The sequence below is a fragment of the Terrapene carolina genome, unplaced genomic scaffold (assembly GCF_002925995.2).
Source record: "Terrapene carolina triunguis isolate 2854851 unplaced genomic scaffold, T_m_triunguis-2.0 Scaffold195, whole genome shotgun sequence".
Lineage (NCBI taxonomy): Eukaryota > Metazoa > Chordata > Testudines > Emydidae > Terrapene > Terrapene triunguis.
Genome location: NW_020664546.1, coordinates 350290 through 421602, shown reverse-complemented (window position 1 = coordinate 421602; position 71313 = coordinate 350290). Strand labels below are relative to the sequence as shown.

General features: G+C 48.0%; 3 protein-coding genes across 3 annotated transcripts in view; 1 reads left to right on the top strand and 2 right to left on the bottom strand.

Annotated features, from left to right (window-relative positions):
- The window catches only part of GNAT2 (G protein subunit alpha transducin 2), a 24936-nt gene extending 10767 nt beyond the window's left edge, over positions 1 to 14169 (top strand). The window contains exons 7-8 of the mRNA XM_024224446.2: positions 13302 to 13455; positions 13979 to 14169. Of these exons, the coding sequence (XP_024080214.2) occupies positions 13302 to 13455; positions 13979 to 14169 (345 nt within the window). The remainder of the gene's footprint in view (positions 1 to 13301; positions 13456 to 13978) is intronic.
- A 4256-nt stretch (positions 14170 to 18425) lies between these two features.
- GNAI3 (G protein subunit alpha i3) lies at positions 18426 to 54945 on the bottom strand. The gene is made up of 9 exons (XM_024192710.2): positions 54779 to 54945; positions 35294 to 35336; positions 35035 to 35176; positions 31592 to 31749; positions 24775 to 24903; positions 21771 to 21900; positions 20789 to 20942; positions 19706 to 19904; positions 18426 to 19603 (listed from the first exon to the last, which is right to left on the bottom strand). The coding sequence occupies exons 1-8, from the start codon at positions 54894 to 54896 to the stop codon at positions 19714 to 19716; spliced, it is 1065 nt and encodes a 354-aa protein (XP_024048478.1). The 5' UTR covers positions 54897 to 54945; the 3' UTR covers positions 18426 to 19603; positions 19706 to 19713.
- A 12288-nt stretch (positions 54946 to 67233) lies between these two features.
- GPR61 (G protein-coupled receptor 61) lies at positions 67234 to 68583 on the bottom strand. Its single transcript, XM_024224436.1, has one exon. It carries the CDS (start codon positions 68581 to 68583, stop codon positions 67234 to 67236), a length of 1350 nt encoding a protein of 449 aa, XP_024080204.1.
- Positions 68584 to 71313: the final 2730 nt, after the last annotated feature.

The following is a 71313-nucleotide window of genomic DNA, read 5'->3' as shown; positions in this document are numbered from 1 at the left end:
CTACCTGGGCACGTGCTGGCGTGGGGGGCTTGGAGACTAAGCACTGCATTGGGAGAGCTGGGTAAGAATGGGATTCACAGAACCCAGCAACCTGAGCAGGGAGCCACCCAAGCCAGCCAGTAGAAGACCAGGGGCCTGGCATTGCCTCAGTGATCTAACTCCATGGGGTTGGGGTGCCATCCCGAATAGGCAGAACACTCACCTGACATATGGGAGATCCAGCTTTGAATCCTCTCTCTAATCCAGAGAGGAACTTGGACCCACATCATCCATCTCCCAGCTATGTGCCCTGAGGAGGTGTGTTCCAGGGCAGGTCTCTCTCGACCTCTCCTGCTGAAGCTGTCCCACTTTGTCTGAAACACTTAAATTGCCCTTGGAGCAGGGATGGGACCCTGGGTCTCCCAGGAGGCGCACTAACCCCTGGGCTACAATCGCTCTCTCTCTGGACCAGTGACTGTTTCAATATCGCACACAAAGAACAGCTTCGCCAGAAGAAATGGAGACCCCTGCCCCAGAGTACGCCAGAGCCTGGCAGTCAGGGCACACAGCTGAGGTGGGGGAGATTCAAGTTCATGTCCCTGCTCTGAACCAAGCAGAGGGGGATTCAAACCTAGGCCTTCCAGCTGAGTGCTCGAACCACTGAGTGATTGAGTACAGGGTGAACCCGCACCATGTGTTGTGTGGGTTAGCGTGCTCCGAGCATGTCCACAGGATTGGGCACAGCAAGCGAGACAGGTGGGGTAACACCTCATTTGAGGATCGGACCAGGCAGCTCAGCAGTCTCAGGAATTAGCGGCTTTGCACATGTCCACCAGTGGAAGCTATGGTGCCAAGGAATTTAGGCACATTCAGGGTTAAGCAGCAGGTGAGCAGGGGGTTGAGGATCTAAATTCCTTTGTGGATCTAGCCTGGAGTCTTTAAATCAAAATTGGGTGTCTCTTCCTAAAAGCTCTGCGCTAGCTCAGTCACAAGCTATGGGCTAGGTGCAGGAATCCCTGGGTGGGCTTCTCTGGCCTGTGCTGTGCAGGTCAGACTAGATGACCTCTTTTGTTTTTAAAACCTATGTAGCTATGTAGGAGCTAGAAAAAGGACAACAGCCAAACAGCATGGCCAAGACTGCAGCTTTGAGAAACCCCAGGAGAATTATCACATCCTGTGTGGGGACAGTACAGGTGAAATCCTGGCCCTGCTAACGTCAATGACAAAGCTCCCGTTGACTTCATGGGGCTAGGGTTCCCCCTCAGTCAGTGGTTGCCCTGGTTGTTGAAAGTCAGATGTCAGCGTAGGGAGGAATTGAGTCTTATGACAATTAAACCCACAGGAAGTGATGCACCTGTAATGAACATACGTGAATCAGAGAGGCAGCAATGGCTTGCAGAACTAGCAAGCTGCAGCTGAACAGTTGTGCCCATAGCTGAAGAAATCCCTTAGAACAGTTTGCAGTTTTACTATGAAAAGCTATTCATAACTCTGCTGCTTAGATGTGCAGTTACATAACTGATAGATGAAAAAATCATTGTCCATTCACCCACTGCTTGCTCGCTTTGTGTAGCAATGCAGGGGAAGGCAGCCACAGATGGGCCCGATCCACCCCACCACTCTGAACCTGGCTCCCAACTGCAGCTGGAGCCCCATCTCGAAGGGGCACCCTCATTACACTGGGAAGCAGAGACTGAAAAAGATTTGTCCACCACAAACCCTGATCAGCTGCACTTGAGCGCCCAGTGCGATGCTGTGGCCAAAAAGGCTAATGCGATCCTGGGATGCATAAACAGGGGAATCTCGAGTAGGAGCAGAGAGGTTACTTTCCCTCTGTATTTGGCACTGGTGGGACCAGTGCTGGAACCCTGTGTCCAGTTCTGGAGTTCACAATTCAAAGAGGATGTTGATAAATTGGTGAGGGGTCAGAGAAGAGTCACAAGAATGATTGAAGGGTTAGAAAATGTGCGTTATAATGACAGACTCAAGGAGCTCTATTTAGTCTAACAAAGAAGGTGAAGGGGTGACTTGATCACAGTCTAGAAATACCAATTTGGGGAACAAATATTTAATAACGGGCTCTTCACTCTACACGAGCCAGTGTCTGGAAGTTGAAGCTTGACAAATTCAGGCTGGAAATAAGGCATAACATTTTAACAGTGCAAGTAATTAACCATTGGCACAACTGACCAAGGGTCATGGTGGATTCTCCATCACTGACCATTTTTAAATCACCAATGGGCTGTTTGTCTAACTGCTCTGCTCTAGGAATGATTTGGGGCAGGTCTCTGGCCTGTGCCCTACAGGGTGTCAGACTAGCCGATCACGATGGTCCCTCCTGGCCGTGGAATCAATGAGTTTGTCGCCCAAGCAGTTCCCTTGCTCTTCAGGGCCTGCACATGGCCCACCCTTAAGGCCAATAGATTTGAGGTGGGGGAACACTACAGGCCCAGCTGGGTCCTCATCTGCACATGTGGAACTTCTACTAAGATCATCAGTAAACGGAGGCAGAGTTGAGCCCTCGTGAGCTAGCATGGAGCATTTATTACAAGAAGAGCCAGACTGGATCAGACCAAGGGTCCATCTAGTCCAGTATCCTGTCTTCCGACAGTGGCCAGTGCCAGAGTTTAAGGGGGAGTGCACCGAACAAGGCAGTTGGAGAGATCCACCCCTCTTTCCCTTCTGGCGCTCAGAGGCTAGGGCCACCCAGAGGATGGAGTTGCATCCCTTGACCATCTTGGCTAATAGCCATGTACTTATCTAATTCTTTTTTGAACCCAGTTATACTTTTGACCAGCACAACATCCCAAAGCAATGAGTTCCACAGGTTAACTGTGCATTGTGTGAAAAAGTTCTTCCTCTTGTTTATATTAAACCTGCTGCCTATTAATTTCAATCAGGTGATCCCTGATTTCTTTATTGTGGGCAAGGGTAAATAACACTTCTCTATTTACTTTCTCTACCCCATTCATGATTTTATAGACCTCTATCATATCTCCCCCAGTCATCTCTTTTCTAAAACGAACAACCCTAAGCTTTGTAGTTTCTCCTCGTATGGATGCCGTTCCTAACCCTTGATCATCTTTGTTGTCCTTCTCTGAACCATTTCCAGTTCCATGTATCCTTTCCAACCAACACTAGACATGGTGTTCACGGTGCCTTCAAGATCTCTTTCTTGAGTGATTACAAGTAATTTGGAACCCATCATTATATATGTGTAGTTGGGATTATTTTTTCCCCCAATGTACATTACTTTGCATTTACCAATGTTGAATTTAATCTGTCATTTTGTTGTCCAGTCACACGGTTTTGTGAGCTCCCCTTGTAACTGTTCGCAGGCAGCCGTAGACTTAATTAGCTTAAATAATTTTGTATAATCTGCAAATTTTGCCACTTCACTGTTCACTCTCTTTTCCAGATCATTACTTAATATGTTGAATAGCACAAGTCCCAGTACAGATCCTTAGGGGACCCCGCTGTTTACCTCTCTCCTTTGTGAAAACTGATCATTTATTCCTACCCTTTGTTTCCTGTCTTTTAACCAGTTACTGCTCTATGAGGACCTTCCCTATGATCTCACGACTACTTAGTTTGCTTAAGAGCCTTTGGTCAGGGACCTTGTCAAAGGCTTTCTGAAAATCCAAGTGCCCTATATCCTCTAGATCACCCTTATCCACATGCTTGTTGACTCCCTCAAAGAATTTTAATAGATTGGTGAGGCATGATTTCCCTTTACAAAAGCTGTAATGACTATTCCCCAACAAATCATATTCACCTGTGTGTCTGATAACTCTGCTCTTTACTGTAGTTTCTACCACTTTGCCCACTACTGAAGCTAGTTTTATCAGCCTGTAATTGCCAGGATTGCCTCTGGAGCCTTTTTAAAAATCGGTGTTACGTTAAATCATCCTCTCTACCGGATGACTGGAGGACAGCTAAGCGACAGGTTACATACTTCAGTTAGTAGCTCTGCAGCTTCATATTCGAGCTCCTTCAGAACTCGTGGGTGAATACCATCTGGTCCTGGTGACTTATTACTGTTTAGTTTGTCAATTTGTTCCAAATCTCTTCTATCAACACCTCACTGTGGGACAATGTCCGAGATCTGTCATTCAAACAGGGCCCAAAGGGGACTGAGGAGCATATTCTGGTTTTGGTTTATAACAGATGAAGCAAGAGCAGAGAGCCTTTCTAAATCAGATCACCACCACTCTTAGGATGATTTGTATTTCAGTAGCACCTAGCAGCCCCAACCAAGACCAGGGTCCCCATGGTGCTACATGCTGCACAGACCGACAGTAAAAAGACAGCCCCTGGCCCAAAGTGCTGACCCTTTGAACAGGCAAACAGCATGTTGGAATCAACAGATCATCCTCCCCCTTGTACAGGTGGGGACCTAAAAACACGAGGGAGACTGAGACCTGCCCACATTCACACAGGGAGGGAGTGTAGGGCAGAGCACAGAACAGAACCCACATCTCCTCAGTTGCAGTCCAGTTCCTTAGCCCCAGCGTCTGATACTCCAGGTCCATCAGACACTGGTGATCTAATACACCCCAGCAGGGAGAGGGTTTTATCCATCTCTGACTGCTGGGATCCCACAGAGCATCCATCCAGGTCAGCTTGCTCTGGGATTTCCTTAAAGAGAAGACAAGAAGAGAGAGCGCGCGAGCTCTAGGATCCAGGTTCGTTCCTGCAGTGCCAGCCATTTGGCTCCCGCAGGCCAATCCAAGGGCTGGTGGACTTTCACAGCAGCTCCTCCCTAACATGATGCTCAGCCTCCAGCTTCCTCAACCAAGAGTCTCTCCAGAGCCCCCATTTCATGTACAAACACGATCAAGGGGAAATCGGAGCAGTGCAGCCTGTGGGGAATGTTTCGGATGCCACTAGTCAGGCAGGGCGCTGGCTCCATAGGGGCGCTCAGCCTCTCCTTCAAACACACAGAGGGCGAAGAGCAGAGAAAACTGGCGATAAGGAGGCAGAAAACAGTAACAAGATGCCTCTGGTATTGTCTGCCCCTGCTAGGAGCAGCCCTCTGAGGGAAGCCAGCTCATTAACACACCAGCAGCCCTCCTGCATGCAGATGGTTGTCCTTCAAACAGGGCACCTGCTTCTCTTCCTCCCTCAGGATGGATTCATGCAGAAGGGATCCCTGGCCCTGCGGGTTATTAAAACAAACTGCTTTGGAGGAGATTTGCAAATCTCCTCCAAAGCAGTTTGTGGAGAGTTCTCTTCTCAGTAGACAAGAGACTATGGACAGGGGAGACAGAACTCCTCCCTCTCTTCGGTTGGATTCAGAAGGGACAAACCAGGGGGCAGCATTTTAGACTGTTTCACAAGATGCTGAAAAAAGTCCCTACTCTGGTACCCTTCTAGACGGGCAAGGGGCATGAGGGAGACTGCACAGTCAAGCCCTTAGGAGCGGGAAGGAGAGCAAGGAGGAAGAAAGGCCTAGTGGATAGGGCATGGGAAATCTGGGTTCAGTTCTCACCTCAAAGTTCCTTGTGTGAGCTTGGGCAAGTCACCTGATCTACCCTATGGCTCAGTTTCCTCTATACAGTGGGGATAGGACTTCTCTGCCTCCGGGGTGTGTTGTGATCCATTAACATTTGGGAGGTGCTCATACCACCAGGGGGTAGAGTTGGAGGCGGCTTGTGATAGTCCCATAGCAGAGATTTGGGCCAGCGTGTACTAGTTTTCTCAAGGAGGATAGTCCTATCACAGCTGACTTGCAAACCCAGAGGTTAAGAGAACGATCTTGCTTTGTGGAGGGCACTGTAGTGATCAGAGAGAGTGATTTCTGAAGGGCCTGCCTATCCTAAAGCACCTGCAACTCTTCTTGTGGCTGCTGCAGGAAGACCCATAGGCGATGGCTCATTAGAGAGACAGAGCACATACTCACTGCCATCTCCCACAGCATTCCAATAACTGGCCATTATTTTAGTAATGGGGTCTCAGCTCAGTTATTTAGACAGACAGTGACTTCTCAAATCTGAGTCTTCCCCACACACAGAGCCTGCCTTGCAGCAATTAGGAAACTGGCATTAGCATTCTGACATTAGGAGGTGAGGGTGCAGAGTGATAGAAATCCTTCATTCTGGACTCCCCAGTAGCTGTTGTGACAACCCATAGAAACAGCCAGCTGCCTACGGTGTGGCAACAGAAAGAAGTAGGGCTACCGTGCTACCTGGCTTTGAGGAGCAGGAACATGAGGTTCTTCTTCGAGTGCTTGCTCATATCCATTCCAGTTAGGTGTGCGCGCGCCGCGTGCACGATCGTCGGAAGATTTTACCCTAGCAACCCCCGGTGGGTCGGCTGTGGAGCCCCCTGGAGTGGCGCCTTCATGGCGCTGGATATATACCCCAGCCGACCCAGCGCCCCCTCAGTTCCTTCTTACCGCCCCTGACGGTCGTTGGAACAGTGAAGCACGGCATAGCTGCTCTTCACTCTCCCTAGCTTCTCATTGTTATTAGTATAGATAGTTGTATATATAGTTATTAAAGTTCTTAGATAGTTAGTTGTGTAGTTTTAGTATAGTTGTAAATTGTTAGCGGGGGTTTTAGGGGGTTGTCTTCCCCCCTTTCCCCCCCGGCGCACAGCCGGGCCCATGCCCAAGGCTCTTGGCTTTAAGCCGTGCGCGTCTTGCGGGAAGCCGATGCCAACGAGCGACCCGCACAGCTCCTGCCTGAAGTGCCTGGGGGAGGCCCATCCAGCAGACAAGTGCCCGATCTGCAAGGCCTTCAAGCCTAGGACAAGGAAGGAGCGGGACTTCAGGCTTCGACAGCTCCTCATGGAGGCGGCGCTGAGCCCGGATCCTCCCTCGGCGCGCCCAGCCCCGGCACCGAGCGCCTCGGTGCGCAGCGCCCCGGCGGCTCCGACCGGTGCGGCGGACAAACCACCTCGGCACCGACCGACGTCAGCACCGCGCCCGCCTCAGGGATCTCGGCGCCGATCCCTCTCTCCGGGCCATAAGAAAGCCCGCAAGGCCCAGGACACGGCCGCGCTGAAGACGCCGGCTCCCCCGGTGCCGGGGGTAGAGCCGCGTCCGCCGTTGGACCGCCAAAAACAGGCAGCCCCACCGTTGACTCCGGCACCGAGGCCGTCGAGTCCGGTGCGGACTGTTTCACCACCTAGGCTGGTGGTGGAACCTTGTCTCCCGTCCACCCCGGAGACATTCGCAACGGCGCGAGACTTGATTGCCTTCACGGAGCCGGGGCCGTCACACCTTCCGGCACCAGTTGCTCCACGCCAGGTGCAGTCCAGGGGCAAGCCTGCCATGCTGCACCCGCCGTCTCCAGCTCCGGACTCGCGGCACCGTTCCAGGTCCCGGAGCAGGTCCCGACGCCGCTCCGAGTCCTGGTGCCGAATTTCACCTCGGCACCGGTCGTACTCGCGGCAGAGATCACCCTCGCGACGCCGTTCCTCATCCCGGCACCGTCGCGATGACCGGCACCGATCGGGCTCGAGGCGGAACTCCCGGCACCGGTACGAGCGCCGCTCGGGCTCGAGGGGCCGCTCCCAGTACCGGGCCTCCTCAAGGTCTTCGTCTCGCTCCAGATCTGCATCTCGGCACCGGCGAGACTACCGGCACCGGTCCCGATCCAGATCTCGGCACCGTTCCCCGGCACTGCGCAGGGACAGATCGCCCTACGACCGGCACCGATCGGCACCGTACCATCCGGTGCCGGCGTCAGTGCACTCGGCACCGCCGTGGCCATCTCGGTCGGCGTCCCGTTCCTCGGAAGCGGAGGCCATCCATTTGCAGGAGACGGCCGAGGACCCTACGCAGGGTCCTGCGCATTGGTCCTTCTGGACACCATGGGCCTACCACCAGGCGCAAGGGGCCCCACCATCTGCGTCCTGCTCGGCACGCTCCGAGCCCAGGGTCCCGGAGGCTACCATCTCCCGCCCTCCGCCAGGTGGCATGGAGGCGCCAGTGCCCACACCGGCGGAGACCCGGGACCCAGGGGCAGGTGATGTCCACCTCCAGGAGCACTTGGAACAGGAACCGCCCTTGGACCCCTTGCCACCGGGGGGATCCTCCTCCTCCTCCCCCGATGAGGCTGTAGCGGGTACATCCGCCATGGGTCCGCCTCCTATCGACCTTCGGGCGCACCAAGACCTGTTGCGCCGGGTGGCACGCAATATGGACCTCCAAGTGGAGGAGATTGTGGAGGTTCATGACCCTATAGTTAACATTCTTTCGGCGGATACCCCCTCTCGGGTGGCGTTACCGCTGATCCCCACCATACAGGCCAATGCCACCACCATCTGGCAAACCCCGGCCTCGATTCCACCCACGGCCAGAGGGGTGGAGCGGAAGTACTTTGTGCCTTCGAAGGATCATGAGTACTTATACACCCATCCCCAGCCGTGCTCACTGGTGGTCTCATCGGTTAATGCACGGGAGCGCCATGGACAGCAGGCCGCTGCGCCCAAATCGAAGGACGCTAAGCGCTTCGATTTGTTCGGACGCAAGGTTTACTCTGCGGGGGGGCTCCAGCTCCGAGCGGCCAATCAGCAGGCGCTCTTGAGCCGTTACAGTTTTAACTCATGGTCCTCAATGGGGAAATTCAAGGAGCTGGTTCCCCAGGAATCGAGGGAAGAGTTTGGGGCTTTGGTAGAGGAGGGTATGCGGGTGGCACGTACCTCCTTGCAAGCCTCCCTCGATATTGCGGACTCGGCCGCTAGGACCCTGGCTTCGGGGATAGCCATGCGGCGACTCTCCTGGCTACAGGTGTCAGGCTTGCCACCAGAGCTGCAGCAGACCCTGCAAGATCTGCCATTCGAGGGCCAGGGTCTCTTTTCGGACAAAACTGATGCGAGACTCCAGAATCTGAAGGACTCACGTACAATGATGCGCTCCCTGGGGATGCATGTCCCGGGGCCTCAGCGCAGACCCTTCAGACTGCAGCCGCAGAGATTCTACCCTCCCCCGCCTCGTCCAAGACAGGACTTTGCCAGGAGGCGGGGTCGAGGCGGCAGGCGGAGGTCGAACGGCCCTCAACCTGGTCAGAACCAGGGCCAGCCTAGGCCACCTTCAGGGCCTAGGCAAGCCTTTTGAAGGTGCGGTCGAGGACGGCACCACGACCGGTACCCAGGATCCAATTCCCCCCTTCCGGGATCGCCTCTCCCGTTTCCACCGTGCTTGGTTCCGTATAACCTCGGACCGTTGGGTCCTTCGCACGGTGGAGAGGGGATACGCCCTCCAGTTTTCCTCGCCCCCCCCTCCCACTCCCCCTCCCCGTCCCTCTTCAGGGACCCTTCTCACGAGCAACTCCTTACACAGGAGGTTTTTGGGCTCCTCGCTATGGGGGCCATAGAGGAGGTTCCATCGGAGCTAAGGGGCAGGGGGTTTTACTCCCGCTACTTCCTGATACCCAAGTCAAAAGGGGGTCTACGGCCCATCTTAGACTTGCGCGGACTCAACAAATTCATAGTAAAGTTGAAGTTCCGCATGGTGTCATTGGGGACCATCATCCCTTCACTGGATCCTGGAGACTGGTTCGCCGCCCTCGACATGAAGGACGCTTATTTCCACATAGCAATTTATCCGCCCCACAGACGTTTCCTGCGATTTGTGGTAAACAGGGTGCACTACCAATTCGCAGTCCTTCCCTTCGGCTTGTCCTCGGCTCCCAGGGTGTTCACAAAGTGTCTGGCAGTCGTCGCGGCCTTCCTTCGTCGACAAGGGATACAACTGTTCCCGTACTTGGACGACTGGTTGGTACGCGGCCGCACCAGGGACCAAGTTCAGGCTCATGTCCACATAGTGACACATACTTTCCACGAGCTGGGCATTCTGCTCAACAGAGAGAAGTCCACTCTAGCACCAACTCAGAGAATAGAGTTCATTGGAGCAGTCCTGGACTCCAGACGTGCCTGAGCCATCCTGCCAGACAGCCGCTTTCATACCATCTCAAGCGCCATTCAAGGACTCAGGGCTTTTCCAATTACCACCATAAGAACATGCCTTGCCCTCTTGGGCCACATGGCCTCGTGCACCTATGTAACCAGGCACGCCAGGCTACGACTTCGCCCGCTGCAGGCTTGGGTGTCATCGGTATACCGTCCTCACCGAGACGACCTGAACATGGTGGTCATGGTTCCGGCCTCGGTCTTGGCCTCCCTCACCTGGTGGATGGATCGCACGACGGTCTGTGCGGGAGTGCCCTTCCATGCCCCACAGCCCTCCCTCCACCTAGTCACGGACGCTTCATCTCTAGGATGGGGCGCTCACCTCGGGGAGCACCATACCCAGGGCCTGTGGTCCGTGGCCCAACTAGCCCTACATATCAACGTCCGAGAGCTGATGGCGGTGCGCCTAGCTTGCCAGGCATTCCTCAATTTCCTACAGGGCCGTTGCGTGTTGGTTCTCACCAACAACACCACGGCAATGTTTTACATCAACAAGCAAGGCGGAGCCCACTCATCGCTCCTATGCCAAGAGGCCATTCGCCTGTGGGACTTCTGCATCGCCCACTCGATACATCTCACGGCATCCTTCCTTCCTGGAGTCCAGAATACGCTGGCGGACCGTCTCAGCAGGTCCTTCCAGACGCACGAGTGGTCAATTCGCCCGGACGTCATCTATTCCGTCTTCCAGAGGTGGGGATTTCCCCAGGTCGACCTCTTCGCATCTCGGGCCAACAGGAAGTGCCAGGCATTCTGCTCCCTGCACGGGCGAGCCCCGGGCTCCCGGTCAGACGCCTTCCTTCTAACATGGAAGGATCACCTGTTCTACGCCTTCCCTCCATTTCCGCTGGTCCACAGGGTACTGCTCAAGATCCGCAGGGATCATGCACGGGTGATTCTAGTCGCCCCCGCTTGGCCGAGGCAGCACTGGTACACCACACTGCTGGAGCTTTCAGTACGAACGCCGATCACACTCCCCTTGAGCCGGGACCTCATCTCCCAGGACCACGGCCGGTTGTGTCACCCCAACCTACAGTCTCTCCACCTCACGGCGTGGATGCTCCATGGTTGAGTCGGACAGAGCGTCAATGCTCGCAGGCCGTCCAGCAGGTTCTGCTGGGAAGTAGGAAACCCTCTACACGGACCACTTATCTGGCCAAGTGGAAGCGGTTCTCCTGTTGGTGTGAGCAATGAGCTACGTCTCCCTCGCTGGCACCTATCCCCTTGATACTGGAATACCTCCTGTCCCTAAGACATCAAGGCTTGGCGACATCCTCAATCAAGGTTCACCTCGCCGCTATTTCCGCTTTCCACCCAGGAGAACTCACGTCCTCGGTCTTTTCTAACCCGCTGGTCGTTAGATTCCTCAAGGGCTTAGACCGGCTGTACCCACAGCAACGGCAGCCGGTCCCGACGTGGGACCTCAACCTCGTCCTCTCCAGGCTCACAGGGCCTCCGTTTGAACCTTTGGCGACCTGCTCACTCCTGTACTTGTCCTGGAAGACAGCCTTCCTCGTAGCCATCACCTCAGCACGGCGCGTCTCGGAACTCAGGGCGCTGACATCCGAGCCCCCATACACGGTGTTCCACAAGGACAAGGTACAGCTTCGCCCCCACCCTGCCTTTCTTCCAAAAGTGGTTTCACCTTTCCACGTCAACCAGGATATATTTCTCCCGGTCTTCCATCCGAAACCACACGCTACTCGTCAAGACCAGCGTTTACATTCTTTGGACGTTCGCAGGGCCCTGGCTTTCTATATTGATCGTACAAAGCCATTTAGGAAAACGACGCAACTCTTCGTTGCGGTGGCCGACCGGATGAAGGGCTCACCGGTCTCTTCACAGTGCCTGTCCTCTTGGATCACGTCCTGTATTCGTGCTTGCTACGACCTGGCTGGTGTACCGATGCCACGCATCACCGCTCATTCCACGAGGGCCCAGGCCTCCTCGACTGCCTTCCTGGCTCAAGTCCCGATCCACGATATCTGTAGAGCCGCAGTGTGGTCATCGGTCCACACATTCGCTACTCACTATGCGCTGGTGCAACAATCCAGAGACTATGCTGCTTTCGGGTCAGCGGTTCTGCACACAGCAATGTCTCACTCCGACCCCGCCACCTAGGTGGGGCTTGGGAGTCACCTAACTGGAATGGATATGAGCAAGCACTCGAAGAAGAAAAGACAGTTACTCACCGTTGTAACTATTGTTCTTCGAGATGTGTTGCTCATATCCATTCCAAACCCGCCCCCCTTCCCCACTGTCGGAGTAGCCGGCAAGAAGGAACTGAGGGGGCGCTGGGTCGGCTGGGGTATATATCCAGCGCCATGAAGGCGCCACTCCAGGGGGCTCCACAGCCGACCCACCGGGGGTTGCTAGGGTAAAATCTTCCGACGATCGTGCACGCGGCGCGCGCACACCTAACTGGAATGGATATGAGCAACACATCTCGAAGAACAACAGTTACAACGGTGAGTAACCGTCTTATTCTCAAGGCAAAAAGAATCCTCCAACAACTCTAACCAAGCAGTTCAAGACTTCCTTATTGTTGGCCATAGAAACCACCCACAACCTTCTCTTTGGCAACATGTGTGCTTGTTACAGCAAAAGAACAGGAGAGTTTGCAAAAGACAAAAGGTAAATCAACTTGCTGAAATGCAGTTGGTTTGGCTGCTGGTTTCCAGCTGCTGTATCTGTACTTTCCCCCCTCGCTGCTGGGAGTACTTTAAGTTCAGCAACAGTAAATCTCTCCTTAATGCTTTCTTGTGTCTCAAGAGAGATTTATTAGTGGTATTACGGTAGCAGCTGGAAGGCCTTGTGATGGACCTGGGCCCCACTGTGCTTGGCACAGAACAGTTTCTGCTCGAACGAGCTTACAGTCGAATGAATTTGTTCCCCTGGTACTTTTTCAGTCATGGCATCATCTGAAAATTGGAGCCCTGTTGAAACTGCAAAAAAGCCATCATGGAAGGATGCCGATTTGCTTTGTTTAAAATCCAGTTGGTCTAAAGCTTCTGGCCAACCATAGAGTCCTTACCTGGGCTATGACAAACAGGAAACATCACGGCTTTATGACCAGCAAAGGCTTCACCATTGTAACAGCAGAAAGTGCTGCCCTCACCTTTACAGCTGCAAAAACTGTGGAGATCAAAAAGCAAGTACAATTAGCAGCAGCTCAGGCAATGGCTGGTGTAGAGCTTCAGCCTGTTTGAGGAACAAGCTTGAGTAGGAGTCGGGACTTGCACATGTTAACAAGCCACAGAAACTTGAGTGGGGGAGAGCTTTCAGTATGTGTTAGACCAAGCAAGGACCTGCCCACCCCTACTTTCTGAAACCAGAACGAGCAGGGTCTTTACAACACACCCACCTCTGAAATTTCTTTACAAGTGATGTGGTCTTTTTGTCTTCAGAACCGCATGCATGAGTCCCTGCATCTGTTCAACAGTATATGCAACCACAAGTTCTTTGCTGCCACCTCCATTATTCTGTTCCTCAACAAGAAGGACCTCTTTGAGGAAAAGATCAAGAAAGTCCACCTCAGCATTTGCTTCCCAGATTACGATGGTGAGTTGGTCTAAAAACTTTACCTCCCCGGATTGTGCTAGTGTTTAGGCCCAAATTATCCTCACCCAAGTCTAAAAACAAACAAAATCAAACCAGAGTAATGGGTGGGAAGAAGTGAGTGGCACAAAAGCCACAAAGGGATAGAAAATGGTTCTCTTGGGAAAAGTCATTAGGCTCAAGCTAGGCTTCTGCAGCTAGGAAAAGGAGAGGATCTGTATTAAGCATTACCACCTTGGGATGATTTGGTAGGAATAAAGAGGTTATGACTCAAGGCTGAACCACCCCAAGAAAATGTCTGCTTGCTCTTCAGCTTTTGTGTAGAAAGCACATGTCACTGCCCAGGGCTGTCACTCCAGTCCTGTTCTTTAACGTGCATTTAATTCTCTCAAAACATGGCAAAGGATCACATTTCCTCTGGCCACAGATCCAGCCTAATCACAATGGGCTTTGAGGAGTTTCTAATTAGTGCAGTCTTCCTAATCAGCAACACTTAGCAGCAGAGTTATTTCCTTCCCCCAAATAGGTCCCAATACATTTGAAGATGCAGGAAATTACATCAAGAATCAGTTCCTTGATCTCAACATGCGAAAAGATGTGAAAGAAATCTACAGTCATATGACCTGTGCCACAGACACACAGAACGTTAAATTTGTGTTCGACGCAGTCACGGATGTCATCATCAAAGAGAACCTCAAGGACTGTGGTCTCTTCTAGAACTCCAACTTTTGCAGGTACTGTAACTTCAAGCAGAGAACTAAACGCCTATTGTAAGTCACAATTTAGCCACTTTACTACCAAACTGGCATTGTGAGGGATAGGAGACAACTGGTCTGACTCCTCACCGATAGTTCAGGCCCTACCAAATTCACAGCTGTGAAAAACATGTCACGAACCGTGAAATCAGATCTCCCCTGTGGAATCTGGCTATTGTAGAGGGGACCAGATTTCACAGCGCAGAGTGGCTGGAAAGCAGCGGCTGCTGGCCAAGAGCCCAGCTTTGAAGGCAGAGCTGCCACCACCAGCAGTGCAGAAGTGACAGTGTCATGATATGGCATTGCCACCCTTACTTCTGTGCTGCTGCTGGCAGCGGCGCTGCCTTCAGAGCTGGGCGCCTGACTAGCAGCTGCCCTCTGGCTGCCCAGCTCTGGAGGCAGCAGCACAGAAGTAAGGGTGTCAATACCGTGACCCCCCCTACAGTAGCCGTGTGACAACGCCCCCCCCCCCACGACCCCGTTTTGGGTCAGGACCCCCCAGTTACAATACTGTGAAATTTCAGATTTAAATATCTGAAACTGAAAATTATTTTTAAAATCCTATGACCGTGAAATTGACCAAAATGGACCGTGAATTTGGTAGGGCCCTACTGATGGAGCAGATTTTCCAGAGTGCTCGGTGCACTTTTTGCCCTTTTAAGCAGTTGTATTACCACTAAACCACTGGTTCTCAACCTTTTCCCCTCCCCCGTCTTGGCAGTATCCTCCTCCTCCTTCATAGTATGGGAATGGCAGGGTGATTGCGAGCACTAGCCACCCTCTTGAAGAACCCATGAAACAAACGACTTAAACCCTGCTAGCCCCAGCAGTGGTTGATTTCCCTACTCAGCATGTAGAAGGGGTTTTTAGCTGAATCTGGTATGCCAAAGTGGGTTAGAGGGTCCATTTGGGTAGTAAAGTATCATTTTAAGGTACTGTATTACAAAATTGTTCAGCCTTGTCCATGGAGATATGGTGCCTATTGTAATACAGGCCTGGCCCTGCGAGTCAGGCAAGATCAGGGCATTACACTGTCACTACACAGTATCCTTGCTAGTCTGAGGCAGTCTTATAACCTGGTCCATAAGTTATCACTGCTCAGGAAAACTGGTCCCGAATCCTGCTCGCACTAGAGCTTAAACAGAACCTAGCATGAGTAGCATGCTAGTGTGGGCAGGGCCCAGGAAATGAGTTATGCGCAGTGTTCAGCTTTACACAGCCTTTTCGCTATAGCCACCATGCTGTTTTTAACAAACATGAATGTTATTTTCAGTTTATGAGGATGTACGCTTGTACCAACTGCCCAGAAAATCTCTGAAGCATTCTCTGCCCACCCCCTACCTTCAAAACATCCAGCCAGCATCCTCCAACGGTTTGCTCATTTTGCTCCCCAGGAAACAATCTTGGAGCTTTCACTCTCCATGCACATGCATAGGAAAGCAGGGAAATTAAAGGCAGCCAGCCAGCTTCTCTGCAGGCACAAAGTAGCTTGCAGAAGGGCAGAGGGACAAAAACCACTTTGATTTCACCTCTGCATTGTTCGCTGCAAAACAAAACAACTTTCCAATCAGAGCACACATGCAGGAACGCCCACTTTAAGCATAAAGGATGATATTGTGTCATGACAGTAGCTTGGAGGGTTTTAGTACTGTATTGGGGTTACAAACACCAATGAACGCAGCTCTTCTAGTAGCAGTTGATTACATGGAGAATAATTGTTGTAAACTTTACTACCACCATTGTATTTTCAGACTTTGTTTGCTACTGTCTGAGTCAGATTCTCATTTAGATCAAGGCATGTTTATACAGCTCTGGTGTTCGCATAAATCAGAACCTGGCCCTCAATATTGATATTCTGCAGGTATTTATGCAATGGATTTATGCATTGCATTTTAATTCGCTTAAAATGGCTTCCTAATTTTAAAGTTGTAAAAGTATTTATCTTCCTTTTCTCTCCCTTGACACCTCCCTCAAGAAAAGAAAATGACTTCCACTTAGCATCACTGTTCTGCAGAGCAGAGCCAGAGGACTAAGCAAAAATTACTCCGAGTCCACACTCTAACACCTGCCCAGCACACGGCTGCACACCTCCAAGAACAAGCCATCCAGCGAGGCTAAACTTACTGCAGCCCAGCTGTCTTCCAGGGTAATTTCCTCATTTTTAATAAAATAGTTTCTCTGCAGTCTGTGTGCGCTTTAAAACTGCTGCTTACAAGAGATCCAATGTGATCTGAACCCAAAGAGCAAGTAGTCATCAGGACACCAAATGGATAACTGATACTGAAGTTTCACATCTCTGCACAGCTGCATGTTCAAAATGTATTACAAACCTATATGGAAAAGGTGAAAGCAATGTTTTGTGGAATCCTAGAGAAAACCACCCCATAATTATATTTTGTGGAAATCAAAAAAATTCCATAAGTGGTGTGAACTGAAAGGTATTGCTGAAAGTGGACAATGGAACAGATTTAATTTTAACTCAAACGTATCTAATCCCTCTTTCCTTGTTTTAGAAACTAACCAGTTTACCAGTTGTAAATAAGCCCCCAAGAATTGTGAAATTTTCAAATCTTCCACTGGAAAAATTAACATTTGCAGTTCCCTGCAACTGGTGCAATTTGTCCCCACCAGCCTTAAGTAGCCGATTGACTATTTCTGGTATCCAACTTTCTCTCTGTATTAGATAGCCTGGAAGGCTTATGAGTCTAGACCTGTTCTCTCTCTATCCATACAGTGTAGCAGAACTGATCCCAGCTCACTGGGTACCTGCGGCTGCTGCGACTTTTGCACATGCTGTCTCATTGATGAGTACTGTAGAAGATCACAGGACAGTGAGAGACAGCGTTGAATTTATTAGAGTTTGGCAAACATTTCACATCTAGAAGGGGGGGAGAACAGGTCAGATACGAAGAGGAAATGGTTACTTGAAAAGATTCTCATTCTGCTATTTAGAGCTGTATCTGCTCTCATTTGTAAATAAGTCTATGCTATTACTGTAGACAAGAAGGTTTCTTGTATCTTCTCACTGTGTACTGCAGAGAATCACGTATATGGCTTCAACTAAATTGTAGTAAAACCAAAATAAAGAAATGTGCATGGAATGGCTGGCTGTCATTTGTTCTGGGCTAGCTGGTTTTAAAATGATGATTCCTCAAAGCATAAGTTCTTGATTCTGAAAACATGAACCACAGTAGAGCTCAGAAGCAGCAGCCATACTGGCCCTTGTCCTGTAGCAGCTGCACACCCAGACCTCCCACTGCAGCCAACAAGAGCTCCATGTGCACAGTGGCCACAGAGTCAAGCCAAGTGACTAGTCTGGCCATGCTGTGGAACTTCCAGTCAGTGCTGCCTTGGCTGGTTGCGTGGGTGCCATTTGCAGTCAAGTTCCCCCCGACCTCACTTCACCTTTAATAGTCTGAGGCTGCAAAGTGCTGAGCACCCTTGGTCTCACTGAAAGAAGAAATAAGTATTTATAGGCACAGCCCCTTGCAGGATCAGGCCCTAACTCCAGCTTCAACAGTTCCTTCAGGTGACACAATGTTGGCATACGATGTTACTGGAGGGGTCGGCATGCACGTGTGCTTTAAGAACGGAGTGAGCTACTCCTGGCATCACTGTGACGCTGTAATGAATCCTACAAGGTTTGGTTAAAAGGAAAGTGCAAGATATACACTGACAGTTAAAGGGGATTTCCAGATTAAAACGAGTCGTTTACAACTACTGAATGCTGCCACTTGTTAGGAATGTTATGCAAGGCACAGAGTATGGGGTAATGACCACTTGGACCAGCTGAGGTTCTTCCCCTGGAGTTTGAAGTGCTAGCAGGGTAGTGGTGCTGTACTTCCAGGCAAACATTCTTCAAGCTGACACGTATCCACCTATTGTAACAGACTGGCTTTGGACATTATTTTTTCCATTGCATTCAAGTGAGGAACTAGACTCTAGCAAGAGACTTGCCATCAGATGTGATGTAGATGTGATGAGCGACATAGGATGTCTGCTGATCTCTATCCAAGCCACTGGCAGCAGAAGACAGCACTGTACAAGACACCAGTAGGTCTAGAGGTCCTGTAATCAAAAGTTAGTAGCTCTCTGCTTAGTCCCATCTTATTCGCTACTAGCTGCGCATCTCATTTTTGCAAACAGACCGATGTGGACAGAGCACATAATATGGGAGCACATTTCCAGAAATAGTTGGAATAAACTAGAGAAAAAGGCTAAACTGTTTACTCACCATTTTAATACTGCCAACAACTATAACAGGTTGAAACTGTACACATGACAAATTGGGAAAAGTCTCATAATGCAATGGTTTCAGCAAAGGAATGCACTGACTCGTTAAGAATATTACTACAGTAAAAACAAATGGCAAACAGGAATTTGGCACCACATTTACAAAGTAAAGGCATGCTGTCAATACAGTTTAGAAGTCTCTGAACAGAAAAGGCCATGGTAAAATGCAGAACAAGGTGCATCTTTTACAAGATTCCCCACTGCTTTAGACCAAGAAAAAACAAACATACAAGGATCTAAGTGGTTGATTTAGTAGCTTTGTAGCAGCACGTATGCTCCATCCAGTTTGGAATTTAGCAATTTGTCCCTTCAGATGGAAGCATTCCTAGGTAAATTTTCACCCAAGAAGCCGTCTTTAAAGCTTACTACCCCAGTACAAATCTCAGTAATCTAGTGACCAGCATAGCACAGGTAAACCCCAACTACAAGTTAAGACATGTTATCCTGCTGCAGAAACCTCCACTACCTCTTTTAAAAGCCTTAAGGTATTTGTAGCAGGATGGTAACAAGTTACACATCAGAAGAAACTGAAGCTATAGTCATAAGAGTTCTATGGATCTTTTAAATAGTTGCAGAAATATTAAACTCTGACCATACCAAGCATTAAAAACAAAGAGTTCCTACTAAGAGGAATACTTTCTGCATGATCTGGTCACATCATGTGCATAGTTAAGTGATTTTTTTGTTTTTTAAAACAAGATTCATTTGCAAATAAAGAAATAAAATTTAGTAAAGTTATATAGTTTTCTTGATGAAAAAAATCTTAAAAACAGACTAGTGATGGCTTGTTAATCAAAGAAAGAGAAAAGCTACATACTGAAGTTCTGGAATCCAGCACCTCAATTTCACAACAGCTGTACACATTTGAGATTATGCAATCCAACTGCTGCCTGAATGATCAAATCACACTTAACAGTTGTTCCATTTTGAGATCTTTAACTTCAACATCCGATATCAATAAAAAGGTCCTAATACAGAAGATTGTGCTAAGGAATGCAAGAATTTTGCATGCTGTTTTCATTCCCCTGGTCCTGTTCATGCTTGCAGCTGTCCGTGAGGCAGCAAAGAAACAGTCTGCTTCTCAAAACGCCGCGTCTTAAAAACTGAAAGAAGAACACTGAGTGTTAGCAAAAGCACATTCCAGTCCCACATTGAATTGTCAGTGTAATACTAGAACTCAAAGCAGTTAGATAGCTCAGTTTTACCTTCCTCCTTAATAGAGTCCACATTCCTTCAGGTTGTTTTTAATGATAACATCTGTAACGGCATCAAACACAAACTGCACGTTCTTTGTGTCAGTGGCACAGGTGAAGTGGGTGTAAATCTCCTTGGTGTCTTTTCTTCGGTTCAGATCTTCAAACTGACACTGAATGTATGCAGCTGCCTCCTCGTATGTATTAGAGCCTGGAAAATAGGACACCTGACTTTAGCCAGCAGCTTGCAGGAGAGAGCGTGATTCAAATCTTTCAAGCAGAAGTTAAGCTTCTTGCAACCACATGCTTTAGCAAGCTACAATCTTATCTTTAGCCCCTTTGTGTCAATGGTCACTAGTACTTAATACCAGTACAGCTTCACCCACTAGATTAAACTACTAAATTGAAGTAGGGGATGAAACAAATGACAGGTATGAATGGAGGCCCCATCAGTTGGATTATGACTAGACATAACCCCAAGAGGGTCACACTAGAGGGCAGATATGGGTCTGACCTTTAAAAGACTAGGCATAGAGGGATAGATTAGGGAGAATGACCTGCCTGCACACCATTTGGAATAGGGAGGTGGCTGCAAAGGGTACTCTAATGGAGGAAATGGGGACTTTCGTTGCTAGGGCAAATGAATGCTCTAGCATTTACCCAGATTCCTTTTATAGTGTCTCCAGAATTTCCACTGAGCTGAAACGCAGTTATCCTTACACCACCAGTGAGATGCAAAGGGACCCAGCTTTGGGGAGCACATGAACTGGTCAGATATCTGTTCTATCCATACTCCAAGCCATATGAAAATGTGGACAAGGGTTTCACATGGAGCCAAAGCTGCTCAGAAGAGAACCAGTGCTGACCATGCCCCAGATGGGCTAGCCCTTGCCTCTTCTGACCACCTTTAAATCATTAGACGTGTACTGGCCCAGCACAAGACAGAGCCCTCCCCTTGCCTGTATAGGAAGTCCAGAGGATGGGAATGACAAGGAAAAACAGGCTCAAGTGAGCTTGGATTTCCTGAGCATTTTAACTGCCTGGTTCTGGGAGACACCTTCATTCTATTTCTTCATTCCTGTTAGCCCAGCTCACCTGTGTACTCTGGGTAGCAGATTGTTAATGGGCTCCTCTTAATCTTTTCCTCAAACAGGTCTTTCTTGTTCAGGAAGAGAATGATTGACGTGTCTGTAAACCATTTGTTGTTACAAATGCTGTCAAACAGTTTCATACTCTCATGCATTCGGTTCTGAAAAGTAATTAAAAAAACAATGCATCATTCCAGCAGTAAGTTGGGAGGAGGGTTTTTCTTTGATGAGCTTTAGAACAAAGCTACTAGTGTTCAAAATGTGACATGTCACTGCTGCGCAACCACACAAATGTTAGTGGTGCTGCATCAGGCAGTGGTCAGGTAATTCTGCACTGTGCTTGACCCTGATCAGAGGTCTGTTCAGGAAAGGTTGAAACTCCCCAGGTCTTAAATTTTCCTCAGCATTTCCCCACCCCATAATCTTTCTCAGATTGTCAGGGAGGCACAAGTTCCGAAGATAGCATGTATCTGTAGTGGTTGTCACAGCAGCTGATAGGTCCCGGAGAAAAATCTCACTTCCTACAGTAACTACAAGGAGTCCGGTGGCACCTTAACGACTAACAGATTTATTTGGGCATAAGCTTTCGTGGGTAAAAAACCACTTCTTCAGATGCACCTGAAGAAGTGAGGTTTTTTACCCACGAAAGCTTATGCCCAAATAAATCTGTTAGTCTTTAAGGTGCCACCGGACTCCTTGTTATTTTTGTGGATACAGACTAACACGGCTACCCCCTGGATACTTAACTTCCTACAGTGTTTGTTATTATGTGCTCTTGTAGAGGAAGAGGCTAGAGGCTGCTCTTGAGAAGCTCATTCCCTGCACAGTGCTATTGCCATATGACTTAGGGGAGAGACTGCTTTCTAACACCATCTCAAACACACTACTAGCACAGAACAAGATATGGTTAGAGTCCCATAAACTTGGATACGAAGTCTGTCGGGCAACTTGAAGCTAACTTCCACGTGTTAGTAACGACAGTGACATACCATTTCTTCATCTTCTGCAAGAACAAGGTCATAATCACTGAGGGCTACACAAAATATGATCGCTGTCACGCCTTCAAAGCAGTGTATCCATTTCTTTCGTTCCGATCGCTGGCCACCAACATCAAACATCCTGGAAGAGTGAAGGGAAAGTGGCTCAGATGTCATGCAGCACTCACCTTCCTACTCACAGGAAATTGCAAAGAAAACTTTTCAAAGTACTTTCAGCAAGCAGATTGCAAGGGAAATGTAGAGATACAAAGCCTTTCCATCGATAAGGCCAGAAGAAACTCAAATCCTCCAATGTAGGGGATTTTAATTATTTTTTCTAATGAACTCAAGTTTTAATTTAAAATATGAAGATTCTATGCCTCCCAGTTGGAAATAACCCTCAACAGTATCTCGAGTGGAAAGAATAGAACCTGCTGCTTCACTTTGGCACTCTTCGTTGTTTGTTATCTCACATTCCCTGCAGCAGTAACCCATTGGCTTCACTGGATGCAAAGCACCCACTCTGCATAGGTCAGTTCTTCCAATTACCTGTGCTTGGTTCTGAGGTAACATGACCTGGACCTACTATTGGGATGCTGATGGAACTTAAGAAATTGGGTGTTGCAGCAGTTTAATTAATGAGCTACAGGGGTTTGAAAGTTTGGGGCAAAACATTCCTAAATTTTGCTGGAAGATTTCTGGCTATAAAACAAAAATATGCAAGTTTATTGGAAAGTTACAATGCCCTCCTCTCCAAAAAGTGTTTTGAAGAGAGGCAGTATTCTCTGCTGGTTTCCCGCAATCATTAATTAAATTGGGTCAGATACAAGTCAATATCCAAGAGGTACAAAACCAAAATCCAAGTTGACAATCATCAGAGCAAACAGGCAGTCAGACAAAGAGAGGGACTATTCAGCGTCTGTCAACAGGAACACAATTTAATGATTCTGATCAAAAGGGCCAGAATTGTGGCTCAGCACCTCCATGCTTTTATTTAAAACATGCTGTCCCAGCGGACTACACTAGGAAAGAGGGAATTTTGTATAAAGATACAGGTTAGTTAGTTTGTAAAGCTCTCCATTACCTTCAGTGTTATTGCAAAGATATGTGAAAAAAGAACAGTGCCTCTCAACCTCACTTCTCCAAGTTGATCCTGAATTCACAGTCATGCCTTTAAAACATCTCAGCCCAGTAGGGAAGTGCAGTCCCAGATTCAACATTGTGACTTCATTGCAGGATGAAAGGAAGATACAGTAGGTTGCAAGAGAGAAGACTGCTGCTTTGTGTTTAAAAATCTATTTAAGCATTTCCCTAAGCAGGCCCATCCCTTTGAAATGAGATGCCTTGTGTCTCAGTTTCTATGGATGCCCAATTAGTCTAAGCAGGCCTTGTTAGCCCTGTATAAGCCAGTCTCCTAAAGGGAGGTATGAATGCTCAGCCTTAATGATTTAATTAAAAATATATATATATTTAGCAATATAACAACTCTCTCTACCCAAGCCCATATGATCTGAAATTGCCTCTTAGCCAAATCTTGGCTGGGCCCTTCTACCCTCTTCATGTATCTACTCTCATATCTATATCCCATTCATATGGATACACAGAGGGATATAGTCATGATTGTAGGCCCCAACAGGAAGTTGGGTGAGGGTTGCAGCGCCTTAGATAACATCTACTGCACAGTAGATAGCTGGAAACTTTCCCTATCTTCCCTATTCACAGAAATGGTGAAAATAAATGTCTGCTACATTGATCTCAGTTTCCCAGGAGTCAGAAACAAGTGGCTTTTTTAAATGAGCACTGCACAGCATAGCAATGTTAATCCCTGTACATAGTGATGGAAGAAGACAAGTTTCCCCTGAGCTCACCAATAGCCATAAAAATAGCTCTGATGCAAAGTACGCAAGCATTTTCTGTTAACAAGTCACTGGTTAGACAGCTCAGAAGCCAAGGTGCCGCTATACCCCCAAGAAGTGTGCACTGAGTCAGATTTCATACACAAGTGTTTAGATTGTTCCTATGTCCCATTCAAACCTTGTTACACAGAAGGATCAAAATCATAGCTGGCAAATTAATGCTTATTTAAAGACCTTATGTAACTAAAACTTGACAACAGCATTCCAGACAGGGAAGAACGTGGTCCATAATACAAACAGCAGTTTCCTATGACAATGTTACACAGCACTAATGTCTACCACATAGAATTCTAGCTTGTGTGTCAATGAACACACTCAGAATCCAAAGCAAGGGTTAGCTAGAAGAGTAAATAGGAAGCTGGGGAAACCTGTGCTAACTCTACCCTTTCCCCCCTACAACAGCTTGTATGGAGGATAAAGAGGGAACTCTGATTCATCATACTTAAAGGGACATTGTCAAGGTTAGGCTCAGTATCTGTGCCACTTCAAAGGGTTTTACTTGTATTACAATAGAGGGCAAGTCCCTGCCCCTGCACTCTTGCACAATAAAGGCAGCCATTTTTGCCAACACTTATGCATGCCCATTAGTCAGCACTATTATATCTCGAGTTTTGCTAACAATGCCATGCAGGCCAGTCAGAGCCAAATTAATTTCAGCTCCCTTAGAAACACAGGAAAACAATACACTGCAAATGACAGGAGACCAAGGCTATAGGGAAGGGCTCTTATCTTATCAAATGAAGGGGTTAAATGCAAACTAAAACCAGTAGCCAACAGTGTCCTTTTAGTAGTTTTTGATCCTGTAAACAAGCATTCAGTACCTGTGTTTGCAATTCCAACAGAAAAGCAGCAGAAAAGAACAAAAGAATGTAAATAAAAAGTCAGCAGTCCCCCAAGTGAGCAACTCCAGTAAGAACAGAGTAATTAACGACAAAGGGGGTCTAGTCACAATTTACTTGAAAGTGCTGAATGAGAACAAGGCTCCACAATAAGGGAAAACTGGATACCAACCATCACCAAGCACCAGTGCACTCAGCAGAAGAAAGCAATGCAATCTGCAGGGAGGAATGACATCCTGCAGTAGCCTGCACCATACTCACTTGAAGTACAGGTCCTTGAAGGTGAAGTGAGTTTCCACAATGCCTGTAGTCTTCACTCTGGTCCGCAGAACGTCTTGCTGAGTTGGAATGTAGGTCTGCTGGGATATTCTATCCAAGTCATTTAGGTAACTAAACCAAAGAGACAATCCAAGACATGCTTTTTTTAGTCTGCTTCCTTCCTATGAATCTTTTATAAACTGCAGAAGAAAGTCATGGTGAAGTGCATTAGTTCGGTTAGCACAGCCCAGACCTCCACCACACACCTCTATTCTAGGGTTTCCTATAGCCGTGTACTATCCAGGCTAACATAGCATCAGTCAGTAACAGATGGTGCTCATCTAGACATAAGCGCAAGCTGGGCTATAGAATAAGAGTGTGGAAGAAAGTGCAGAAACAATGATCACAGAATTCCCACTGTAATTAATACCTTTTGCTAAAGAAATTCACCTGGAGGCCTCCAAAGACTAACACTAACGTACCAGAAGAGAAGTGAATAAAGCCCAGGTTTCTGCTCATTGTAAAGGGTAAAAGGCAGAATGTGGCAAAACAGTAAACCACGTTCATAGCTCTATCCAAAGCATGACAAATCCAGCCACCCACTCAGGCAAAAGCAAGCAGGAATCTTTCCTTGACAACTTGGGGACCCTTACCCACTAATGTCTGGAGAACAAACTCTCAATCTCTAGCTATTATGGGGCAAAAATACTTGTGACCTGATGCACTTCTGCCTTCCTGTGCCTCCAGGCCCTCTGAGACCAGAATTCTGAACTGCCCAAGGCCCAACTCTTTGCTCAAGCACCCAGCCCATATAGCTGGGCTATGCACGGGAGCTCCCCAGAGGCTGCTGGGCGGAATCCTTTCCTCTTTGCAGCATCACAGCCACTCTGCAGCAGCGTATCCACTGAGACCACCTTCAACTTCCACCTTCATACAAATATCCCCTTTAGAGCTCCAAGGCATGTAATGGGTGCATCTCTTCAAGTCTGGACCCACAAATCCTGCTCCTGCCTTTCATCCATTTCAGAGAAGGTGTTAACCACAAGCTCCTCTATCTTTGGCAACCTGAGAGTAATCTATAACTGTGGGTTTTGAACTGGCAGGCTTTAGCCTTTGCCCCCACTTCTAGCCCTGCCAGTTCTTGGACTACTGGTAGATAAATTTTCTGGCTAGACCCTCCCTCCTCCCTCCATTGGATAATTTGTCACAATTTGGTTCTACACAGTCCTTCTTGCCACTCAGTAGCATAACAGACAAGTTGCCAACTAGTTCAAAGAGTAAACTTCTCAGCCGTCTACAAGATACCCTATTCTGTGCCCTGGCATATTTTAAATGAGGTTTTAGAAAAACTATATAACTGCATTTGGTGTAGGTAGTGTTACCTTTAACAGACTTGTGATTAAAGTGTATTTCTGCTGGGAAATAAAGATCCTGGGAATTTCAAGTCCAGATTAGCCTAACACCACAGGAAAATGTAATTGCTCTAATCACAGACACCAGAACGCAGCTAATTTATCAGCAAAGCACAAATGGAAAAGCAGTTACACAAACCAGACAGCAGAGCCAAGTGAATTAAGTAACAGCACTGGCAATAAGTATTAAACTCTAAACAAGCTGTGTCCTGTTGGTAGAAGAATGCAAGTGCTACCTCAAGAGCTGGCACTGTAACAGCTTGGCTTTGATAACAAGCATGTGACTAACTAGTAAATTATTTAAACAGATGCTCTGCTTCCTCAATTAGCACATTTGTAATCTACTCACTACATTGTCAGGTTTCAGCACAAGACCTATTGGAAGTAAAACTGGTTTCCTTCTCTCATCAGCTCTTTCTACAGCAGATGGAGGAGTTAAATAACTTCAGTCAATATCTACCACCAAATGAATTGAGAAATCCCACACATATGCTTACAACACAAAGCTACTTTAGTCCAGTAAGCACCTTGTTTCCATTAGTGTTAGAAGTGTGACTTACAATGATCAAACAAACCTGGTCCAACTGATTGGGGAGAGAATCTACAAAATACTACATTAAGAGTCCATGAAAGATCTTAACCAAGTCATTCGAAAAAGGTGGAAATGAACAATGCTACAGGCCAATACTCATCTGAACCTCCCTGGTCGGCAGAAATGCATTTTAAAATGACCAGAACACTGGCAGCATCAAAAGGACCCTTCTGACACCAGGAAGTAAGCCTTCGCTCTTCAATTTTCCCCTTACGCACGTAGCGACAAAAGCTCCCTCATCGCACTTCCTTATCTGGCATCAGCTGCCCATGACTTGACAGATGTGGTTTGCTCTGTGTGGGAAGCGGCTGCAGCCACACCCATGCAGCACTGTCCTGCAAAGAAGTGCTTTCTACAGAGGGAAGCTGCAGAATCCTAGTCAGTTACAAGCTGCAACTAGATCTGTGTGCCCACGGCTTCTGTATAGCACACCATGTAAAAGCTGTCAGCCTGAAAAAAAAGGTAGAAATGCAAGAAGAGAAAGTGGGGGACAAGAGAATGATGCAGAGACCACACTAGGAGACTTAATATTAATAATCCAGTTTTCCCACTACTATGTGGGTAAAAGTTAAGACAAACTAAGACAAGACAAATTTATCTACCATTCGAAGAACAGATGTGTTTATCCCAATATGAGAGTCTTTCTATATCCTACCTGGTTTAACAATGTTCCCTCCCTGGGTGAGCTCCCAGGGCTTTCCCGCACCTTGTTAGATAATTTCTTCACTATTTTTGACACAAACATTTGCTCCCTACCCCACATCCTCTCTTGTGGAGGAAGCTTGTTTTCATGCTTCAACTATCCCCTGTAAAACTGGAAGTCCTAAAATTAAGATTTCAGCTACAGAGGGAGTGAAATTTTCATAATTAAGCCCAGGACTTGGCTCACCATTGAGGTTTCCCAGGAGAACCCATACTAGTTTTGGGGCTGCTCCCCAATGCTCGCATGTCCAGAGATTTATAGCTCCAACTTGAAATCAAATAAAATCTGGCAACTTCAGGTTACTCTGAATCCAAAATTCAGGAGGAACCTCACGGTACAAAGCAGAACATTGATTTCTCACAGAGCTGCTCAGGAGACAGGCAGGTTTTGGCAGACGACGTCAATGAGTTGGACAGGATTCAGTTGGTGGTTACAATAGGCTCTCCCTCCTCCGCACGTTCACATGAGCACCAGGGTGGTATTTTCTTAACAATGCAGTCATGTTTCCTTTAACTACTGGGAAGAACGGTTACAAGGCCAAACAAACAGCTAAAAGCTCAAAGATTCATACAAAGCATTTATTATGGACGAGGCTGTAGGATACTGAGTAGTCACAACTTGAGCTAAGGGAGGAGTTGTCACTAACGTATCTCTAGGGAAAAGCAGAGAACACAGAAGACTGCCTTCTGACTCCACACTGAGGAGAGGGTATAAGAGGGCATGAAATTCCCATGACAGTATTCAGATAGTTCTGTATTTGGGACCACTGAACTACAAGCTTTCTAGAAAGGCTGTACCAAAAGGCCAACACCCATAAGATACGAGAACTAGGGAGGTACAATCTCTTTCAGTGCCTGGCTAGAAGCTCTTCTTCACAGAAGTCCTAGATATTGCTCTAGTTATAGCTCTTCTTACTCACAACCAAAGAATATCCATTCATCCCTTCCTATGCGGCCCTCGGGAGCCAGTCCTTCCTGAACTGAAGATAATATTCAGGGAAAACAGCCCCATGACAAAGTTCTGATGAGCCAGGCACTGAGATAGGAGATTGAATTCCCTGTATGCAGAAATAGGCTGTGCCTTCCCTGCTGTGGTTAGCTGAAGTTAGGGAGCTGTTGTGGCTAGGTAAAAGTAGAAATGGATGCACCAAACTGAACATGACTTTCAGCACCCCCAATGAAGGGAAGGACAGATTTTATTTAATTAGTTTTGTCAAACTGAATATGTCCCTTCAACTACCAGGCCCAGCTGGGAAGGGGTCAGGAGATCCCTATAAAGGGCTGGGACAGCTCAGGTGAGAGGAGCTGCAGGAGGGAGGAAGGGTTCCTGAAGTACGCCCTGCAGCAGGGGGAACAAAGGGAAGGTGTGTTCTCCTTTCAGCACCAAGGGGGAAAGCCCCTGGGAGCTGGGTGGAGGATCTGCTTTTGTTTCACCTACATTTTCTGTATAAAGAATAAAACTGCTTGAAAAAAAAGATTTGATGTGGCAGCGAGTCCTTCCTAGGTGCATGAGTGAGGGGAAGCCGAGGCAGTGAATAGCCTGGCGTCCGACCAGGTAAGGCGATGCTTCGATGGGCCTTTACACAATACAAAATCCATTGTACACGAAGCACAACAGCACAAATGGAAAGGTAGGAACGTGCGATTACCAACCACCTCTGAAAAGCCTAGGTTAAGTGACTTGCCCAGCATCACATAGGGACTCTGACACAGCGGGGGATACAATCCAGTTCCCCAGGGCAGCATTTGACTGCTTTACCCAGGAGCCCATCCTTTCTCTTCCTGCAATCCCCTGCCTCATTCACTGCACATCTTCCAACTTCTGCAACAACTGAAACAGAGGGCATTACAGACAACACCCACCTTTTGCTGGACAGATTGATCCTGTAAACTGAATGAGACTGAAGTGTAGAAAATAATACCATGTGATCACATAATTAGATTGCACCATAATGCATATGCACAATGAGGCTGGATTCAGACTGCACAGGTAATCTTAATTCCAGCATTTCCCAACTTTGGGGTGATTAACTTGGCAACACTAGCATTCATTTCTTGTAATTTTTCTGTGTAATTTCCTAGTGTTTTTTTTGTTTTTTGTTTTTTTAAATGAAAGAACAGAAATTCCATCACATGGGAGCATACTGACACCCACAGACGCCATCGGCAGGGTTGGAACCATTAGATCCACCACACAGACTTCTGACACTTGATAGCTGGACTAAATTGTCATCTGCTAATCCGACCAGCACTAGAGAAGAATGGGACACTGCCATTTAGAAGGTTTCCAGATATTTACTGGTAGCAGATGAATGGTGAGACTCGGGAGGGGAGTGTGCTCCAGTGGGCAGACACTCTTCAGCTCATTTCCTCTCCTCCCACCCCATCCCGGCCCTGTCCTCTAGTTCTGTCTCTTCCCCACCTCAGCCAATCCTACTACTCCCCACACCTCGGCTCCTCAGTCAATTTGTCTCCTGCCCCGCCGCAATCTCCCTACCCAGATTTCTCATCTACTCTCAAAGATGTCATCACCCTCCCAGCTCCTTGTCCCGCTCACTTTGCCCAGCCAATCCCAGTTGACCTCAGCAACCTGACTCCTCATCAGATCAGTGTCATCTCCTTTCCCCCTCTCCCCAAAAAACACACACTTCTTCCCCTCCCTCTCAGTTCCAGTCACTTCTAATCACCATCCCCCTCGGCGACTCAATCTCAGTGTCTCCCCCGCCCCCACCTGAACATACCAACTCAGTTCCCTTGCCTTCATCATGTCTTTCCCTTCACCCTAATTCCAAGTCTACATCCATCCCACCTCTTTGTCCCAACCTACTTCCCTGCCATCCCACCACCCCACAAATCCAGCTCTAGCCTTTGAATCAGGCAGCTTCTTCCATGGTACACTGGCCCTGAAGAGGAGGTCAATGAGAGCACAGGAGATAGAGGCTCCCTGCTCACAGGACCAAAGCATGATCCCCAGCAGTCCAAAACTGCAACTGCAGGGAAACTTCTACTCAGCATGGACAGAATCTTCAGGGAATTTGGCTGCCAGAAAGGAGTCTCTAGTGAGCATGTGCAAACTGCAATTTTTCAAAGGCTTATAATTTGGTGGATTTTCGATGGATTTTCACAGGGCTGGCAAAAGCCACATCCCTGGCACAAAGGCCAGACCCCTGCCAAATTTTAAAATCCCTGCAAAAAGCAAGGGGGCAGTAGAGTTTTCCAAAGAAAAGGTCACCAAAATTCCAGACACCCAGCACGGAAAACTTAAACCCAAACAGTTAAAGTTTGGCAAAGTTGTAAGCAACCGAAAACAGGTTCTCATAATGGGAAGCATCAGGGCTGCCAGAATGGGCTAAAATACAGAACTACCCCTTTTGCCTGAAATTGTTTCCCTTCTGGTACAACACCAGAAGAAACCAGGTAAAAATTACTAAAATGAAGAATTGCAAGAAAATGTATTTTCCTATACTGGTTTTAGGACCTCACATTTAAACGTTGTTCATTACATATTTGGTAGCTTAACTATGAGTCTAGTTTCCAGGAAATACTAATCCTTACATTAATACTGAGGCGATCTCAAGTCATCTTCCAGATAAGCTACAACAACTTGTCTCACTACACTGACGTTTACAAACAGACTAAGCTACTTTTACACTGGGAAGGCAAACCGACAAGTTAATTTATTCATGACATTAGAAATACAAGTAAGTTTTTCATGTGATAAGGGGAAGACAGCAATAAATTCTATAATGGAGGCAGTTGCGGTCCCTTTCCTTTTCATTGCAAGATCTACTTTGATCAGCTAGAGCATGGAGCCACAGAATCATTGACATGTAGTACTGGAAGAGCTCTCAATAGAGCAGGCGACTGGACTAGGTGACCTGAGGCAGGACTAAGTATTTAGAGCCAATCCCCTCCTGTCCCAGCATATCCCATCCTGCCAATCTACCCATCTTAGGTAAACACTTCCTGAAGCGTGAATTGTACTCCCATTAAATGCTTTCTGACTGTCCTTTAGAGGAGCACCTAGGCACTGGAAGTACTCATTGCTCTGCCCACAACACAGTCATAAGTCGTGTGGTCGCTACACAAAACACTGCCAGTAAAGGTCTCTTACTAGGATGCCGAGTCATTAAGTTGATACTCTCTTGATCTGCTGAAGCAGGCTTGGACCCCAGCATCTTGCCATAATCGTTTAATCACTCCAGCTAGCTCAGGAGTCATCACTCCTTCCTCGGCACTTCCAGCCAACACAAACAACTGACGGGCATCGTCCTGCAGGAAGAGGGTGAAAGGAAGATTCAGTCATACTCCATACTTAACACCACTACAAGCTAAAATGAGCCTTCACCACCACAAACCACAAATGCTTGCAGTGGCACCAGTGATAGGTTCGTGACGGGCATAGCTAGATTCCCCTCCCCCTTCCGTCTACCCACTCTGTTAAATCAATATTCCTCCTTCAACCAGAAACACATGGACCGAGCAAGAGGCAAACTGCCCAAGAGCACCTGGTTTCAGGCAAGCAGGATGTGTTAATCAGAGGGAGGTGGCGGTCATCTGTGGCATACAGCATACCCATAGCACCGCAAACCCTCTCTTCTGAGAGGAGGATCATAGTTCCAACTTAACAGGCAATGTTTAACATTTTTAATGAGGTACATGGGGCAATATGAACCTTCAGCATTACATCTTGTGCATGGCACATCTCCTCAGAAGTGCTGCTGGCTTTCAAAAGAATACCAGTTCTGTACAACAAGCTACTGAAGGAATTAAAGCTTTTCCTGTCTAAAACTACAATTTACTGTTTATTAGAGGCCATACTGTATAATACCCCAGCAGGGAAAAATCCAGCATCAAAAGCAAATACTGGGTGATTAAAGGTTTTAGAGCTTTGAAGAATTGGCTTCTCTCTTAAGGACTGTCAAAAGAAAAGGGAATTCCAATTTCTTATTGGGAACATTTCACAGGGAGGAAGGATAGAGACTGCTCAGGATTCCAGTGTTTGTTTGCATTGGATTACATGAAACACTTGTCAGAAAATTTAATATAGGCTCTCGCTTTTCAATAGGGAAATTATCAACCAGATTTGCAACTGAGAAATAGGCTGACCTACTTTGAGGTTTCTGTGATGATGCTGTGACGGGTTGGATCACAGAAACCCCCTTGGGAGCTGCCACCCGATGTGCCAAGACTACCCCTGCTTCTGTTTTCCCTGCCAGCTCAGGACTCCAGCACCCTGTCTTGCTGAATTAGACACTCCAGTCCACTTCAACACAGACCCAGGGTCTGAATCGCTTGTCCCAAAACTGCAAGTTTACCCAAAAACAGCTCACAGGAGTGTGCTTGTCTCTAGCACTCAGATGCTCAACTCCCAATGGGGTCTAAACCCAGATAAATCCGTTTTACCCTGCATAAAGCTTATGCAGGGCAAACTCATAAATTGTTCGCCCTCTATAACACTGATAGAGAGATATGCACAGCTGTTTGCTCCCCCAGGTATTAATACATACTCTGAGTAAATTACTAAATAAAAAAGTGATTTTATTAAATACAGACAGTAGGATTTAAGTGGTTCAAAGTAGTAACAGACAGAACAAAGTAAGTCACAAGCAAAACAAAATAAAATGCGCAAATTTATGCCTAATCAAAACTAAATACAGATAATCTCACCCTCAGAGATGCTTCAGTAAGTTTCTCTCAGACTGGACACCTTCCAGGCCTGGGCACAATTCTTTCCCCTGGTACAGCTCTTGTTCCAGCTTAGGTGTTATCTAAGGGATTCTCCATGATGGCTCCTCTCTCTCTCTGTTCTCTTCCACCCTTTTATATATCTTTTGCATAAAGCGGGAACTCTTTGTCCCTCTGGGTTTTCACCCCCCCCTCACTGGAAAAGCACCAGGTTAAAGATGGATTCCAGTTCAGGTGACATGATCACATGTCACTGCAAGACTTCATTACTCACTTGCCAGCACACACATATACAGGAAGACTCAAAGGTAAATACAGCCATCTGCAGACAATGGGAATCATCAAGATTCCAAACCATCCTTAATGGCCCACACTTTACATAACTCTGAGGGCCTATTGTAATTATGTTTTATATTTCTAGTTTTAGATACAAGAGTGGTACATTTCTACAAATAGGATGATCACAATCAGTAGATTATGAGCTTTGTAATGATACCTTACAAGAGACCTTTTGCATGAAGCATATCCCAATTACATTACATTCACTTATATTTTTATAAAACCATATAGACTGCACAACGTCACAGATGCAACTTGTATCAGCTCTATTTAAGGGGTAATGATGCAAGGCCCTTTTACTCTCCCAGCAAGTCCCCCAACTTGAAGAGCCGGTCTGCTCCCAATACTTACTTTCTCCTGAAATCAGTCCTTAGAATGCTGCTGCAGGGCATAGAGTTAACGAAGAACCAAGGTAGCCTGTAGGGTAATGCCCAGGTGCCAACTCTAAGGGTATGTCACTGCAGAGCTAGTCCGACTGATCAATATCTGGCCTGGGTTTATGCAACCACACTGCAAATCCCTACCAGAGTTAGAGCCTTCACTGGTGCAGCACTCTTCTGCGTCTCACTAGGACAGCTGGGGGCATATCCCAGGGCTCTATGGGCTGCAGTACACTGAGCTGCTCTAGGATTCTTTCCCAGTAAGTTGTGGGAGGAACTGCCTGTCCTTCTGGGCACATAGGAGAATTGTACGAAGGCACTGGAGGACTATCAGCACTTGAGTGCTTTAGCCTGGATCACCCCTGCAAAATGGACAGGATACCAGCCATAGTGAAAGCAGAACCAGGGCTCTAACCTCACTCCCAGCCATGCCAGCTAGCCCAGGTTGAAAGCACAACTGGACTAAGGAGAGAGGCTTGTGTTTGTGGACAGGGACATCCTGGGGGGGCTTAATCCCACAATTACACTATTTACTTCCTGCTCTTTTGTATTTGTGCCACCTTTTCAAGTGTCTCCTGGGATTTCCTTCATTTGGTCTCATTCTTTCTTGACTTTTGTGGGGGGAGAAAGCAGAGAAGAAATGCCAGGAAGTTTGCTAGATAGGAGAGACTCAGAGGGGGGAAATTTTAGTGATATCACGGAGGAGAAAACCATATGATTTGGAAAGGAGAAAGTCAGAGTTATCTTTGTGATGCTCTTAATCATTTTTAAGTTGTGAAAACTCATTAGAATCTGATTTAGATTAAAAATTTAAAGGGGCATAACTTTCTGAAATACTACTGAACACTGATGCAGGAGGCCAAATATTTTAAATTAATCCATAAGAGTCTTTTGTTAAAAATGTAGTAACCTGAGCTGAATCCAAGTATTTTGTATTAGAAATAAGTTCAAAAAGTTGTCAAGGGCTCCTTTCTGTATCTGCAATAAGATACTCCATGCAGGGTGTTACAGATTATCAGATGTACTCCACTACTGCTATCTTGTGGCTTAAAAATATTTCCACCACATGTTCCATGGACTGAACTTCAGATCTTCATTAACATGATCTACATTACAGAAGCAAGCTAAAGGAAATGAGTGAAATACTCACTGCTCTGGCAACTTCCCCAAAGTCTATCTTTAGCCTTCCCATGGCTCTTATTATTGCAATGATGGACTGAATAGTATTGCTGTAGACAACCACTTTATACTGTTTGCATTCTTCCTCTGAATAGCCATCCTCATGGATGATCCTGAAACAAAAACAAGCCATAATCACAAGCTAAATCAGGATGACAATGTTGATTTCTTATTTCATCTAATACAGAAATGCAATTTATACTAATTTAAATATTTAGGCTTCTACTTACTTCATCTGCTTCACAATGGTGCTTTTACCAGACTCTCCTGCACCTGAAAAGTACATACAAACTCATGTTAGTTTTAATTTGAAGTTAAAACTAAGAGCCAAAGTGAGATGTAGCCCCACATCTAGATGCTGATTGGGATTAAAGTGAAGAACTTAATTGTGCAAACTCAATAGTTAAACATCTCCACAACAGCTATTCCCCGCAGTGATCCACCTCTGACAGTGGCTCCCTGGAGAGACCAGGCACCAGTACACAATGCTCAGTTTGTATTCTCAGCTTGTTTATGAATGTTGACAACCAAGTGCTCACCTGTTCACAGAACAAGGAAGGTTACACTTCTGAATTTCCAAAGTTCTGACTACTCATTTACTCTCCATCTTCCAGGCAGATAGGACTATAAAATGGGGGGGGGGGGGGGGGAGAAGGGAGGGCAAAGGTACTTCAGTTTGTACACCGGCCGATCCATCACCTCTTCCTGCAATATACTAATGATCTCCCAAGGCAGTGCTCCCATTCCGCACATGAATTTGAAGGATACAGAGCAGTGTAAGTAACAGGCATTAACACTTTGAACTGCTAAGATACCATTCAGCCAATGATCTCATAGCACTTTATGAACAGTAAGCCTCAACCACCTAGTGAGGTAGATCGCTATCTTACTATTTTAAAGGATGAGGAAGCCTGGGACAGAGGTTAAGTGATGACCTAGGTGTCTCAGCAAATTGGCAGCAGAGGCTCCTAGGCCCCTGCTCTAGCCATCTAAGTATTAGTCAATACAGTTTCCCATGTGCAAATGGCACACCAAGGAAGTTCAAGATTTTCACCATGGCAAATATTCCTGCACCTTCCCATTATGTACAGAACATGAGACAGCAAAGTTTGAAATGTTTGTATTCACTTTCATTTCCCACGCCACTCTGGGCCATAGGTTTCAAGCAGCGTGATCTTCTGTGATTCAGAAGCCAATATGCACAAGACGACTGTACTCTGACTTTACTACACTTGGTCTTGGATAATTCCTAGCAGTGCAAGTAGGCAAGAAGAGAAAAAAAACTGCTGCACCAAGGGAAATCAGATGGCAAACAGCCGCCACAGTAATATTCCAAAGTGCTAACTTGCATTTACACATTGTCTAATCTTAAAAGCAATGCCTAGGTTCACTTTGTTTGCTAGTTCTGAAACATCAAAATGATGGATCATAAGCAAGATGTGATAGAAACCCAGTTTACTGACAAGTTCCAGCATCCCCACCTTCTGCACCAGTGGTCTGTCTTCCTGGAAGTGGAAGAGTCTACTGAAGCCCAGATTCTATTCTGCAGCAGTTTATGGAAACCTAACCTAAAATAGCAATAACACTATGTTTGTTGTAATGATAGGATAGGACTGAACTAAAGAATTCCTTACATGTCAGATCATAATCTTGTTTTGCATAAAGCAGTCACAAGCAAGGAAGGCTTTTCCCCATTTTAGGACAGCAGTCTGGGAAACTTTTAGGACAGAAGGTTCCAAAGATAATGAGAAGTGAAAGTTTGCTTCAGGATGATCTTCTTGGCTAGATACCAGGCCTCCCAGCTGTACCATTTGGCACACACCCCTCCTCAAGAATTTGTCTTCACGTGGAATCATTTTGCTGATTACAGAACGGTGAAGACGACTCACCTTCCCAGAAGTTCACAGACCCAGCCCAGAGTCATCTTAACTATTTGCCTGTAGAATGTTCTACGTTTAGATACTTTGCTTTTCATTCTGGAGCATCCCAGAGTGCTTTACAAGTGACATACACACCCTGCAGAAAGGCAGCCCCCATGGAGAGTGGAGGTGATAACCAACTCTCAGAGCAAAGAGCACTGAAGTGGAGTGGCAGGTAAGCATTAGACAAACATTCTGGAGCAAACAATACTTTTCAATAAAAAGTGCCAAGGGTTCTAATTTTCACACAGAGCAAACAGGACATCAGTTTAAAGTCTCATCTAAAAGAAGCACTCAGTAAACTAGAATTCTATTATCCACAGAAGGCTGAAGAGAAGCCTGCCTAGGTTTGGAATTGTGGCTTATGGGATTCTCAGTATTTTAAGACTGATGATTATACGACCCAACCTCCTGTTCGCTTCTAGCATAAGTATGCCAGATCATCTGGTCTCTAGAATCTTGGTAATTATGTCAAGTGAAATCTGGGCTTTTATATATGTTCTTGTCACTATCGATATAGCAGAAGCCTCTAACGCTTCCCCTGGGAGGCATGTCCTCCAGAATAAAGTTCCAAATTTTTTTTGCTAGATTCAAATAGAGATAAAGAGGACAGCCATTGATAGAGAAACTGCTGTATTCAAGTTTAGTTATTACATCCTTAAGACGTCAGGAAAGCTGAACTCCCAAAGAGAACCATGAACAAGGTTTGAAAGAGCCACTTGGTACATTCCGTCTGTTCTTGGTACTTGATGTCACATGCTGCCGGAGAAACCAGGAAATCTGCAGCTTGGATTTCTGAAGATTAGAGAGGTGACTTTGTTATAACAACTTCTGAATAACAGATAAAAATTACTTTGTATTGAATTTTACAGATGTGTTTCAACTTTGCTGAACTTTTCCAGTTCCTTTATCATTTTGAACAGTTTTTTAAACCAGGATAAAATGTTGGGCTAGTATGGAAGAGAATTAAGAGTACTTGCATGAGAACGTTAAGTCTCAAGGTACAAATGGCGATTAGTTAGAGAGAAATGGAAAGAGCAAACATACAACTACCTGATTTTCTAAACACTTACGCAATAGCCAAATACAAGCAGCTATTCATTAGTTATGGAAATATTGTGCAAACTTGAACAGGGAAAACTGTTGTCGCCCTGGAAGCAGGATAACAGACAATAACTAGGCCAGAAATTGAATTGGACAATACCTGCAGTCTTTCTAGAAGATAATAAAAATTATATTTTTTCTGCCGTGTTTGCCCTTGGCAACAGGACAAACTGAAATTTATCCCTGGATTCAACCACTTTATTAAAGTCTACCATAGGTAATATAATAGCAATTCGTTACAAAATTAAATTTCCCATTATCTGCCAGGGTAACTTTATACTCAAGTTTATATTTCCCAATTGTAGTTTAGATTGTTTTGGACTGAACAAGTGGTCATAGTATTGCTTGAAAACCTTTGGTGGCTGAACACAGTAGGTACAGACCAGCTTCTACATGCCTTAGTGTATTTGACAGTAGGTTGATTCAGTGCCTAAAGCTTTAATTAATGGTGTTTAAAATTACCAAGAGGAAGAATGGCTCTTGTGGTTAAGGCACTGAGCTTCCAGAGATCTGGTTCAATCTGCAGTTCTGCTACAGAGCTCATGTGTCCATAGGCAAGTCGCTTCATCTTTGTGCCTCTGTTCCCCACCTGCAAAATGGGCATACCATTTCTTTTTCCCACTCTTTGGGTGACTAGTTTATCTAAATTATAAACTCCTGGGGCTCATCTATTGCTATGCCCTTGCACAACAGAGCCTCTAGGTACCTCTGTAATACAAAACCACGGAGTTTCAAAGGGTAAGCCTTAATCCCTATGCTAGTTCAGGTACATGCGTTCTTTACGAGTTCTGCTATTGAGCACAAATGTTGATTTAATCAGATTTACTGCCTGAGGCCATCCCAAGTTAGAGTGTAAACTCCCTAAAATGCTCAGAGCTGATCGGAAGATGCTACTTGTTTACCTGCCTCAGAATCCCCATCCGGATAGTAATGCTGATAGCTGACCCACAAGAGAGAAAGTTTGCTTCCAAGGCAGCATGGATAGTACAATCAGACTCAATTAGTCATTAGTCTGGGGGTGGGGGGAAATGCTAACTTAGATGTATTTCATCATGAGCAGCTCTGTGCTGTTGAGGCAAAGTACCAGTAATGAGTTTTCAGCTGTTCTGTCTTTGACCCAACCCAAGGCATGAAGTAATGAAAGGCAGCTCAATATTTTAAACAGTATTTCATGTGGCTCAGCCTCATTCATTACTTACACATCAATTACTGAGATACTTCCGGTTCAGTCTCAGACAGTACAGGATATCTATCTGGATCCTGCTGCTAAGGCAAACAATAAATGGCAAACAATGGGAACAGAAAGAGGACTTTACACCGGGTCTCAAAGAATGTTTGTTCTCTCCAAGATTATGAACAGACATCTGCCACAAAAGATACTGCAAGACTGAAAAGCACTGAGGCTAATGAAACACTCAAAAACTTCAGCTTTCACAGATGACTTTAGTAATGCTCCTTTAAAAATCTATGTGATTTTTCCTTACAAAAATATCTTCCATTTAGTAAGCTAGCTCTCTTGTTCTCTTCCCCCTGTACTACCAAAATGGCTGCCCATCATCTCTGAGCAGTGTGCATTTCAACAGAGATGACATCAGGAATGTCTATTGCTCTGAGAACTTTGCTGTGTGTTTCTTCCACTGCTCCTCATGCTTTCAATAAAGAAAAATATTTAAGGTTAAGCCTAAGAATTTAGTGGTTCCAATATTCTATATATTCCCTTTTGGAATTTTCACACTGGGGGCAAGGGGACACAGATTCATTTTATTTTGACAGTGATCCTCTAAATTCCCCTTACAAATAGAGGGGATATTTGAAGAATAGCTTCAATGTATTTTGAGCAGCAGTGTATACAGTTTCATATATATATAAAAAAAAAAAAAAAAAAAAAAAACTATCCCCATCACAAAAACCTCTGGCGGCAGGAATTCTCATGCAGACTCAAATGATACATTCTCAAATGACACTCATTTCTCATTGCTATGTTTGCTATTGAAGTTTCCTCAATTTATCTTAAAGCTATCTATTTCTGCAGCACAGTCAATACTGAATGTGTGATACCGGTAATTTCACTGACAAAGTGTCATAAAATTACGCTATCGATAACTTCACTATAGGGCCAAGGTAGGCTGTAATGATATTCTAATTAAAAAAATAATGTACATTTCCTTTTGTTTAAATCTTTCCCTCTCATCCACCAAGTCAGCCCCAATGTATCTCAAAAGGAAAAAAAAAAAAAGTGGTCCTCAAACTATCAGATGAGAGCATCTGTCATCTGCTTCCTTCTAAAAAAGTAGTCAGAGAAAACATTTTAGGCCATCTGGTCCTCTCCTCCTGCCAGGGGCAGGATTGCCTCCTACAGCACACTAGGTCAGCCAGTCTAGCTTCAAATTTCACAAGTGACTGGGCTTCTACCACCTTCTCTGGGATACTGTTCCCCCGAAAGAGTCTTTCCTGATATTTAGTTCAAGTTCTCCCTCTCAATTTCACCTCTCAGCACCTGTAACAGCCACTCTGTGCCAACAGTCACAATAACCATTCTAAACCTTCCCTCAAGACAACCTTCCAGATCCCTAGTGATTTTTTGCCCTGTGTGCTCCTTCCAATGTGGCAGTCCAGTCTTCCTGGTAATGAGATGTCCAGCACCAGATGCTATACTGCAGGTGCATAAAGAGGGCCTATTTGTGCTCTGCTTTATAACTTGTATTTCTGTACAGGCCATTTCAGGTTTCTCTCTCACTTTGAATATCTGTGCTTTAGATTGTTCTTCTCTCCCCTACAACCCCAACCAAGATGTATTAGATTGCATTTTCCCAACTTAATTACATTTTCCACATACGTTTCCAATCTCACTAGGTCCCTGTGTTATTTTTGTTTTCGGGGGCATTCATAACTCCTCCTAGTTAGATATCTGCAAAGATTAGCATACCTCTCACATTTCAATTTTCCTTCTTTTTCCAGATCACTTAGAAGTGGACTCAATTCTGTACCAAGACGGTCCCAACCAACTCAATAAACTGATTAATTTATTTTTTTTAATTTAATTTATTGCTTTCAGCCAGCTTCAGTCATTATGATGTATATTCTGTTTAAACATGACTTGAAAAACTTAATCCTAAAGTACAAGACAACGGGCTGGTCTACACGGGGGGGGGAGAATCGATCTAAGATATGCAACTTCAGCTACGTGAATAGCGTAGCTGAAGTCGAAGTATCTTAGATCGATTTACCTTGGGTCCTCACGGCACGGGATCGACAGCCGCGGCTCCCCCGTCGACTCCGCTACTGCCACTCGCTCCGGTGGAGTTCCGGACTCGACGGGGAGCGCGTTCGGGGATTGCTATATCGCGTCTTGTTAAGACGCGATATATCGATCCCTGGTAAATCGATCGCTACCTGCTGATATGGCGGGTAGTCTGGACGTACCCAACCACCTCTAGATTACTAACAAAGTAGGAATTTAAATACAACAGAAAAAACTTTTCCACTGTGATTTCAGATGACAAATATCAGTTTTCCAAGTAGGCTAGTGTGATTGGATAACATTACACCGGATGTTCTTGTGGGTCCTGCATGCATCCTCTTACTTAGGGATAAGAGGCAGATCCTGACCAGATGTAAAATTTACAAAGCTTTCAAAGGCTTAGAGCTCAGGAAATAAGAGTCTGTATTTTACTGGGCTCAAAAATAACTGGAATTCAGAAGCATTATTTAGATATTTTCACTAGCAAAAATATAAGGGAGGCTGTTCCTTTTGCTTTGATTAGAACAGCTACCCAGAAGATAGCATTTCAGCATGAGAAATCTAAGCTGGCTCTGGTTAACCAATTTCAGAGCAGGGATGATGTAATTACGTGGAGAATAGAAGTCTCAATTCCCTTCTTCAAAATTAGCAGTATGAGGACAATGAACCCCAGGGCTCTGTTTGCATATATGCAAAAGTACAAAGAAGAGGTGATTGAAAAATGAGACAGAACTCAATTTACCAAACAATGGGGGAAAAAAACCACAGGTTCACATCAAAGGGTAGCTTGTTTAGAACCAGTGTCATCACTGCTAGGTTATCAGGTAATCAGGAAGCCCATGACAGAATTGCTTTAGCTCCCTATGGAAACCAGGCCAAAACCTCGGGTGCTCCCACAGGCAGACATCCACTCCACCTCTACCCACAAAAAAACCAAGAGCTTGCACCAAGGTCTTTAATGGGATATTTTATACACGGTCAACTATTAGAATTTGTATTGTAGGGCTTCTTTCACCATTATGCTGAGGGGTAGAACAGCAAGTCTACCTCTAGTTACAACATTTCTTTAACAGCTATTTAAGGGTATGTCTATACTGCAATTAAAAACCCATGGCTGTCCCATGCCAGCTGACTCGGGCAGGCTCGTGAGGCTTGGGCTAAGAGGCTGTTTAATTGCGGTGTAGATATCCAGGTTCTAGGACCCTGCAAAGTGGCAGGGTCCCAGACCACGGGCTTCAGCCCAAGCCCGTACAGCTACACCGTAATTAAACAGGCCTGCAGCCCAAGCCAGCAGGCATGGGCCAGCTGCAGGTATCTAATTGCAGTGTAGATTATACCCATAGAGGCTAAACAAAGGCCCATGCACAGAACTCCCATCGGCTTCAGTGGGGAGCACTATACACTGCAGCTTTGTGGTCAGCCCCATATTAGTAATAGCATCAGTAGGTGCATTTATGCAAAGGGGGACATTATCAACCAACCACTTCCTTAAAGGAAGCCAGATGCCTTCCTGAAACATGATGAAAAATCCAACCCTCACAAGAAGCCAAAATTGATCAGTAAACTGCCAAGAAACCGCTTTGGATAGCAATTAGATGATTGGGTGTTTCAATATTCTGGGTATAGAAAACTAAATGAATGCAATAGTATCAAAAATATTTGAAACCACCCCATTGTGCTGGACCAGAAATTAAATATGCCTTTTAGACACTTTCACTTTTTACCCAGTAAACATCATTATTGCTTTGGAAGCAGTGACCAATCATTAGTCTAAAATCCTTGTTTGGGAACCAACTCAAGGCTGCATTAACCTGGGCTGCGAAAGGGAGTGGGCAAAGCTGGACAGGGTTGGAAAATTTCTACAGAGAAATCTGGTCCTTGTTCAGACCACTTCCTCCTAGAAGCTGCAAAGACACCTGGAATACCTGTGAGTGGATTGGCAGCAGGGGGGTAGACTTTTTAAAAAGTTAATGGCATCATTTTTCCTCTAAGGCCCATAGGTGAGAAACAGCTTATTTGATTCGCCTCAAATTATGCCAAATTCTCCTGCTTTGGTCACAGGCCACACGCATGAGCTGAAATGCACAATTTTTCTTCTGGTATGCTTACAGAGACCAAAGTCAGCCTTATATTGCTGTAACAAGATTTCCAATAACTCTGGAGAGTCTAATGTGTGTCTTTCTACAGTATCTGGAGAAAAATTACAAGTATGGAGTGGGAGTGACTTAAGTCAGACCCAAAGGGATGTTATCTCCCTTTCTCATCCCTTATTCGATGTTTCTCCCTAGCAAGTGAACTTGAATACTTCCCTTCACACACAGAAAGGCTTACACTTTCCAGTACACTACTTTCCTGGTTTAAAATCCCCAAAGTTCTTGAAGGTTTAGAAGCAGCATTCTTTTCTCTAAATCAGGGATCGACAACCTTTGGCACGCGGCCTGCCTGGGTAAGCACCCTGGCGGGCCGGGCCAGTTTGTTTACCTGCTGCGTCTGCAGGTTCGCCGCTCCAGGCCAATGGGGGCAGTGGGAAGCGGCGGCCAGCACATCCCTCGCCCCGCGCCACTTCCCGCAGCCCCCATTGGCCTGGGGCGGTGAACCACGGCCAGTGGGAGCCGCGATCGGCCAAACCTGCGGACACAGCAGGTAAATAAACCGGCCCGGCCCGCCAGGGTGCTTACCCTGGTGAGCCCCCGGGCCAAAGGTTGCCGATCCCTGCTCTTAATCAACTACAGCATTTAGAATCAGTGCGACTTGCAATAGACTCTTCCGTGACAAAACTAGAACCATATGCAACTGCTGCTAAAGCAGACAAGGTTGAGGGCAGAGGAAGTGAGGCCATCAGGAGGAGAGTAAAGCAGGTCAGACAGCCAGTCCTACTGTCAGATAGGAAAGGGGTTAATCAGATAGTTTGACAGAGTGGCCAGCACCCACACTGCTCCATTAAAAGCGGAGGTTGTTAGGAAGGAAGGAAGTTAATCACAATAATATGACAGGATGCATTCATCACACCACTATCTCTCTAAGTCAGACAGGATCTCAAGTCAGAGGCCAAAGGCAAAAATATTACATCCACCCAGTACGGCATAACAAGACACCACCTCCTCTTCTGTAAAAGTGTTAGGTTAAAAAATGGCCCCATGCAAACAGTTTATCTGCACCAACAGTTAGTAATAGGGTAGATGCACAATCATGTGCGTTTATTTCTGCAGGAAACAGATTTGTTTTTCAGAGATAGGAAATTAAATACAATAATTTAAGTTCATATAACACTGATTGAAAATTCACAGCATCCAAGTAATTAGAGTTAATATTAGGCACAGAAGTTAAATATAGCAATATAGTATTAGGTCATCCAATCCATCTCAATTTTAATTGCACAAACCAGGTTATGGGACCATTACACTGTATATGCATCAAAGACATTTAAGTTAACAGTATTTTGAATGTAAATGCCCAAAAGTCAAAAGTTTCATGGTACTGTTGTATTAACCTACTTTTTACTTAAGGGATTGAATGTGTAACAACTGCCTCAAGGCTTTTGAAATTATACTTGAGAGGGTGCCCTGCAAGAAAACTTGGAAGTACTTGACATAGTTATTGTGTATTGTACTTGAGCGCAATGGTCATGCCTGCCAATCAATAAATAAACAAACTAAGTAGAACAAGAGCCAATTTGCCCATGCCAGCATAAAAACAGGCTAGAAACTTATTTAAGAGTTCCATATAATACTATTTCACAAATGAGGTCACTTTAAGGCAGGATGGCCAACAGGAAGCTGAAAAATGCTGAATTTAAAGATATAGATAAAATTTACACTTTGTATGTGGTGAAAAATATTACATCTTGTGACCTTTCATAATGTTTAAGTAAAATCCAAAGCAGCCTTTCAAAAAAGGATCCAGACATATCAGGACATTACAGATTAGGAAACTTGATTTAGCAATTAGAAACTATTAGGGTTGACTAGACAACCTACTCTCTAATTAAAGGTCACTGAAAGAAATATTGATATATGGAATTATCAACATTATAAATAGATTTTTAGATAAAAACTGCAGAACAGGAAACTAATTATTTGGGGGGAGGGAGGTGTCTAAACAAGATGTATTAATTATCCTTAATTCAAATCTAACAGTCTTCTGTGGAATGCTTTAACCAACTCTGGGAACTGGGTCAGAACAGTCATCCGCAGATTCAGCTATAAAAGCACTAAAAGTTGTAGCCTAGACTCAGGTTTCAACATGGTTACGGGGATGAAGTAAGGTCTCAGCTGCATTACAACTTGTTGGCCATGTTGTAATGGGGTTGAGGAACAATTGTGTTGTAACCAGTTCAGCTTTATAGTTTTACAGTTAGACAGGGTCTCCGATGCGGATATTCTTCCATGATTCTCTGAGGATCTTATTCTACTCTAAAGCTCTGCATCATAGTAAAGTTGCTTATTCCCTTTATAGCCTATGAGCATATCAGCAAAAACAGGATATATGATTATGCCGGAAGGCTCTCTGCATTCAAAAAACTATGTGCAATAATATTCAAATTGCGGCATTCATCACTGAAGCAGTTTGAACATGTTACTAACCATCACTAGCTACAAAACCGTAATGATTAGTTATGGGCAGCAAGGTGATAGAATCCAACAGAAAGTAGTAGAAAATAGATAAAACTTGATTTATAGCAGAACTGTTAGTTTCCACATTACACATGAATATTGACAATGGAGGACAACTCTAGCACACAAAATTAACCCCAAATGCAAAGAATGGCCTTCACAAACCTGACAGATTGCTCAAAGCCTTATTACTCAAGTGCGTGGGATTTCAGGGCCTTGTCCACACCAGGGTTTGCTCTAATTCCAGCCATCAATGGCCAACTGGTGTAAGCTCCACCAGTGCAAATACTAGCTGTACTCATCTATACTAGGGGCTTGGACCAGCGCAACTACATCCATGGTCGATAACCGAGCAAATCCATAAGATAGCAAAAGCTCAGCAGGGTCTCATTTCCTCTCCAGAAAAAGATTTTTTAATACAACTAAAGCATTATAGACCACTTCTATGCATCTTGAACTATGCATACTACCACCACCATCCTTGCCTTTTTGTTTTGTAGTTGTTTTTACAGCACTTCACACTGCAGCCTTAGTTTAAGCTAATTAAACCAACGTTACCAACATGGAACACAAGACACCTATTGATACTAGTCATGAAAAGCACTAAACAGATTGTTTGACAAAAGATCAAATAAACATCTCCCAGGTAAACTGCTTTAGCTGCCTCTTTCTCACCTACACAGCTTTACCTCAAGCCCTGCTGTCAAACTTAAATGTGCAGGAGAATGAAAGGGACTAAAATGTTGCAGCATTCCTGAGTCAATCTTTTAGTTGGAAGTACTTCAAACATCTACCCCATCACATGACTCAAGTCTTCCTCTTAATGTCCTCTCACAAAGGCTTTTTTCTATTGAATGACATAAGAACTAAGTTGAAAATATTCATTCTTGAAGTAACTTAAACACGTCATATGTAGTAATCACATACACTCATCCTCTGACAGCCAGATCAAATAAGGCAGTTATTCTCAACCTTTTCAGGTTGGCAACTCCTTATCTGAAGAAAAAAAAATTCACAAGCCCCTTACCATTTACAGTACTATAAAAACAGAGTGAACAAGTATCAACATCAATGCATTGCTAAGCCTATATAATTTGTGTCTGTTATAAGAACAGACAGAATACTGGATCTTAAGGTAACGGGACATGGGGTGAAAAGGAGGGAGATTTTCTTCACTTTAGGCTATTTCTACGCTAGCACTTATGCTGGCAACATTTTTGTCACTCAGGGGTGTTAAAAAAAACAAAAACAAAAAAAAACACATACCCGAGTGACATGTTTTGCTGGTATAAGCGCTCGCATGCACAGCACTACGTCAGCAGGAAACGCTCTCCTGCTGACATAAAACCAGCTCAATGAGTGGCGGTAGCTATTACGTCAACAGGAGAGCGCTCTCCCATCAGCATAATGTGGCTACATGAGCACTCTTACAGCAGCCCAGCTGTATCGGTACAATTGTGCCACTGTAAGCTTGTAAGTGTAGACCTGGCCACAGACTAACGAAGCATTCATGCTTGTGACACCCCCCGCCCCCCCCGGATTGCCTTTCATGAGCCAACCTGGGGGTTGTGACCAGTTTAACCACTGAAATAAGATTAGAAATCAGATGCATACTACTGCTAATTTCAATACTGGAAACAGCAGAAAGTTATGACATTAAAAATTGAGGAAGTTGGATGTAACAGGAATGTCCCCATTCTACTTCTTATGAAATGGGACATAGCAAAGTCACTATAGAACAGAATGTGTAACAACAATTTGTAAATATTTAAATTGTAGACACTTTCGAAATCCTTACGAGATTGCTTTTGAATCATACATATACGAGGAATATAAAATGCTTTCTGCCAGGGGATTAACTTGGTAGTGACTTGTTTAACTTACAGAAAAGAGGACTCGTCTTTGGGGCACCCGTTTCTAGTTGGACAAAACTTGTTTGATGCTATGCCTCGAAGATTAATGGAACAAGCATGCCCAGAAAGCTTTTGAGGGGCAGGATATATAGATCCACCAATGGTTAAGCAGTACTTTATAAATGGTTTGTCCTCAGCTATTAATATGACGCCAAAAATGTCTCTCTTAGCTCTTCCACACAAATGGTTTACGGATGACCTAAGACACAAGAAGCAAGAGAAGACTGCAAAGCACCATGGCACAAGTCTCATTCCAAAGCTCACAGACTTCACCACATTTTTATTCTTATGCCATAATTTCTGACAGTGGATTTACTCTGATTGGCAGATAGCCTGATGGATCAGGGTTGTCTCCTGAACCTCTAGAAAATTAAAGCCTTTCACATTGTGATGACTGATTAAATGTTTTGTAGGTAAATACTTCAGCTCTTTGGCGGGGTAGAAAGCAGAGGGAGTATAGAATAGGAGGGCAATATGGAGGGGACATGACGATTCCCTGTGTCACCCAGTGAAGTTCTGGAGGTGTAAGAAGAACTTGTAATTCATGAATCAGAATGCCTTAGACAAGCCTCCTCACAATCTGGGTTGAGATTTAGGTATTGTATAGAAACCCAACTTGTATTAGATGACCTTGTTACATTAGTGCACTGTAATTTCCACTGTCTGCCCTCCAGTTTTAGGCAGAGTTTGAGAATTTTGCCCTATGAAACCCTAGATGTCCTGTTTTTGAGATACTGCCCAGAGCTGATCAGCTGTGGCACTAAAGCACTTGACTTCCTAGTTTACAAGGAAGTAGTGGCAAGGCATTTTCAATGAATGGCCCTCACCCTTGGAGTTCATCCTCCAGCCCTTTGGTCAGAAATAGCCAAAACTTGTTGACCTTCATGTCACAACTCAAAGCCTATTATCTTGAGCTCAGGGAAGGGCTAAGAAATAACTGGTGGATCAGGTTGCTAGAGAAGGTGGGGGGGGTGTTCTTTGTAGACTGTCTCTTGGGTTAACTGGTTACGTAGGTCAGGGTTGTTTTAGGATGGGCTTCGGTTTCAATTTTGTATGGATTGTGTTTTTGAATTATGTTCAAGTACCATAGAACTAGGGAGTGATAAAAAAGACTGGTAAAAATGCATGTTATGCATGAACAGTTCAAACAGGGGAAAGATGCGTCGGAAAAGATGCCATCTAGCAGAATGTTCCTGTAGCGGGGTGGTTATCCGCTCCTGCCCTGAGGGGTTTAAAACAGCCCTGGAGGAGGGCTGTGGAAGGGCAAGATGCCTGGGCTGATTGGGAGGAAGCAGGCTCAACTGGGGCCACACCCTAATCAGGGCCCAGCTGGCCCTATAAAGGCTTGAGCCCAGGAACTCAGACAGACAGTCACAGTGTGTCTGTCTCTCTCTCTCCCTCCCTCCCTCCATTCAGAGAGAGAAGGGCCTGGCTGCAGGAAGCTTAACCAGGTATCTGGAGTGGAGCAGGGCTGGGGAAAGGCCAAGGGAGCCGGGGAGCTCCAGCCTAGGAAAGCCCCAGGCTGCAGGCCTGGTAAGGCCTATTAGGTACGGGGTTGCAGAGGGCAGCCCACGGGTAGGCAGAGGCAGCAGGTCCAAACCCCTTTGCCTATGATGAGTGGCTGATACTGCAGTCTGCCCCAGTGAACAGAGGCTAGATGGAGACTAGGCAGTAGCCAAGACTGAGGTGAAGTGGGGATAGTGGGTGGGGGTTCCCCTGGGAGGGGGAGACCCAGAACTGTGGGGGTACTGCCAGGGGGCAGCACGCAGAGAAAGGAGCACCGGGGTCCTGGGAAGGACATGGGGCCAGTGGCAAGGCGGATCACCGGCCTGCAGGGGGCACTCCAGGACGCTAGAAGAGCTAATTACAGGAAGAGACCAGCAGGAGGCACTGCCAGGTGAGTCTGCGCCAGGTTACAGTTCCTTACAAAGGAGTGATACTGACTGGATTCAACAATAGAACTGCCTTCTACAGCCAATAACATATTTGTCACTTGATATGACGAACTTTTTTTTTTTTTTAAAAAGCAGCGATACAGTAAATTTATACCATATGGCATAACTTACAGCTAAGCCCCTTCATTTTCAGTTTAAACTCATTTTTACCGAAAATTTTCCAGGTTTTACAAAAAGTATTATTCAGTTTTTTCCAATTTTCACCCTACTTTTGTATATTCAAATATAAAAAAAAAAACTTGTTTTATTAGGAAAATATAATACATTGCCTGAGATCTGCATTACAGTAATACACTAGTCTGTGCGTATATGCAAAGCTGCCTGTTGAAGGAAGGTTATGATTAGTCTAGAAGATACACACAACAAACAAGCAGCGCGCATGCAAGCTCTGAAGTGCCTGCGCATCTGAAAGTATGGATGAATCTCACGTCCACATTTCAAGCTGTTAGCAGATAACGGTTTAAAGATCTGACACACTAAAATGGGAAGAAAACAAAATCTGTATCGGAATACGTTTCAGAACACAAGGAATTATTCAAAAGTTTTAAAAACACAAAAAAAGGAGAAAAGGACAAAGTTGAGTGTATGCGCTGCAAATGGTGTGGCCCATTTAAATGTAAATATTTATAGAAGTATTAGACTAAGTCTACAACAGTAAACTGTTTATTCAAATGAAAAGTTGTGTTTCGGGATTAGAGATGCATTGTTTTCTTAAACTCAGAGGTGGCATTGTGTAGAGAGTTCTGTTTCAGTTCTGCAGCAAACCACATTGATGAACGGAATTCAAAGAATTAATCTCCTGAATACTTTATTCCAGTCTTTCTATCCACCAAAATAAACCTAGATATTTACCCCAAAAAATAAATAGTTTTGCGCATGCATTTTCACCCGTTTTTGTTGTTGTGGTAATAAACACTGAAATTCCCAGGAAAAATTAAATAAAACAAAAACTGAAAATGATGGGCCCTACTTACAGCACTGGTAAGAGTTAAACTGAGTAGGCAAAAATCATACAATTTCCATACCCTCCCACACTTTGCTGCTCACCATAGCAGGAAAATCCCACAGAATTATACATCAGCTAAATTGCATGTCTGTTCCTGCACAGTAGCATTTTCCTGGAGGCACTGGTAACAAACCAATAGAAAGGAGGGAGTACTGTCTAGAGTAGAGGTCTGAGCAAGAATTCCTGGGTTCTATTCCCTGCTCTCCCACTGCCTCCCATATGCTAGGAGATTGACCTGCTGCCGACAATAGATGTCAACAATGTTTTCCTATAATGTTGCTGAAGACTGGTATCCACCACCAGTTAAAGCCATTTTCAGCACTGGTTCAAAGAGACCCATTAACAGCAGTCAGCAACAGGACAATTACCTAGTGCAGACAAGGTCTTGTGTGATCTTGGGCAAGTCACTACTCTCTTCTTACGTTTCCTTATGTCTAAAATTGGTCTAACACAGGGGTCGGCAACCTTTCAGAAGTGGTGTGCCGAGTCTTCATTTATTCACTTTAATTTAAGGTTTCGCACGCCAGTAATACATTTTAACATTTTTAGAAGATCTCTTTCTATAAGTCTATAATATATAACTGAACTATTGCTGTCTGTAAAGTAAATAAGGTTTTTAAAATGTTTAAGAAACTTCATTTAAAATTAAATTAAAATGCAGAGCCCCCTGGACCAGTGGCCAGGACCCGGGCAGTGTGAGTGCCACTGAAAATCAGCTCACATGCCGCCTTCGGCACGTGCCATAGGTTGCCTACCCCTGGTGTAACACTTTGCTACCTAACAGGCAGGGTTGTGAAGCAAGTATTATTTGTAAAGTAATTTGACACCCTTGTATGAAAGGTGCTACAGAAATGCAAATATGGTTATATAATTCATCAGGTTACACTAATGACCCAAGAGCCACCATGAAAGGGTTTAGTGAGCAAGACTCGACAACCTAGCACCCTATTTTTCTTCCACTTCTGGGCTGCTCTCAATAAGGGTAAAACCAAATCAACTGCAAAAAAGAAAAGTAGAAACCCAGAGGAACAAAAAAAGCCTGTAGTAACAGGATGTGTAGCTGAAATAAGGCTAGTTCAAAAATTCTAGAATCTCTCTTTTTAAAAGGGGCGGGGAAGAAGTCAAATGCAGTTAGAATCCTGAGATATGGTGTAACCCACATGTTGAACGATGTAGCGATTTAGAAGTGTCATAATATTGAAGATTCTGTTAAAAGGCTGAGGCAGGGGAAAATGACTAGACCTTGCCTATGTGAGCTTTCCCAACCTACATAATTCTGCAGAGAAGTGCAGAACTAGGCCACTTATTTGAATAGATGCTGGGAAGATTTATATGGAGTCTTCTCACCTTCATTCAAAGTATTCCTGAATTTTAAAAAGAGGATTACAGAGTGGGTTTGGACTTTACGTAAAGCAATACATTTCTTCTAAACTACTCTGCATCAGATTGAGTGGCTCGCTCCAGTTATTAAACACTCCAAAGGTCTCTTACAATTTAACGAAGTGAGCTACCTTGCTTCAATCAAGACATTTTTATATTAATTTTTAAAAGAAAAATGCTATCTCAAACTATTTAAAATTCAGGTGCTATTTGTCTAGCTTTTTGAAATGTTAATGAAATGACTGAAGCATGCATTTTATCCTAGCAATTGATTGTTGTTTTAGCTGTATATTACCAAATACAGAGAGCGCAAACATTTTTGTAGAATCCTTTAATTCAGATACCTTACTAAGCTAGGATTTTTTAAAAATGAGTTATATGGAGACATTTTCAACAGCACAAACGGCCGTTAGGCCAATTAACAGCCACTGAAAGAGAATAGTAGTTAGGTGCATAACCACAATTCATGCTTTTGAAAAGTCTCTCCCACTCTGCATGAACATTGCTACGTGTTTTGATTTGTACAGCTTTTCTGTATATTACTTAGGCCTCTTATGTACAGGCATAAATGCTGACACCACTGCAAATTCCTTTCAAAGTGACATTTCAGTGTTAGCTGCATTCCAGCATCATGGCACATTAAAAAAACCCCATGTACACAGTATCAAAAAGGTTACTAATCCCATTCAAAGTCCCTTCTCTACAGATTTTGCAACTCCTACTTAGAGAATTTTTCACTTCATCAGAGCTCAGAGAGCCGGGAGGAACAAACCCTCAAAGGAAGAAGACCTATCACCACATACAGCCAATCAAAATCTTTTCTATGCACACAAAGGACCAAGAACTTCAGTGCCTCAACACAGTACACACAGGTGAAAAACAAGTTAAGCAATACACATGTTGCTCTCAGGATTCCCATGGCTGTCTCCCCTTAGGAAACCAGAAATCTTAGTGTAACATTTCCCACACAAATGAGAGAAGCTCACTAGTATACGTACTTCTAAGTAGATCAATACTCACACTAGAGCTATATCATGTCTAACTAAAATTGCAAACATCACAAAGAACTGATGATGAAATATAGAAATCAGCTAATCCACCTTCCACCCCAATAAATGCAAGGTTGTTCCTCACACTTTATTCTTTAGCTCATTTTAAATGACTCAAGAAATGGGACTGCCGCTGTTTCACTTGGGAGTCTATTACGATTTGACAGATTTCACTATTCAGCAATTTTCCCCAATAGGCAATCTTTAATTTTCATTTGCTTCCTTTTATCTCAGTATTCTTCATTATACCCCTATGCACAAGCCTCCAATAGGGTTAATAAAAAACAGACAGAACATGGCAATTTATTTGTAGTCTCAAAATATTAATCTGTTCAAAGAACTATACTGAAAAAACACAAGTCAGCAATCTCCAATAAGTAAATACTGGATTGCAGGCAAATATTCTTGCAGCACATTAAAATGTTAACATCAGAAAAGTGACCGTATGTAAAAATAGCATCTCCTTACTCAGAGGATATGCTTCCTGCACATGTCCAGAGCTCTGACTTTGGTGACAATAAAACATTATACTTCACTCCTGCAAGCACTGCAGAGACCAGTCAGGCCACATCTACACTACGGACCTTACTGCGGCACAGCTGTGCCACTGTAAGATCTCTTGTGTAGCCATTCTATGCCGGTGGGGGAGAGAGCTCTCCTGCCAGCATAATTAAAACATCCCCAATGAGCAGCATTAGCTATGTTGACAGAAGATGCTCTCCCGGCAACATAGCACTGTCCACACCGGCGCTTTTGTTGGTGAAAGTTATGTTGGTCAGGGAGATGTTTTTTTCACACCCTCGACTGACCGAAGTTTTGCTGACAAAAGCCCTAGCGTAGACATAGCCTTAGTCGTGAAAGGAGCCGGATTCTATTTTGGCTGAGGCATCGAGCTCCTATCACAACGGTTGGTGAACCTAGTCTGACCACCAGCTGCCAGGTACTAGCCCCTTTGCTTGTGAAAAGGAGCCGCTCTCACCTGGAGAAGGGGCACACACAAGGCCACTTCCGGAGAGTCACTTTCAGAGCAGACCCACACGAAGGATCAGTGCCCGTTTCTGAAGCTCTCTCTCCTCAACAGCAAACTGAGCTGGCAAGTCCCCCCGCCCCTGACTGCACAGAGCGCTATTCCCGGCCAGCAGCGCCGCTGGGGGCTTCCGGACGGGAGCCCCGCGCTACCGCCCATCCCAGCAGGGGCAGCCAGGGGGAGGCCCTGGAGCCATTTACCCCTGGCTGAGCTTGCAGGGCTGCCGCCCCTAACCGGGAGTGGGGGGGAGGACAACCAGCCCCGGATGGCTCGTTCGACCGACCGGCCGCAGTCCGAGCGCTGTGCGCGGCCAGGGAGCTGGCGCGGTGGCGCACCCCCCCCCCCCCGGGCGGGCCGGGGCGGGGCGGGCCCCCCCCCCCCCCCCCCGGGGGCGCGGGGGGCGCCCCCCCCCCCCCCCCGGGGGGGGGGGGGGGGGGGCGGCCCCCCCCCCCCCCCCCGCGGGGACAGGGTCCGGCCCGAGCCCCCCGCCCCGCCGGTCCCTCCTCACCGAGCAGCAGCAGCTTCACCTCCTTGGACGCCTTCTCGCCGTCCTCCCGCAGGTTGCGGTCGATCATCTTGCTCCGCTCCACCGCCGCTTTGTCCTCGGCGCTCAGCGTGCAGCCCATGGCGGGGCCGGGCCGCGCCGCGCCGCACTGCGCGGGGCTCGAGGGGTCGGCGAGGCTCCGGGTTGTGCTTCTCGCTCTCCTCAGCCCGGCGGCCCGAGAGCGGCTGTGTGTGAGGCGGGGCCGGATATCCGCTCCGGGGCCTCCTGCCCGCTAGTCGCCTCTGGGAGCGCGGCGCACCCTGGGAAATGTCGTTCTGCACACACACCCGTCAGGCACAGCCCATGGGCGTTGCATGCTGGGATCTGTCCGGAGACGCCCCCGCCGCATTGCATATTGGGACTTGTAGTCTTATGTGCTGAAGGGCGGCATCGCATGGCAGGGCCTGTCGGCAGCAGTGGGAGGCTGCGTGCAGGGCCGGCTCTGGCTTTTTTGCCGCCCTAGGCAAAAAAAGCCCCGGCCGCCCCCCCCCCGCGGGGGGCGGCCGGCCGGAGCCGCGGGGGGGCAGCCGGAGCTCCGCTCTCCCCCCGGCGGCCGGGGGGAGGGCGCCGGGGGGGAGGGTCAGCCGGAGGGGAGGGCGGCGAGCCCCGGCGGGGGCTCGGCTCTCCCCCCGACCCCGGCGGCCAGAGCGCCGGGGGCAGGGCCGCGAGCCCCAGCGGGGGCTTGGCTCTCCCCAGCGGCCAGAGCGCCCGGGGCAGGGCGGCGAGCCCTGGCGGGGGCTCGGCTCTCCCCCCGGCGGCCGGGGCGCCGCGCCGCCCCCCTCCAGGTGCCGCCCCAAGCACCAGCTTGGGTGCCTGGTGCCTGGAGCCAGCCCTGGCTGTGTGCATGGCAAAGGATTGCAGCAGGGGGCTGCAATCCCCTGTGGGCTGGTGTCTCTCGTGGGACTAGGTTTCCACTATACTCGCCTGCACTATTCAATGGGGTCCACGCAGGGCCAGCTCCAGGCACCAGTGAAGGAAGCAGGTGCTTGGGGTGGCCAATAGAAAGGGGCGGCAAGTCTGGGTCTTCGGCAGCAATTCAGCAGTGGGTCCCTCAGTCCCTGTCTTCCTCTTTGAGCTGCTGCCGAAGAATGAAGGGGCGCAATTAAGCTGCCGCTGAAGCGCCGCCGATCGGCTTTTCTTTTTTTTTTCCCCGCCGCTTGGGGCAGCAAAAAAGCTGGAGCCGGCCCTGGGTCCATGTGCACCCTGATCCTTCATGGGCATGACCTACCCCCCAGCGCCTAGCCAGATGCCCCAGGCTTGGCTCGCGTAAACCTTTGCTGCTGACAGTATTGTGTGCCGTGGGACACTCCGGGCACCAAGAACTCACCAGTGGCTCTGTGCTGCATGCCACTCCCACCTGGAACCAGGAAGTGACAGTGGGGTTAGAACCCCAGCACTTCTGGCTGCAAAAGCCCAACTCCCTGCTGCTTGAGCTAATAGCAAATTACTCTTGGCTGCTGGCAGCATGGAGCTTATGGCAAATAGTGTGTCAGTTCTGATTCCATCCTGCAGATGGCAGTATTAAATGTATCTCACTCCAGTACTTGCACCCACCTCAGTTCATTACAATGATTACATCGCTAGGGGATGGGTGTAAAATGCAGCTGGTGTGTGCACAAATAATGGGCTCTTCCACGTAGCAGAGAACAGTCTAACAACAGGGATTCTCAAACTGGGGGTTGGGACCCCTCAGAGGGTTGAGAGGTTATTGCATGGTGGGTCGCGAGCTGTCAGCCTCCACCCTAAACCCTGCTTAGCATCCAGCATTTATAATGGTGTTAAATATATAAAAAGGTGTTTTTAATTTATAAGGGGGGGTCGCACTCAGAGGCTTGCTATGTGAAAGGGGTCACCAGTACAAAAGTTTGAGAATCACTGTCTAACACCATCCGATGGCTAGAAGTTGAAACTAGACAATTCAGACTGGAAATAAGGTACACATTTTAACAGTGAGAGTAATTAACCAGTGGAACAATTTACCAAGGATCATGGTAGATTCTTTATCACTGACCATTTTTAAATTGAGATGGGCTATTTTTTCTAAAAGCTCTGCTCTAGGAATTATTTGGGGGCAGTTCTTTGGCCTGTGTTATACAGGAGGTCAGATGAGACAATCACAGTGGTCCCTTCTGGCCTTGGAATCTATGAAGTCTCCAGCTACACAGCTGGCAAGGGATATGCATTAGCCCTTTTACATGAGGCGCCAACATGAGCTATGGACTCAACACAAAGTAGGGCTCTGAGCTACAAAACATCATCTGCTGCTTGCTCTTTGTCTGCCCAGCTCATTGTGCTCCTCACTTGTTTCCCTTTGGAGTGTGTGACAAGGGTATACAAACCCCACACTGGTAAGGAAGGGGGTAAGCAGGTGTTCAGGGCCCAGATGGCCCAGGATTAGTGCAAGCCAACTTAGTAGGCAGTGGAGGTTAAGTGACCTATGCCCTGAGCTTGTCGGATGGAACACACCAGGGGCCCTGCTGCCTGCGACTCTGTTTGTAGAGACTTTCCCAGACCAAGGAGAGACTCAGGAGGTCAGAGACTTCACCTTTGATTTCAGTTATTTGATGAAAAAAACAACAAGGATCTACAACCTATCCTGGAGGACAATCCCTCACTCTCACAGACCTTTGGAGACAGGCCAGTCCTCGCTTACAGACAGCCCCCCAACCTGAAGCAAATACTCACCAGCAACTACACACCACACAACAGAAACACTAACACAGGAACCAATCCCTGCAACAAACCCTGTTACCAACTCTGTCTGCATATCTATTCAAAGGACACCATCATAGGACCTAACCACATCAGCCACACCATCAGGGGCTCGTTCACTTGCACATCTACCAATGTGATATATATCCCATCTTGTGCCCCTCTGCCATATACATTGGCCAAACCAGAGAGTCTCTACGCAAAAGAACAAATGGACACAAATCAGACATCAAGAATTGTAACATTCAAAAACCAGTAGGAGAGCACTTCAATCTCCTTGGACGCTCAATGACAGACTTAAAAGTGGCCATTCTTCAACAACAAAACTTCAAAAACAGACTTCAATGAGAAACTGCAGAACTGGAATTAATTTGCAAACTTTACACCATCAAATTAGGCCTGAATAAAAACTGGGAGTGGCTGGGTCACTACAAAGAGTAATTTTCCCTCTGTTGATACTAACACCTTCTTGTCAACTGTTGGGAATGGGCCACATCCACCCTGATTGAATTGGCCGTGTTAGCACTGACCCCCCCCACTGGTAAGGCAACTCCCATCTTTTCATGTGCTGTATATTTATACCTCCCTACTGTATTTTTAACTCCATGCATCTGATGAAGTGGGTTATAGCCCACGAAAGTTTATGCCCAAATAAATTTGTTAGTCTCTAAGGTGCCACAAGGACTCCTTGTTGTTTTTGCTGATTCCGACTAACACAGCTACCCCTCTGAAACCAGATATTTGATGGTTATTGTTGTATCATTGGGAAATGGGACTGGTGAGGAAGCGACCCAGGGAGGCAGCAGAGTAGCACTTTGGGCACAGGACTTAGCTACCGCCCTGGATTGGAACCTGGTGAAGAGGGCTGGCATGGCCTGGGTTCCCCTGCCAACCCCAAGGTCGGGGGAGTGAAGCGGACATAAACCCTCCTCATGAACAGGGAAGAATCTGAGCAAGGGAAGACCCTGAAGACCCATCTCCTAACCTACGGTGCTACTCCATTGCAGGATTCTATGTGCCCTGAAAAGGGTGGGCAGAAAGGAGTGACCAAACTGGATCGGGCAGCACAAGATGGGCAGACTACTGCAGGGCCAGAGCAGCTGTCCCGGGGCTGCCACGAGGGGGCTTTTTCGCCTTTGTGCTGGGCCCAGCCTCCCAACAGCACCAGGGGCTGACGGCACATTGGCTGCTATGCAGGACCCCATTTGTGGCAGTCTAGCTAAGCTCCTATAGGGTACCCCTCACGGCCAGATCCTTACCAACAGTGAAGAGGGAGCAGGCTGCAAATGCATCTGGAGGACTCAGGGGTGGCGGTGGAGACCATGTGCCCAGAGAAGGTACAATTGTCTTCTCCCACTTTTAAACTTGTGGAGGGTTCAGGTAACATGCTGCAGATGTTACATCTTGGAGGGACTCTTATATTTTTGGTATGAATTTGATGCCCGGCCTGAAAGCTCTTGGCAATGGGATCCTCAATGCCCTGGCAGTTTCAGGACATGCTACTCTCCCACAGTGCCTCCTGCTCACATGTCTCAGTCCTAATCAGGGCTGGCTCTAGGCACCAACATTCCAAGCATGTGCTTGGGGCGGCCCTTTTCAAGGAGTGGCATTCCGGCCCTTTGCGGGCGGCTCTTTTCAAGGGGCGGCACGCCATCCTTTTTTTTTTTTTTTTGCTTGGGGCGGCAAAAAACCTGGAGCCGGCCCTGGTCCTAACCCAAAGGACACCCTCCAAAGGTGTATTCAGTCTCTATTAAGTCCTTGGTGGCTGTGCCGAGGTTGCCACCCATTAGTGCCAAGCCTAGTGCCAACTTTTGTGATGAAGACGCCAGTCTGTGGGGAGCCAGCCTGAGATTCACCAAACTCACGTCTCCTGGGGAAAAGAACCACCTGCGATAGCAGCACCTCTGAGTCACTGCCACTAGGTGCATTCCAGTCAGTGACCTTGAGGCGAACGGCTCTTTATTACCCACCCCCGAGTCACGTGCTCCCCCAAGCAAGGAGCCCAATGCCCCTTGCCAATAGCTAGCACGGATGGCGTATGCCCGCCAAACTAGGATGGCAAGAACATCTAATTCTTCCCCAGCCCTGATGTATAAACCCGCCTGGCTCCGCATTAGGGGACAGAACGCAGCCCCTGTCTCTTCCCCAGACAGGGGGACTCTTGCAGCTGCTCCCAGAACAGCCACCAAACACAGGAAATATTGTGGCTGCCACTGGCCTTCCCCAATCTGTTCACCAAATAAAAAGAAGTCACCAAAAAGGGCATTCTACTGCCCTCTTGTGCCTGTTACTCTCCATAACACCCAGCACCGTTGGAAGAAAACCCCAAGCCGGTCTCTGGATTCCATCAGAGGCAAGAGAGTGGGGTGCCGTTTAGGGGTGCACCAACAATGGGCCTGGTGCATCGCTGGTGTAACTGGATGGGAGCTGGGAGTGCGCAGCCCCTCTGATAACCAGGCATTTGTGTAGAGGCTTAACCATAGACCCACCGGTTTGGCCGTGGCCAGTAAAATCCCAGCCCAGGAGGGGCCTATTGGCTGGGGATGCGTGTGCAAGGTGGAGTGCTGTGGGAGGCCTTCGGTTCAGGTAGCCAGGGAGAGAGCAGAAGGAGAGAGCTGGAGGCTGCAGGAGAGTTGGGGAGGGTGGGAGAGGGAAGGAACTTAACCTGTGTTTGCACCTTGTCAGTACCGGAAGGGGGTTAAGCAGCATATGGAGCAACAACCATGTGTGAAGGACTGGGTGGGGAAAGGTGTTTAGTTTTAACCCTTGACCTGATGCTGGCCCACCCTGTGCTTCAGCAAAGTGGAGGTAAGTGGCCCAGGGGTCAGCCCTGAAATCCCTTTTGCCCCTGCGGGCTCAGTAATGAAGTGGTTAACTCCCATTTCCTCCCTGATTCAGAAAGCTGCCAGCAGCCCTGGTACTGGAAGGTGGGTTTCAAATGCATTTTACACCCAAGGGGGCAATGCCAGCCCTGGCTTACACCCTCCCGAGCCTCACTGAACTCAATCGGACACAGCCGGGGGGTGCTGCAGGGCTTGCGGGACTGGCCATGGGCTTGTATCCAGTAGGTTCCAGTCTGTGGGCTAGTGAAATGCACTGGGGGGCTCAGGGACACTCCCTGTGGCACTCGGCAGTCTCAGACCTGGCCAGATTCCCCCTCACTCCATGGCAGGGAGGTGCTGGGGGCCAGGAGTGGTGGGGGTCTTGCTCTTGCTGCTCCTGCTCCAGGAATAAGCAATACTCCAGTCCCCAAGGCAGGAATATCACATGGTGAGATGGGTATGGAGAGTGAGCTGTGGCCACGCAGGGCTCAGGCAGGCAGTCAGAGCAGCTAGGAAAGCCAGGGACCAAATGACTGTGCAGTCGGAGCTCCCCCTATATTACAGGAGCCAACCCTTCCTCTGTGTCTGAGCCAGGATCCCCAGGGGAGGAGGAAAGGGCAGAGGGTCTAAACTCCACAGCCATCCCAAGAGAAGCTGCTCCATCCAGATTCGAGGCCAGCATCTCTCCCTTGCACCTGCAGAGCCTGGTGCTGGCGTGGCTCCCATGTCCCTTCTCCGTTACCCGTAGAGCAGCTTATCACACCGATTGCAAGACACAAGCTGCTCTGCCCTGCCCAGGTGTGGGGAAGCGCTCTTCAAAGCAGAGCTATTTCTGGAGGCTCCAGGCTCCAAGGGATGAGCGCGTGAGCCAGCGCGCATAGGGAGGCTCTGAAGAGCGTGAAAGGTCAGAGCTGCTGGATCCTGCAGGAGAACAAGAGGGAGGTGGGGAGGATGGACTGTGCAGGAGGTGCTGGGAGCGTGTGCATGAGATCACATGCGTATGTGTACAGTGCCTGGGCTGGTGCATCCAGAGCCATGCTCCATTCAGGAAGGACTCACTCGTATGTGGGGTGGCTCGGCTTGCAGGCCCTAGGGAGACTCCCCAGGAGGGATCCCAAGAGCAGGGTTGCCAGGACATTTGATCTATCACAAGGCGGTTGGGGTTCAGCTTTCTGGCTGCAAACACCGTGCTCGCTGAGTGCATTCCCGGCCAGGGGGCCTGATCCCAAAGGGGAGGAACTGAGCCGGGTGCCTCAGAGCCTGACCGTGCACCACAGTGCCTTGAGGCTCAGAACCTGACCATGTACCAGGGCCAGAGGCACCTTCTACCAGAGAGACTCAGCAAGGCTAGCCTGGGGAGGAGAACAAAAGGCTCCAGGGGTGTATGTGGAACACATGGGACTCAGGCCCCCCAGATGGAGCTGCCCCCACCCCCGTGTGAGGCCCCCTGAGCAAAAATGTGCAAAGATTGGTTTTTGAAAAGGCCACTTGCCCAGGCTGTAGCCAACAACAGGAGATGAAAGCTGCATCCCTCAGACGTCTTCCTCCTCTGGGATCCCCAGCTGGGCATGGAGGGCTTCTGCTGGCAGTGCGTCTGCTGGTGCAGCACAGTCACAACTCAAGCCCTGCAGCTCCCTAGAGTTATTATTCATCATACAGTGAAACAAGGAGGCCCTGAGCGAGGCCACAGCCCCATCGTGCTGGGTGCTGCACATACAGCCCCTGCCTCAAACAGCATGGACGGGGGGGAAGGGCGCAGAAGAGTGAGCCAGTAGCAGAGCCGTGGCTAGAACACAGCTGTCCTGCATCCCCAGGCCTGGGCTGCCTCTCACGGTGTCTCTGGCTGTCTGCACTATCTGCTGTCACAATCATTCGCACCAGCCCAATGCCTGTTTCCTGGGGATCTCAAAGCACTTCACACTCATTAGCACCCATGTCACTCCTGGGTGCTAGACCAACTGGCTGAATCGCACACCACTCTGGGGAGGAGTGTAAATGAGTCATAAAGTTCTTAGGGTCATGGCACTCCAGGCCAGAGGGGACCCCCACATCACTGTCCAACCGCCTGTATCACAGCCCAATGCCCAAAACGAGACCCAGCTATTACAGCCGAGGCCCCTGTAGTGGCACTGCCCATTGTTACAAAGACACAGAGAGGGCCATGACTCACCCAGAGAGACTCAGGCAGCGTTCCCCTGCTCTAACCACTAGACACTACTGCCTTCCTTCAAGATTATCCCGTTTGTGGCTATTGGACACTGGCTACCAAGCGTGCACATGCCAGTTGCCAAACTCCCCTTCCGAAGGCAGGACCTAGCTCCTAGGTGCCCTGTGCAGTCACAGCCCCCAGATTCCCTGAACAACGAGTGCTTGGGGAGGGAGCCTCAGAAACTAGCACGCTGAGCGGGGAGCTACCTAAGCCAGCCGAGGTGACATGCAGAGGGGAGGGGCAGGGCTTAAGCCCAGATTCACACTTCCAATTCATCTGGGCCTTGGGTGCTTGACTGAGGAACCAAAGGGAGGAGCCCCTCTCTGCTCCGGATCCCCAGCTGGAGCTCCCTCTGGGAGTTAAACATGCCAGCAAGTCAAGCCTTTCTTAGGAACAAGCAGAGACCCCACCCCGTTCCAGCCCGGGCACTCACCTGTCTTCAAGTCTCGTCTCTGCTTGATTGGAAGCTGGGACTTGAGCCTAACTTAGGTCTGCCAACTGGCTGGTGAGTGCCCCAATCCTCAGGGTACACTGGGCGGGGGCTGTCTGCTGCTCCACTGCGTATAAATAGTGTTCACTGGGCCAGAGACTGACAGTGTAGCCCAGTGGTTCAGGCCCTCAGCTAGGCTGGGGAAGGGTCTGGGTCAAGTGCCTGCAGGTGAGCTAGGTGGGGAACGCCTAGTCTGAGAATCCTGCCAGGGCTCTGAGCAGGACTCGGGCAGGTCTGTGCATGCCTACGGAGGCGCCTAAGTCCCTTTGTGAATCTGGGCGAAGGGCTGCAGCTCTTCCTCTGCCCTGGGGCTCTAGCCCCTGGCACATTTCAGTGGGGTGGTCTCAGGGGAGCCCAGCAGCCTGCCTGCCAGGAAACATCACTGAGTCCCACTGCTCCAGGAAGAGCAAGGGCCAGAGCTCACAGCCCACTAGCAGCCCTCTGCCCGCCAGGGTCCTGCGCATAGGTGGCTAGGTGAATGGATGAGGAAGCACGACTCCTGAGTCCCATTCTCAGCTCTGCTATGAGCTCACTGTCACGTCACCAATTCTGTGTCTTCGCTGCCCCAGCTGTAACGGGGCTGGTACTAGCACTCACCCACCTCTGTGACGTGCTTTGAGATCTCTGGAGAAAGGGCCCCAGTTGACAGAGTGCTCCCTGCTCTGCCAGCCTGCTTCACCCTAGCATTGCATCTGAGTTCAGACTCCAAGCCTGTGGCGAGGCAGGTCAGTATCCTCATCCCTGGTCTGCAAAGGAGGAAACTGAGGCATGGAGCAGTCTTGAGCCTAATTTTCTCAGGTGCTGAGCACCCAAAGCTCGAACGGGGGTCAAGGGGAGGTGCTGGGTGCTCAGTACCATGGGACAATCAGGCTGCTTCCTTAAGTGCCTCAATGTGGATTTGGGAATCTAGCTTCATGCCCATTTGGGGGGCTCTTGGCCTGTTACGGGCCCAAGGTCACATGGGGCACAGAATGCAGTTCACCTGACTCCGGATTTGTGACCAGAGCCCTGTGCTGAAATCACTGACCCTGCCCTGTCCTGAGCTCAGCTACAGCTGACAAGGCCAGGAGAGAGAGAGACTAGTTTCCATTAGAGCAAGACCCACCTGGCCACAGCTAAAAGCCCCATCGGAGCAGGATGACATTCCTGGCATCCTGTTCAGGACCCTTTGTTCTGAGCGGCAGGGCTTGGAGCCCGCCAGGTCCCACGCAGGCAGGGAGCCATGTTTTGTAATAAAGAGTTTTATTTGGTGCTCCAGGTTGAAACCGTCCTACATGAACATCCTCAAGAGTCCTAGCCCTCGGGAAGCGGTGACGGAGCTCAGACGGTGCTGCTCAGCTGGGTGTGCTGGCTCGCCAGCTTGGTGCGCAGGACCCGCCTGGAGAGAGCGCTCGCAGCCAGAGCGAGTCCCTGCAGGCTCTGAGATCAGGATACCCCCCAGCTGAGGTTAGTGCATAATCCCATGGCAAAGGTGGCTGGGCCTCTTCTTCTGGCTATTTCCCATTCTCCAGCTCAGCTGGGAAAGGCTTGCTGATTACATGGGGCCCTGTCCCCGTTCTGTCCATGCCCCGGGGCAGTTTTGCCAGAGATCCCAGCAGGCTGAGGCTGGTTGACTGAGCAGATCTTTGTTCACGGGCTGAGATGTGAATGCCATTCTCCTCTCTGGCTCTCGAGAGCTGAGATGAGACAAAACCAGAACCCCCTCTCCCCTCCCCGCGCCCCATCGCCCTGCACTGAACTGCCTGGGGGCGGGGGAGGGGTCAAATAAATAGGACCGGGATCGGAACCACTCCCTTGTTCGGCAAGCCCAAAGTTTGACCACTGAGGTCTTGCCAGACTCAAACCCTCCCCCGCCCCCCCGTTTTGTTTGACAGAGAGAGGGGCAGGGCCAGACCCAAGCAGAGAAGGTGTTTGGATAAATGCAGCTTGGATCCCACTCGCCCCTACCTTGGGCCGTGTGATGGGCGAAGGCTCAGGTTCAGCCTGGCTCTGATCACGGTTCCTAAGTCTCTGCCAGTGATCAAAGATCCCATGAGGGGGCCAACCAGCGGGGATGACTTAGCCCTGCGGCTGCCCCACTCACGCGTCACATGGGCTCCTTGCGTTAGAGTCCCCTCTGCCACGGGCAGACAGACCAGAGGGGGCGGTTCTGGAAGGGAAAAGATGATTAATGTCAATACAAACAAATCGCTATCGCTGTTCCCTTCCCCCTACCCAGCGCCCGGGACAGCCTGCCCTGGGGCACGGCTTCCCATCTAGCAGCAGCTCTGTTCTCTGGGGCGAAGGCTGTATCTGGTGTCTGAGCTGGGCCATGCATGGGCGGGGGCTCCCCTGGGGTTCAAGGGCAGAGGATCCAATCCCAGGCCATGGAGCAGCACTGGGGGACAGGGTGGGAGAAGAGTGCGGGTTGGGGGGAGCGTAGGGCCCAGCACTTGAGGTGCTGGGGAGTGGGGAAGAGACCCACAGCCCACCTCCTGCTGGGTAGGTGTCATCAGTCCAGCAGCACTTTGGAGGAGCTTGAGATAGAGCAAGGGGCCTGGGCCAAGCTGGGGAGGGGTTGCTGGAAGACCACGGGATAGGGAGGGAGATTGTGCTGGAGCCTGTGCTAGGTTCAGGACATGCCTGGTGGGAGGCTGTGTTGGAGTCTGGGGGCGGGGTGGGAGGAGATGGGGCTGGCTCCTAGGAAATCCCTGTCTCACAGGCTGATCAAAGGTCACTAGTTCAGCTACATTCCCTTGAACGGGTTTGCCTGAGTCTCCACCTGCTCCTTCCACAGACACGTGGCTCCGCCGTGCCTTGTCCAAGGCCCAGCCAGGAGCGTCCTGGCCCAAGCTTGTGCTCTCCCTCCTCCCCGAAGGGATCTCAGTGGGGGCAAATCAAGGAAGCAGCATGGTGGCGATGGTGGTGGGGATCCCAGCTGTCCCCCTTTTCCTACTGGGATTAGGGTGGCGAGGTGCTCAGTTTTCGACCAGAAAGTCCAGTAGAAAAGGGGACCTGACGGTGTCCAGTCAGATCTACTGACTGGACACCCAAAGTCTAGGTACTGTAGGCGGGGGAAGGCGCTGGGTCATCACCTGCACCAGCCCCTACTCAGCCGGGGCCGCCTCCTACCTGTGTCGCAGATGGCTGAAGCTCCCATTCTGAAGCTTAAGGTCAGGCTTGACAAAGCCCTGGCTGGGATGATTTAGTTGGGGATTGGTCCTGCTTTGAGCAGGGGGCTGGACTAGATGACCTCCTGAGGTCCCTTCCAACCCTGATCTTCTATTCTATTCCGGGCTCTGCAGGCGAGTCCCTCCTGACCCTTGGGGAGGCGGGGGGAAGATGGGAGGGGAAAAGCAGCGAGCGATGGGAGGGAGGGAGAAAGAGGAGTGAATGGGGGCAGAGGAGGGCAGGGTTTGGGGGCAATAGGCAGAGCAGGGGTGGGGCCTTGGGGGGAAGAGGCAGGGCAGGGGAGGTTCCGGCATTCCTGCTGGAGTGTCCATTTTTAAAATATTACCAAGGTGGTAACCCTAACTGGGATGGAGGTAGGTTCACACAGTTAAGAACATAACATAAGAACATAAGAATGGCCACACTGGGTCAGACCAAAGGTCCAGCCAGCCCAGTATCCTGTCTGCCGACAGTGGCCAATGCCAGAGGGAGTGAACCTAACAGGTAATGATCAAGTGATCTCTCTCCTGCCATCCATCTCCACCCTCTGACAAACAGAGGCTAGGGACACGACCCAGTTGAGGGGTAGGAATCAGATCATAAAGGGTTTAGAGGATATTGAATTAGAGACCAAAAAATCAATAAAAAATCAATGCTCTTTTCATAGACTCATAGAAACATAGAGCTGGAAGGGACCACAAGAGATCAGCTAGCCCAGCCCCTCGCACCTGAGCCAGGGCCTTTTGGAAACTTACAAGGGACAAATTGGAAATTCCAGGGAATTTTTAACCCAAGAGGCTGTTTCTGCTCCAAGTGGAAAAGGGACAAATCATAGAAATGCTACGATATTGATCTTAGCCAGCCAAAATGACTCAGCCACCAGAACCAGCTGCTTGTCAGCGTGGGCGCTCAGGTGGAGGGAGGACGCGTCAGTCGCCACGGCTGTGTTTATTAGGAAATCATGCCCTGTCAACAGCTGGGGGTTCTGCATTATTCCACACATCAGAAAGACTAGGTTGTCAAGTGCAAAGGTCTGCTACAGCTCGGGCTTGGGCACGGCCTGAATGTAGCTGTCGGAGACCGTGATGTGCTGGTCGAGGAACTCCGAGGTCTCCTCTGCAATCTGCCCGGGGATTCGGAAATCGACGCCGGGCGGCTCCCTTTTGGGAGAGGGGTGGGCAAGAACGTTCCTGCTCTCTGTGTTGCAGCCTGTCCCCTGCAGGAACTGCAAGAAGTTCTCCTCAATGGAGCCTTCGCGGCTGGGCAGCCGGAGGTCCTCCTCTGGCGGCTGCTTGAAGAAGCAGGTGAGGTGCCTGCTGAGCTCCCCACGGATCTGCCGGTTGAGGCACCCGTAAAAGAAAGGGTTGGAAGTGAAGCAAAAGTAGCCAATCCAGGTGACTACACTCTCCACCTGCCGGCCAGGGAAGGACTGAGAGCTCAGTGCTGAATAGAGATGGAAGGAGAAATAGGGCATCCAGCAGAAGAGGAACTGCCCTCCAACTGCTAGGAGAATGATAGCAGCCTTCCCACCCCCAAACGTCCTCTGAGGGGTAGTCCGAGGGGCACCCGAGCTGGTCACCATGGTGGACCTGCTACTGAGGGATTCTGATCGCTGCCGCGGCGTATCCATCCAGGTCGGGAGTGGGCCATGGTGCATGGCAGCCACCCTGGCCACCTTGAACATGCTACAGTAGACCACTAGGATGATCAGGACAGGCAGGAGGAAGTAGAAGATGGCAAAGAAAACCACAAAGAACTTGCAGTAGGAGCTCTGGCTCCACTGCAGTGAGCAGCTCCAGCCGCTGTAGGCTGGGGAGGTGCTGAAACGATCCAGGGAGAGCCAGCCCAGGACAGGGATGACGGACATGACCACTGCCTTGATCCACACCCCCACCAGGACGCAGACCACCAGGCCAACGGTCATCTTGACCTCATAGCGCATGGGGTGCACCACATAGTAGTAGCGCTCCACGTTGATGGCCGAGATGGAGAGGATGCACATGCTGATGAAGCAGACGCTCAGGAAGAGGTAGACACGGCACATGGCCTCGCCGAAGATGGAGCTGTTGAAGAAGGCGGAGCTGGACAGCATGGCCAGAGGCATGAGGGTCAGGGCTGCCAAGAGGTCCACCAGACAGAGGTGGAAAACAAAGACAAACTTCCTCAGTGCTGGTGTCTTGATGATGACGGTAATCACGGCCACATTGCCTAAAATGGCCGTCAGGTCAATCAAGAGCATGAAGAAGAGCCCAATGGATTCTGAGGCCACGTCCCTGGTCTTGGTGTCTAGGGTGGAATTGGGATGCATGGTGCTCTGGGACATATGGAGCAGTCTTCCCGGCCTGGAGGAATTCCACGCCCACTGTGTAGGGAATGAAGGCTCCATGGAGACTGGTGTCGACGCCCACGGCACCTCCCCTCACAGGTCCATCATCCATCCTATTCCGGGTCCCCTAGAGTAATCAGAGAGAATTAGCCAGCGGAGAGGGAGCAATCCCAGTCCACAGACTCACATTCTGGCTGGCTCCTTCACCAGCTGCCAAGCCCCAGAGGACAAGTCCATGCTCCAAGGGCATTTACACTTCCCGATGCCGCTGGGTTACACTGGCCATCCTGCTGCTCAGCTGCACCGAATTTCGCACCCTTGTCTCTGTCCTGCTGGATTGTGCTTGGGTGAGTGATGCCCGCTGGTCCAGAAAGGCCATGGGATTGCAGATGCGGCTGTGCGCTGGCTAAGGGTCTCCCACCTGTTTTCAGCCCTCCTGGTATCTCATCTTGCCGCTCGCTTTTCCCCAGCAAAGCTTAGCACCTACAAAGAAATGTAATTCCACGTTAATCACTGCATCGGCTAAGCCGAGAGCCAGGGCCAAACCCTGGGCTTGTGCTGACAATGGGAATTTTGCTGAAAGGACGGACACACTGGAGCACATGCGTACACTCAAGCATGTTCGTAAGTGCTTTGCTGAATCAGGGACGCAGATCTGAGTACACACTGAGGACAGTGGTCAGGTTCTGCCCCCCAGGGTCCTATCTGATGCTTATAATCCATGAAACCACTTTGATTTTGGGAGGATTCCAGCCCCTCTGCTGCTCCAAGGGGTCCTCCCAGCTTTGGACCTTGGTTTCCAACTCCAGGGGTATCTCCTAAGATCCCAAAATGGACGGGGTAAACCCTTTATCATTATTAGGGAATGGGCGAGATCTTCCCGGGGCGGGGGGGGGGGGGCATATTGCCCCATGTCTGCCTATTACTGTGGGTTTCCTGCACCCAGGACCAGCTCCAGGTTTTTTGCCGCCCCAAGCAAAAAAAAAAAAAAAACAGGAGTGCCAAGTGCCGCCGCAAAAAACAACAACACAAAACCCGGAGTGCCGCCGCCGAAGCAAAGGTGCCGCCCCAAAGGGCCGGAATGCCGCCTCTTGAAAAGTGCCGCCCCAAGCCCATGCTTGGAACGCTGGTGCCTAGAGCCGGCCCTGCCTGCACCTTCCTCTGAAGCAGCTGGCGCTGGTCACTGTCCCAGACAGGATCCTGGACTAGATGGGCCCTTGGTCTGATCCAGTCTGGTGATCCCCAGGTCCCTACGTTCCTTTCGCCTCACCAGCGGGGCCTGCTGACTCTGCAACAATGTCATGGGAGTTTCGGGTTCTTTCGGGATTCTCCACCAACCCGTCGCACTGGGAGCCCCAGGGCTGCCTCGGAATACTGCGTGGCTGTTCCATACCCCAGATCCCAGGAAAGGCAGAGGAAGGATGAGCTATGCTCACCCACAGAAAGAAACCATCCACAGAGGGCCAGTGGTGTTTCCAGCTAATGGTGGCTGATGCCCCATCAACCTCCTCCCGCCATCCCCACCTCCCTGCTCTCAGCTAGCCCTGAAATTGGCCAAGATCCTCAGCTGGTGTAATCAGCAGCGCTCCACTGAAGGGCCATAGCTCTATATTGATCACTGGAGCAAAGTGGATTTACACCAGGTCCTAGCCCTGTGGCTCCAGCTCCCACTGGCCGCTGTGCCGGCTGGGTCTGCGCCTGAGCTCGCCAGATCTCGTCCAAGGGGCCTGTATGTTTCAGAGTGCTTGGGATTCCCTGGTGTATGAGCCTCCAGTGTATTGCCGGGGGTCTGTGATGTTGGGGATGTTCAGCGTATTCTAGGGAATCTCCTGTTTCTTGGGCATCCATTATATTTGAGAGGTAGCCTCATTATTGGGGGCCTGGGGTATTCCATACCCCCTGCCTACCATTCTCAGGGAAGCAGTGAATCTTGGGAGTCCCCCATTATCAGAGGTCTAGCATATTTCATCATTCCTGGCCATCCCAGCGTTCGGGAGTTTCCTGTCACTCAGAAACTGGCTGGTGTTGTCCTCACACAGGGAGTGGAAGTGTCCCCTGTGGAGCCTCCGCCCAGTTTTCAAAGTATACCAGAAAAATAACCTCCCTGAAAGGACAGGAGTTGGAATTGTTCCCCTGTCAGATGGTAAACTCGTACCTTACAATCACACAGCACCTTCCATCCCAAGGGAATGCCAAAGCACTTCACAGGCTTTAGCTAGGTAGGAATCACTTTGCTCACAGCTGAAATGCAAACACTTCTGGAGTGGAGCACAGCAGCTGTTTAACAGCACACCACAACACTGCCCCGTTGCTGAGCACAGAGAGTGAAGAAGACCATGTCCACTTGAAACTACAAGGGGAATTTAGGCCATCCGAATGTAATTACCTAACCTGGAATTTGGCCAGGACATCAGGTTCACATCCTTACTTTTGGGAGAAAGCACGCTAAGATCTTTCATGCTCACAACAGAGATCAGAGCCCATTTTCTGAGAGGTATAAAACCCCACAGGACTCAGAGGATCCGATTCTTCAGTGCCCCATACTTGATACAGTTATTTCTACCAGTGCATCTTGCTGCTAGAGCTTCATAAATGAGCCTCAGTATCACTGAGAATCACAGTGCTGGGCACCTTACACATCTCTGTAATAAGAATGGCTTACTGGCATGCTACCCCTCTGAATATAACAGCAGTTCCTATCAATGGGTCATATGGGATAATCCAGTTGTAGCAGGCGTTCTCCAAACCCAGCATCAGACTCTGCCTCACTTTCCCCTTAGTGTCAGTCAT

What these genes read in the sequence shown, in the direction of transcription:
- GPR61 (XM_024224436.1), bottom strand. Translation starts at nt 68,583, where the DNA reads ATGGAGCCTTCATTCCCTACACAGTGGGCGTGGAATTCCTCCAGGCCG.
- GNAI3 (XM_024192710.2), bottom strand. Translation starts at nt 54,896, where the DNA reads ATGGGCTGCACGCTGAGCGCCGAGGACAAAGCGGCGGTGGAGCGGAGC. An exon ending in TTGGGGAAGTTGCCAGAGCA is followed by an intron (nt 31,750 to 35,034) that starts GTGAGTATTTCA and finishes CTCTTCCTGCAG; the next exon opens with GACGATGCCCGTCAGTTGTT. An exon ending in CTTAATGACTCGGCATCCTA is followed by an intron (nt 24,904 to 31,591) that starts GTAAGAGACCTT and finishes TCTTTGGTTTAG; the next exon opens with TTACCTAAATGACTTGGATA.